The sequence below is a fragment of the Nerophis lumbriciformis genome, linkage group LG04, assembly GCF_033978685.3.
Source record: "Nerophis lumbriciformis linkage group LG04, RoL_Nlum_v2.1, whole genome shotgun sequence".
In the NCBI taxonomy this organism is placed as follows: Eukaryota; Metazoa; Chordata; class Actinopteri; order Syngnathiformes; family Syngnathidae; genus Nerophis; species Nerophis lumbriciformis.
In genome coordinates, this window is record NC_084551.2 from 36,729,486 (window position 1) to 36,800,000 (window position 70,515).

Consider the following 70,515-nt stretch of genomic DNA (forward strand, 5'->3'; position numbering starts at 1 on the left):
CAGCCATGTCCCAAATACTTTTGTCCAGCGTTGCCACATGCATTGATACTAGTTATCCAAGTCCATGGGTTCTATTCCTTCAACGACAGTTAGCTTCTTTTTACACTTTTGCCCCAGTTAAGAATGATAATAAAACTAATTACATGACGTGACAGAAATTCTGCTACGCCCTTGTCATTAAAAACTGTGTTTTATTGTGTTTACGTTTCATTATCAACTTCTCTTTTTAAGGTGAGCAATAAGGGCAAACATGCTGCAAAGTCCAAAACAAATACAAACTCCCAAAACACCTGCAATAAAAACACAACTGAAGTACGATGAAACCGAAAGATGGCCAGGTGGGACAGAATGAATCAAATAAATAAATAAATATTTCAATAATTACTGAAATGTGTCAGTTATTAAAGGGTCTGTTTGCAAAATGTACACAGATGCTTAGAGCAGTGTTTTTCAACCACTGTGCCGTGGCACACTAGTGTGCCGTGAGATACAGTCTGGTGTGCCGTGGGAGATTATCTAATTTCACCTATTTGGGTTAAAAATATTTTTGCAAACCAGTAATTATAGTCTGCAAATTATGTGTTGTTGTTGAGTGTCGGTGCTGTCTAGAGCTCAGCAGAGTAACCGTGTAATACTCTTCCATATCAGTAGGTGACAGCCGGTAGCTAATTGCTTTGTAAATGTCGGAAACAGCGGGAGGCAGTGTGCAGGTAAAAAGGTGTCTTATGCTTAAACCAAAAATAAACAAAAGGTGAGTGCCCCTAAGAAATGTCATTGAAGCTTACGGAAGGCTATGCAGAACGAAACTAAAACTGAACTGGCTACAAAGTAAACACAAACAGAATGCTGGACGACAGCAAAGACTTACTGTGGAGCAAAGATGGCGTCCACAATGTACATCCGAACATGACATGACACACAACAATGTCCCCACAAAGAAGGATGAAAACAACTGAAATATTCTTGATTGCTAAAACAAAGTAGATGCAGGAAATATCGCTCAAAGGAAGACATGAAAATGCTACAGGAAAATACCAAAAAAAGACAAAAAGCCACCACAATAGGAGCGCAAGACAAGAACTAAAACACTACACACAGGAAAACAGCAAAAAACTCAAAATAAGTCAGGGCGTGATGTGACAGGTGGTGACAGTACACCTACTTTGAGACAAGAGCTATAGTGATGCATGCTTGGTTATTGTTTAAAGTCATATCCAAGAATTGCGACAACGACTCTTTACTGTTAACCGAGTTTATGATTTCTGCTGGTGGCGTGCCTCCGGATTTATTCAATGCAAAAAATGTGCCTTTCCTCAAAAAAGGTTGAAAAACACCGGCTTAGAGGGCGCTAACATTCCTATCCATTTTAAGCATACCTCACATCTTTACGACTTCTAGAACGTAATGACGTACATACGTAACAGGTGCACGCGAATGTTGCTTTCGGTGTTGTTAGCTAATGCTAGCGATTTCAATAGCTAGCATTGAATGTATAATATATCATAACAACAACGTGACTGCAAAATTATCTTTTTATACTGCTTTTGTATGTGTGCACACGCTCCCTTCTCAGGCCGTAAACACCAATAATTATTTTCGGGCCGGTAAAAAAATGTGTAACATAAACATGAAACATATAAAACCTAAAACAATTTAAATTTCTGTTAAACCACAAATGATAACATAAGGTAGCCAATGATCTTCTCGTTTTTGGTTTGAAAAATGTGACTGTGAGGAAGGTTGCAACCGTCCCTTAAATTATGATTGGGATTAAATACATAAATGTGTCAATAATTTATTTAATGTAAAATTACATTTTAATTAATTATTGATTTAATTATTTAATTAATTATTTCATGGTTATATTCATTATAGATTTTTTTTTCATGATTTAATATATGAATAAATGATTTCACTATTAAAGACACATTTAAGGATTCATTTTATTTTGTCCCTTCCAGCCCTCTATAATTAGCATACTACTAGGAAGTAAGTCCTAGCAGTGGTGCCATGTCTGAGAGGAACATGCCCAGAAGAAAGTTGGCTGAGTAAAAAAGGTAAATTATCTGTATTTATTCAACTTTTTTAAAACAATATTATAGAGCTATGTATCAAATGACTTGAGTTTTCCCAGTATTACATGAGTTTTAGGGTTGCAGCATGTTTTGCCTCTGTCAGCCATTGTACTTTATACACTTGTATGACAGCAAAGAATTAAAATTGTATTAAAAAAAAGTGGCTGTGCAGTTAATAAATGTTTGATGATAGGGGAGGTTTGACCCTGGAACATATTATTAGGCTTCTATTTATATTATTCGCTATGTAATGATTACAAATTAGAAAAAAAAAGTAGTCTCAGAAAGAAAACCTAAAACAATTAAAAAACAACAACAACTAACAACTGCCGCATTAATGATGGGAGCAATGAAAAGTGAACACAAACAAGGATGCAATTTGACAAAATCTTCCACATTGTCATTACCTTGCTGTTGTGTTGTAATTGCCACTTACTTGTAGTAGGTAGGTAAACCGGTTTTAATGACATAGCAATCATATTTATTAGGAACCCTCTTGCTCTCTACTAGACAAGGTTGCTAAGACAAAAGGAACACTTGAAAAAAACAAACATTCATGTTTGGTTTCAAATGAGACTGAAGACATCTAATCATTCTACTTGCAAACCTGACATTGTCTGATCTGAGGACGGACATTTCACTGAAAATATGCAGCCTCAAAATAAATAAATAGGGGACAGTAAAAATTCCCTCAGGAAAAAACTAAAGATCCGATCCCATGATCGGGATCGCGGGCCGATATTTGCGGTTTTTAACCGACCAACTAATGACTTGCTGAGTCCTACCCATCTTTACTACAGCTCTGTCCCAATCAGTACGTGTCCATGCACTAAATTAGTCCGATTTTTCCAATAGTTCAGCTCTAAATACAGCCTACAGCCTATGGAAACATTTTAATCCAATCGTGTTTGGTTTTTGAAAAGTCAGACTAACACACCTGGATTATGCAATTGCAAACCAGATCTATCGAGTGGGTATGAGAGAACCCTTCATATCCTGCATGCACCAGTCTCAACGCGCGAGATACAACTTGGAAGCTGATACCATTCAATATAAACATAGGCAACATTTGTGTTGAAGAGTAAACTGTTTATTTGCTTCACAAATTAAAAGAACAGAACATTTTGAAGTGCATCGATGGTAGAAAAAAAGAAAGAGATTTATTTAAGAAGGTAGCTAAGACAATGTAGAATGCTTTCATTCGGACTCCCGAACGAAATACAAATGAGATGAAAGAGAATGAAGCAGGTATATTAAAGGTGAACAATAATGCGTACACAAACCTTTTCACGCTGCATTTGTGCACTCCAAATTGATTAACAATAACTCTCTATATTTTTAAACAACTGGCAAGATAGTCCAGAACAATAGCAACCTTCATCTGGAACAGTAACAGTCGGGGCACAAACGGTCTTTTCCTTTTGGATTTAAAACTTCTTCCATCAATTCACAGAACCTAATGAATGAACTCCGAGACATTCAAAAGTTTTTTTTCCATGATTCTTCTTCCGAAATTGATTTAGAAAAAATTAAGCCACTGGTTTTTCTTTGCTTCGGACCTGCATCCGCCCCGATACATTCTTGGTAGTAGCGTCATGTCCGTAGTGCAATTCAAGATCATTTCTTGATGCTGTTTGCTATTTAACATCAGCATTGTCAGGCTTGTCCCTGACAGTTTAGTTATGTTTTGGTTTTTCCTCTGTCATTTCCTGTCAACGCTCTTATTTTGGTTATTTCCTGATTGTCTCCCTGACAGCTGCTTCCCCTCAGCTGCGGCTGATTGGCACCTGGCCACACCTGGTGTCAATCAGCCAGCTGCTATTTAAACCTGCCTTCCCCTCCAGTCAGTGCTGGATTATTGTAGTGTCTACCTGTCAATGTCGCTAATACTTGTTGTCATTCCTACCTGTCGATATCGTTACAGCTACTACCTGTCGTGCTACTACTTGTCCTTGTACCTGTCGTCGTAGCGGTAAGCTGTTCCTGTTAGCTATTTGTAGTTTGCTTTCTCCTAGCTCTTTTGTTTCGTGTTTTCTTGTTAGCCATTTGCTGGTTCCTGTTTTCAGTTTTGGCTATTCATAGTTCCTGGTTTGTGTTTTTTCTTTTATTTTATGAACATTAAATCATGTTTTCGTGGACAAAGCCTGCCATCTCTGCATCTTGGGGTTCGTCACCAACAACTCATTGTGACAGAATAATCCAGCATAAAACGAAACCCGCAGCGATTTCAATGGCAGAGACTTAACAAGGCTTTATCACTGATGGCCGAATCCAAACATCGCTTTACCTCTTTTTGTGATCCCTCCCACCCATCCCTGTCCTGTGTTGGCTTCTCGTGGGACGTCTTGGATCAGTCCCTTGAGGGGGGGGCTATGAGTAACTGTGCAGCTGGGGAGGCACAGCTACTCCTCACCCCAGTGGGTCTGCAACAGACGCCACCATGCATTCCGGTGGACCAGCAGACGCCACAATGCACTCCGGTGGACCAGCAGACGCCACCATGCACTCCGGTGGACCAGCAGACGCCACCATGCACTCCGGTGGACCAGCAGACGCCACCATGGACTCCGGTGGACCAGCAGACGCCACCATGCACTCCGGTGGACCAGCAGACGCCACCATGCACTCCGGTGGGCCGGCAGACGCCGCCACCATCCTCGTCTCCGGTGGGCCGGCAGAGGGCGCCACCATCCTCGTCTCCGGTGGGCCGGCAGAGGGCGCCACCATCCTCGTCTCCGGTGGGCCGGCAGAGGGCGCCACCATCCTCGTCTCCGGTGGGCCGGCAGAGGGCGCCACCATCCTCGTCTCCGGTGGGCCGGCAGAGGGCGCCACCATCCTCGTCTCCGGTGGGCCGGCAGAGGGCGCCACCATCCTCGTCTCCGGTGGGCCGGCAGAGGGCGCCACCATCCTCGTCTCCGGTGGGCCGGCAGAGGGCGCCACCATCCTCGTCTCCAGTGGGCCGGCAGAGGGCGCCACCATCCTCGTCTCCGGTGGGCCGGCAGAGGGCGCCACCATCGTCTCTGGTGGGCCAGCAGATGTGATCGTTTCATGGGCGACCGCCTCGCCAATTGCAGCGGCGTTCAACTCGCCGTCACCACCTGACTCTTCCCCGCTGGTTGCAGGGACACTTGGCCTGGCGGCCCACCTCCTTGTCCTCCCTCCACCCTCCCGTGACTTTGGACTGTTTTTTTTTGTGTGGGGGGGGGGGGGGGGTTCTAGAACGCCTGGAATCCGTTATGGGAGGTGGGGCTACTGTCAGGCTTGTTCCTGACAGTTTAGTTATGTTTTGGTTTTTCCTCTGTCATTTTCTGTCAACGCTCTTATTTTGGTTATTTCCTGATTGTCTCCCTGACTGCTGCTTCCCCTCAGCTGCGGCTGATTGGCACCTGGCCACACCTGGTGTCAATCAGCCAGCTGCTATTTAAACCTGCCATCCGCTCCAGTCAGTGCTGGATTATTGTAGTGTCTACCTGTCAATGTCGCTAATACTTGTTGTCATTCCTACCTGTCGATATCGTTACAGCTACTACCTGTCGTGCTACTACTTGTCCTTGTACCTGTCGTCGTAGCGGTAAGCTGTTCCTGTTAGCTATTTGTAGTTTGCTTTCTCCTAGCTCTTTTGTTTTGTGTTTTTTTTGTTAGCCATTAGCTGTTTTCAGTTTTGGCTATTCATAGTTCCTAGTTTGTGTTTTTTCTTTTAATTTATGAACATTAAATCATGTTTTCCTGGACAAAGCCTGCCATCTCTGCATCTTGGGGTTCGGCACCTACGCACTCTGACAAGCATAGCCATTAGAGACAGAATATTTCTAATCTGACATCAGTTAAAACAAGTTGTAAAGATCCGCAGAGGGCTACTGTGACCTCATAGGTCAACCGGAAAATAAAGGTATTTATCCGTGCTAAAATACAATAAGCGCCCTTCAGTGTACAAGAGGCACAGGGCGTATGACCAAAAGTCGCATGAGAGAGTGTGCATGGACACCTGGACTTCAGACATAGGTGTGAACATACAAAAAAACAAACTATTTGAGGAATCAGACTTACTTAGTGCATGGAAAAACAGCGGCTCCAATTTGAGAGCAAGCTGCCACAAACTTGTCATCTATCGACAGTGCAAAGCCGCTTATAAGATACTAATCGTCACCACCGGGGCGATACGTTTTTTCCAAATATCATTATCACTGGAGGACGAGAGGAAAAGGAATAGCCAAGTATGTTTCACACACGGACAGAACGACACAAGAAACTTAAGATCCTCACGTATGTATTTAAAGCGCTCAATGATCTCGCCCCAGCTTACATCAAAGATCTCCTGGACCAACGTACCAGCTCCAGGCTTGGTCGTTGCCTTAGATCTGACAACCAGATGACCCTGAAGGTCCCACGGTCAAACCTAGTGACAAAGGGAGACCATGCTTTCTCAGTGATGGCATCTAGGCTATGGAATAAGCTCCCTCTGAATGTCAAATCCGCCACCACTCTGGACTCTTTTAGAGCACAGCTTAAAACTCACCTCTTTACCGCAGATGACTTTTGATTTATGTGTTCTTAAATGTTTATTTTAGATTCCTTTGTGTGTCTCGGTTTCTATTTTTTTGTTTCTCTACCCGGGCTGATGTAACAGTTGGTTGGGGGGTGCATAATAAATGAAAATAACTTAACATAACAAACTAACCATAACTAAAGCTTCAATGTAAAGTAGGGATGATCGATCTGGATGTCATTACTATCAATACCTAGTATAGCATCAGTATATAAACAACTTTTTCCAGGAACCCAGCTCGGTAAAAAAAATAGAGGAATTGAAAAATATCAGCTGCCCCCTGAAACTGAAGAGATTTCACCATTTTAAGATGCTTTGGAAGGCATTTCCAACAAAGACATTCTGTAAAAATGCAAGAAAACTTACCAGTAGTTTCTATCGATTAGATGTTACAGCCCCATGGCCGACCCAATGTGCTGTTAAGATAATCACTGATAAAAGACGTGACGTCATTGCTCCAATTATCTTGTCTTGAAGCTGACATAGTCCCTGCCTTGTAGTTTTGTGGAGATAAGTATGCTTACAGTCTTATACAGGTCGGGACGGACTTATGTATTTACAACAAGGCAAGTGGCGAAGTCCCGCATTCTTCACCGCAGAGAGCGGTCTAAAATAAATTAAATAAAATCCATTAGTTTACCGCAAATGCCGACTCCACGTTGGGATTCTCGTGAAAACTTTTCTTTCCACTGGAATGAATGTCGAGGTTTGTTGTTTTGGTAACTTCATTGTGTGCATCTGCATGGCAAGCTTTCAAGAGATTCATGAAGTTGCTTGTATTGAAACGTCCTACATGTGTCCCACCCCTCGAAACAGAGACTTTGCAAAGTTTGCAACTTTGCATTTTGGCTGCTTGAATTTGTTATATCGCCACATCGCCGTCATGATGTTTGCTTTGGTAGAGTCACTTGTAGCAACATTAGCATGATCACAAACTTATTGGCTTGTGTGCGCTCTATTGAAGTCATACACCCAAGGTTTCTTACAAAATACATATTATCGTAGTATGGTATCGGAGATTTAGTTACAAATACTCTCTGATACCTATACCAACAAAAAGTGCTGCATCGGCATCGAAACATCTCAGTATTTAATTAGGGGATTATTTGGCGTACCACTAGATGGAGCCTGCGTGCCACCACAGTTTGAGAGTCACTGGGCTAAATGAATAGCGGAATTCAGCTAAACAGAGGACATCTGGAATCCCTGTTTTTCTTCTTTTCCTCATTACAAAATATTTTTTGGGTGGTGTTTGGTTATTGTTTACAAAATCGGGGAGTAAGTCTCTGGATACAGGAAGGATTTGAGGGCAAAACCCAAATGATTTAAATCAGTGGTTCTCAACCTTTTTTCAGTGATGTACCCCCTGTGAATTTTTTTTTAATTCAAGTACCCCCTAATCAGAGCAAAGCATTTTTGGTTGAAAAAAAGAGATAAAGAAGTAAAATACAGCACTATGTCATCAGTTTCTGATTTATTAAATTGTATAACAGTGCAAAATATTGCTCATTTGTAGTGGTCTTTCTTGAACTATTTGAAAAAAAGATAGGTTTTTATTTATATTTATAAAGGATTTTTGAATTGTTGCTATTTTTAGAATATTTTGAAAAAAATCTCACGTACCCCTTGGCATACCTTCAAGTACCCCCAGGGGTACGCGTACCCCCATTTGAGAACCACTGATTTAAATGGCAGCCAATAGTAGTTTCTGCTTTTGTTTAGTTATTTTGCACTATTCAATTTATTTTATTAAAAAATAATTGTATGTAGCATTGAATACCACAAATGGGGATGGCTTGGCTTGGTTGGTAGAGTGGTTAGTAGTGCGGCCGTGCCAACAACTTGAGGGTTCCTGGTTCGATCCCCAGCTCCCGCCATACAGTCACGCCCATTGTGTCCTTGAGGAAGACACTCCTGATGGGTCGTGGTTAAGGCCTCGCATGGCAGTTACCGCCACCAGTGTGAGAATGGGTAATGAGGAATTAGTGTGAAAGCACTTTAAGTACCTTGAAGGTAGAAAAGCGCTATACAAGTATAACCCTAATGCATTACATCATCTGATTTACAACAAAATTGCCAAATTCTAAATGTAATAAGACAAAATGTATAAAAATGGGTCATAGGGTTGACTTTATTTACTTTCTACAAAATATTTTCAGTTCTATGATCTATTGTCATAGTATCGTATCAGCTCTGAGGCCAAATAAATGGAGATCAAAGGCCAATAATGTTTATCAGGACATCCTTTGACAAAACTTTAGGAACAGTCCATACATGAAAGATGCTTACTTAATTTGTCTCAGCAACACGCAATATGAATCTACTCAAAACATTTCAGATTGGGGCGACGACTCGCATGCATCAAGAGTGAAAAGGGGCTGAATATGCAGATCTTCTTGCAAGGGGGAAGGGGAATGCATGGAAAAATGATTATTCCTACTTAACCACCAGCTACAGTATAGCCCATGTGGTCACATATACAGTATGCACACTATAATGGCATATTCAGCTTGCTGTCATTCCTATTTAGGGTTTTGTGAAATATGACTCGCAGGCCAACCTTTAATGGTGTAAGAAAGTAATGATAGCAAATAAATCAAGGCCTGATAGACATGAGGGTGGGAGGTATCTGCTAATAAGAGCCTCATGCCTGGTGGTTTCTTTTCAGGGGGAGTGTGAACTCTAACGCCCAGCGAAGCAGACCTTTAATTTATATTATGGTCTACAGCAGTTGTACATCCACATACTTCACCTACTGTAGGTGTCTGTACGCCTGTGTGAACTCATAGTGGACCCCTAATTGAAGTGATGTCATGTTATGCTGCTGTATAGAATGGGAGGCATTGAAGGGGAAAGAAAGACACAGGCTGGAGTCATTGGTGCCAGCAGCCACAAGCCCTCACATGGGGGAAACCACTACCTTTCCATCCACTACGTGTGCGCGCAAAGCTGTCGTATCCGACCCAGGGATGCCGGATGGGAATAATCAGTGCACTGTTGTGCCGGGGAGCCAGACGACGTGTCGGGACGAACAACAAGACGATTTGCACAGACACCAGCACGTCGTCTACACACATGCTTGTCGATACACTTTGCCCTCCCCTTTAAAAGTCAAGAAAGACTCAGCTCATCTTACAGAGTGTGTGTGTGTGTGTGTGTGTGTGTGTGTGTGTGTGTGTGTGTGTGTGTGTGTGTGTGTGTGTGTGTGTGTGTGTGTGTGTGTATACGTGTGAGAGTGTGAGTTCTGGCAATGCTTACTTAATGGGGACATCGCTCTGTTTACACAGTCACCTTTAGGGGACCTCTGACGGTATGGGGGGAAAAAAATAGGTCCCCTCAAGGGAAACCTTTTTAAATGATAGTCAGATCCATTCTGAAGATGCCTAAGTGAAAAGTGAAACATTTGTTATCCTGGCATTAATAGTACTGTGATTCTGTATGGTATCCATCCTTAGTTAAAACTAATATATTCTTCCAAAAACAAAATCTGGTTTAGTGTTCCTTAGGATGACATTTTCATACAGCATGATTATAAAACATTATTACCTTAAAGTATGATTCACTTTCAGAATTTTCCATCCTTCTATATATGGAAGTTGGAGTTGCGGACAACTTCATTACTGCTAAATAGCAGTTTTCAGTAATGTCACATAAGATGCAGGATTTGCTTTAACATTTAAGTGGTGAAACTTCCTATAAGAATACAGCTGTAGTGCTGTATTCTGAAGATCATGTCATATTTAATTTGAACTTGTTTTTGTTTTTTTAAATGGTCCTCAGTAGTCACGTTTAAATTTGTGTGAATTATGCAAAATTACAAACCCCGTTTCCATATGAGTTGGGAAATTGTGTTAGATGTAAATATAAACAGAATACACTGATTTGCAAATCATTTTCAACCCATATTCAATTGAATGCACTACAAAGACAAGATATATGATGTTCAAACTCAAACTTTTTTTTTTTTTTGCAAATAATAATTAACTTAGAATTTCATGGCTGCAACACGTGCCACAGTAGTTGGGAAAGGGCATGTTCACCACTGTGTTACATGGCCTTTCCTTTTAACAACACTCAGTAAACGTTTGGGAACTGAGGAGACCAATTTTTGAAGCTTCTCAGGTGGAATTCTTTCCCATTCTTGCTTGATGTACAGCTTAAGTTGTTCAACAGTCCGGGGGTCTCCGTTGTGGTATTTTAGGCTTCATAATGTGCCACACATTTTCAATGGGAGACAGGTCTGGACTACAGGCAGGCCAGTCTAGTACCTGCACTCTTTTACTATGAAGCCACGTTGATGTAACACGTGGCTTGGCATTGTCTTGCTGAAATAAGCAGGGGCGTCCATGGTAACATTGCTTGGATGGCAACATGTGTTGCTCCAAAACCTGTATGTACCTTTCAGCATTAATGGCGCCTTCACAGATGTGTAAGTTACCCATGCCTTGGGCACTAATACACCCCCATACCATCACAGATGCTGGCTTTTCAACTTTGCGCCTATAACAATCCGGATGGTTCTTTTCCTCTTTGGTCCGGAGGACACAACATCCACAGTTTCCAAAAACAATTTGAAATGTGGACTCGTCAGACCACAGAACACTTTTCCACTTTGCATCATTTCATCTTAGATGAGCTCAGGCCCAGCGAAGCCGACGGCGTTTCTGGGTGTTGTTGATAAACGGTTTTCGCCTTGCATAGGAGAGTTTTAACTTGCACTTACAGATGTAGCGACCAACTGTAGTTACTGACAGTGGGTTTCTGAAGTGTTCCTGAGCCCATGTGGTGATATCCTTTACACACTGATGTCGCTTGTTGATGCAGTACAGCCTGAGGGATTGAAGGTCACGGGCTTAGCTGCTTACGTGCAGTGATTTCTCCAGATTCTCTGAACCCTTTGATGATATTACGGACCGTAGATGGTGAAATCCCTAAATTCCTTGCAATAGCTGGTTGAGAAAGATTTTTCTTAAACTGTTCAACAATTTGCTCACGCATTTGTTGACAAAGTGGTGACCCTCGCACCATCCTTGTTTGTGAATGACTGATCATTTCATGGAATCTACTTTTATACCCAATCATGGCACCCACCTGTTCCCAATTTGCCTGTTCACCTGTGGGATGTTCCAAATAAGTGTTTGATGAGCATTCCTCAACTTTATCAGTATTTATTGCCACCTTTCCCAACTTCTTTGTCACATGTTGCTGGCATCAAATTCTAAAGTTAATGATTATTTACAAAAAAAAAAAAGTTTATCAGTTTGAACATCAAATATGTTGTCTTTGTAGCATATTCAACTGAATATGGGTTGAAAATGATTTGCAAATCAGTGTATTCCGTTTATATTTACATCTAACACAATTTCCCAACTCATATGGAAATGGGGTTTGTATTTCAATTTGGTCCTCATGAACCATATTAACTATTTTTCCCCAGGGTCCCCAGTAAGAATGATCAGCACATTACTTCATCAATCCAGAGAATTAAAGACGTGTATGAGCTAACTGGGCAGTGGCCATTTTACCTCATTTTGTTTTATGCCTCCACAATCTGTAGAAAGGGTGGTCCCCACAAGTGATGATCAAAAACTTGGTCCCCATTCCAAATGATAACCAGTAAGTGTGTGTGTGTGTGTGTGTGTGTGTGTGTGTGTGTGTGTGTGTGTGTGTGTGTGTGTGTGTGTGTGCGTGTGTGTGTGTGTGTGGTGTCACAACCCCATCCAAACTACTTTTAAGTGCCTGACACACTCATCCCATCAGCAAACCTACTCAGTGGCCTAGTGGTTAGAGTGTCCGCCCTGAGATCGGTAGGTTGTGAGTTCAAACCCCGGCCGAGTCATACCAAAGACTATAAAAATGGGACCCATTACGTCCCTGCTTGGCACTCAGCATCAAGGGTTGGAATTGGGGGTTAAATCACCAAAAATGATTCCCGGGCGCAGCACCGCTGCTGCCCACTGCTCCCCTCACCTCCCAGGGGGTGATCAAGGGGATGGGTCAAATGCAGAGGACAAATTTCACCACACCTAGTGTGTGTGTGACAATCATTGGGACTTAAACACACACACACACACACACACACAGCTGGCGGGCTTTAATCCACTGGAAAACTGTTAAACAAGCATGTGTTGTACAGCAGGATGTTCCAATAAATGTGCAATATTATTCATTTTTGTTGTGTTACTACTTTTACAGTTGTTTTTTTTATTAATTAACCATAATAGGAAATTACATGCGACTCTGAAAGGGACAAATGGTAGAAAATGGATGGATATTAGGAAATTAATTTATAATTTTTCTACAGTTTTACATATTCATTGCCCATTAAAGTCAAAAACTGCCCTCACAGCAGGATAGTTTTTACAACTTTGTATAATTCTATGAAACTATTTTTTTCGCGGTCAGTTTCACTAACTAGTTGGTTAAAGTTGGATACACGGATAAATATATATTTATTATATAAATACATATATGTACGCATATATACACATACACGTACACACATACTGTATATACATACATACATATACATAGACATACACATACATATACATATACATATACCGTATTTTTCGGACTATAAGTGGCAGTTTTTTTCATAGTTTGGCCGGGGGTGCGACTTATACTCAGGAGCGACTTATGTGTGAAATTATTAACACATTACCGTAAAATATCAAATAATATTATTTAGCTCATTCACGTAAGAGACTAGACGTATAAGATTTAATCGGATTTAGCGATTAGGAGTGACAGATTGTTTGGTAAACGTATAGCATGTTCTATATGTTATAGTTATTTGAATGACTCTTACCATAATATGTTACGTTAACATACCAGGCACGTTCTCAGTTGGTTATTTATGCCTCATATAACATACACTTATTCAGCCTGTTGTTCACTATTCTTTATTTATTTTAAATTGCCTTTCAAATGTCTATTCTTGGTGTTGGGTTTTATCAAATAAATTTCCCCCAAAAATGCGACTTATACTCCAGTGCGACTTATATGTTTTTTTCCTTCTTTATTATGCATTTTCGGCCGGTGCGACTTATACTCCGGAGCGACTTATACTCCGAAAAATACGGTACACATATACACACTCAGCACTTACATATATGTATGAACTGTGTTTTTTATATATTTTATCATTAATAAATGTTGTTCGTTATTAACTAATCCAATGGGGGACATTGAGGTTTTTGGGTCAGTTTCACTAAGTAGTTGGCTAAAGTTGCAGTCAAAGACAGATCTAGTGTATATATCTATTGTATATTTTCATATAATTATTCTGTATTTGTGTGTGTATATATATATATATATATATATATATATATATACATATATATATATATATATATATATATATATATATATATATATATATATATATATATATATAAGTATGTACATATATTTCTATATTTTATTATGGATATTTGTTTTACTAATGAACTTATTTACTTATCAACTACTACTAACCATATGGGAAATAAAGGTTTTTGGTTCAGTTTCACTAACTAGTTGGCTAAAGTTGCATTCACAGATAGATATATATTTATTACATATTTTTTTAATGTATTTTATATACGGTATTTTTTCATTAATACTTATTGTTATCATGAGGGAAGTTAAGGTTTTTGGTCAGTATAACTAAAACAACAATCCAGTATTATTAGCAAAAAATAAAAGAGGTTTTAGGAAGTGTAATATTTCAATATGTTCAAATGTATAAGTATTGTAAATAAAACAAATGTTAAACTAAGAAGCCAATTCAACAATATTGAATCAAAACAATTGTGAATATACTAAATGTACATCACACATGAATGACAGCTCCGATAAAGCAATGCATGTGTACCCCCCATTGGCCAATATAGGAGATATACATTTCTGTGTATGTCAATATATATTCAAAAGTGGGCAGTAAAAGCGTATTCTTACCTGCATGTTCTTCATCTTGTAATCCATCCCTCCGTAGCGCTCGCATTCGTCTAACCCTCTCCGCAGGAAGGCGTTCACAACAAAACTGTCCCCTAACGCATGAAAATAAACTTCATGTATCATCACTGCTAAAAGTTATCATGCACTTCTTGCACTACTTCCTCACCTTCTGGGTTCTCTCTGCGCTTACACGCTTTGGAGGCGCATGCAAACACAAAACACAATCGTTAGTTGATGAATGAAGTTATGAATAGATTAAAAGCATTACTTACCGTGTTTGGATTGAAGTTTGCCCATTGTTGAGTCTCCACGTCTCTGGCTCAATAAAAGATACTAGTAAATCCAACAAGGGAGGAGAACAGTCAATGCCTCATCTCAGCATGGTCACATTGTTGGGCTTAGCTTAAAAACTCCAACTTCATCCAAAGTCCGACACCTCAAACTCTCGTTCATTGAGGAAAAGGACGTCCAGAAATAACAAGAACTCAAAAAAAGTGATGGCGGAGAAGACCTCAAATTGCGGCGCTTCTCTCTTCTGAGTGCAGCTCAGTCCGACTGGCAGTGGAGGAGCATGAACACACCACACGCTCGATGTGAGAGAGCACACCAAAAGACCTTTTCCGGTTAGTCCTTTGAAATAAAAGCATGTAATTGACAGAATGTGATACATCCGGGTGATTACTACAAACAATGCAACTGCTAATTAATATAAGCTCATAATAGTAATAATAATATAACACAATAATAGGCTTATTCTTATTTCCATTAACCCTCGGGGGCAGAAATAATTTAAAACTAGTGCCGCCAAGATTAAAAAAGTCCCTTAGAACAGTGGTTCTCAACCTTTTTTTAGTGATGTACCCCCTGTGAACATTTTTTTAATTCAAGTACCCCCTAATCAGAGCAAAGCATTTTTGGTTGAAAAAAAGAGATAAAGAAGTAATATACAGCACTATGTCATCAGTTTCTGATTTATTAAGTTGTATAACAGTGCATAATATTGCTCATTTGTAGTGGTCTTTCTTGAACTATTTGGAGAAAAAAAAAGATATAAAAATAACTAAAAACTTGTTGAAAAATAAACAAGTGATTAAATTATAAATAAAGATTTCTACACATAGAAGTAATCATCAACTTAAAGTGCCCTCTTTGGGGATTGTAATAGAGATCCATCTGGATTCATGAACTTAATTCTAAACATTTATTCACAAAAAACAAAATCTTTAACATCAATATTTATGGTACATGTTCACAAAAAATCTAGCTGTCAACACTGAATATTGCATTGTTGCATTTCTTTTCACAGTTCTTTTTGACAGACATTTTAAAAAAAATCTCACGTACCCCTTGGCATACCTTCAAGTACCCCCAGGGGTACGCGTACCCCCATTTGAGAACCACTGCCTTAGAGAGTTCAAATGTTTGGTTTCATATTTTTTCCCCTCAAACCTCTCAACCAACTCAAATCCTAAATAAAAAAAGTCTAACTTGTCATGTATTTTTTGTTTTATTTTAAATAATTGAAATCCCAATTGAACTAATTATGATCGTTTTATTTTTTTTAATTTTGCATGAAAATATAGTAAATGTTAAACGGTAAGGGAACAGGGATAAATATCAGGCCAAAAATATACAAAAGATTAGTAATACAAATTGTTTTTATGCATGTTTTTCTTTTTTTCTGCGTCAAATTGCAAACCTATAATAGCAGTTGAATATCATGGCACAAAAAAGTCCCCATTGACTCTATTATAATTAAAATTGTTGTTTTTTAAAAACATTTTACTACAGTAATGTACACAATATAATTATGCATTTTCCAATTTAAGGGTTTATTTATAGATAAAAATAGTAGAATTTGTCATGTTTGCTGTTTGGAATTAAATGGGACAATTTTTGTTAAAATGTTTCTCACTACATTTTTACCCATTTGTTATTTTTATTTATGGGACAAAATTGATAGAGATTTAAGCAAAAGTTGTAGCAAATTATGAATTTAATTTGATTTTATACATAATATTTTTTTGGTGTTAGCGGCAATTAACTGGGCTAAAATCCTTTCCCAGTGTATTGTTGATATATGAAATTATCTGCAACAAAAATATTAAAATTAAACATGAAAAAACATCTTATCAAAAAAATCATGAACACAACCAAATTGATTGCCAGAAACTACCCGAAAATATTCAATATACTCTAAGGTAAACAAACAGTGAAAAAAATGACGTGTGCTGCTAAATTTATACTTTCAAAAAAATATTTAATATTTTTTCTTACATGAGTTAGTCAATTTAGGCTAGGCTAGGTTAAGCTAAGGCTGATTTATTGATTGATTGAGACTTTTATTAGTAGGTTGCACAGTGAAGTACATATTCCGTACAATTGACCACTAAATGGTAACACCCGAATAAGTTTTTCAACTTGTTTGAGTCGGGGTCCACTTAAATTGATTCATGATACAGATATATACTATCATATATACTATCATCATAATACAGTCATCACACAAGATAATCATCAGGGCATATACATTGAATTATTTACATTATTTACAATTCGGGGTGTGGGGGGGGGGGGGGGGGGGTTTGGTTGTTATCATCAGTCATCAACAATTGAGAACAGAGAAATGGATATTGAAACAGTGTAGGTCTGACTTGGTAGGATATGTACAGCAAGTTGTGGACATGGAGAGAGAGAGAAATCAGAAGGCATAAGAAAAGTATCTACAATTGATTGTTTACATTTGATTATTAACAACAATCCGGGGAGGGTGTTAGTTTAGGGTTGAAGTTGCCTGGATGTGTACTTTTATTGCGGTTTTGAAGGAGGATAGAGATGCCCTTTCTTTTATACCTGTTGGGAGCGCATTCCACATTGATGTGGCATAGAAAGAGAATGAGTTAAGACCTTTGTTAGATCGGAATCTGGGTTTAACGTGGTTAGTGGAGCTCCCCCTGGTGTTGTGGTTATGGCGGTCATTGACGTTAAGGAAGTAGTTTGACATGTACTTCGGTATCAGGGAGGTGTAGCGGATTTTATAGACTAGGCTCAGTGCAAGTTGTTTTACTCTGTCCTCCACCCTGAGCCAGCCCACTTTAGAGAAGTGGGTAGGAGTGAGGTGGGATCTGGGGTGGAGGTCTAGAAGTAATCTGACTAGCTTGTTCTGGGATGTTTGGAGTCTAGATTTGAGGTTTTTGGAGGTGCTAGGGTACCAGGAGGTGCATGCGTAATCGGAAAAGGGTTGAACGAGAGTTCCCGCTAGAATCCTCATGGTGCTTTTGTTGACCAGAGAGGAGATTCTATAGAGAAATCATGTTCGTTGGTTGACCTTTTTGATTACCTTGGTTGCCATTTTATCACAGGAAAGATTAGCCTCTAGAATGGAACCTAGGTAGGTGACCTCATCTTTCCTGGTGATAACAATGTCACCCACTTTTATAGTGAAGTCATTGACTTTCTTAAGGTTGATGTGGGACCCAAACAGGATGGATTCCGTTTTGCCCAAGTGTATGGATAGCTTGTTGTCAGCGAGCCAGGTGCAAGTTCTACAGAGTTCAGCACTGAGGATTTTCTCCACCTGTGACTTGTCCTTGTCTGATACCAGCAGGGCCGAGTCATCCGCAAACAAGAACAATTCACAGTCGCATGCTGATGACATGTCGTTTATGTATATTAGGAACAGTAAAGGCCCCAATATACTGCCTTGGGGGACTCCACAGCTCACTGAGAGGGGGGGGGGGGGACACGGTGTCGTTCACCTCTACCACCTGTTCGCTTCCCTCCAAGTAAGATTGCATCCAGCTCGATGAGGTTTTAAGCTACTTAAGGTGAGACAGAAACAGGATAATGGTAATAAAAAAAAACACACACCATAATACTGTTTCAGAGACATAAAGTGTACATTATGTTGTAAAAATGTGTCTAAATATTGTATTTTGACCGACACTTCTTGTAACCGACAATGTCGCAAGCATGTTTCACTTTAGCTTTACTCAATTGACGCCATCACATATGCAAAAGTACATCTTCTGTTGGGAGTATTTATTCTTCTTAATTTGTAAAAAAGTGTTGTTTTTTTTCACATTTTGATACACAAGAACAAACAGGAGGTCAGCCAAAGACCGTGATGATTTCCCCAATAAGTTTGCGTGCATTAGTCAAAATGTGCACCACATGTGGTGAAGATAGACCGCTGTTTGTAGAAGCAAACCTGGAAGAACACGCTGTACTTTGAACGTTCTTCACTTCAAAAAGCTCCTTCAAACTTTAATGGTTTGTTTCTCTTGGCGCGTGTTAAAATAGAGTCTGGCTACAGAACACACGCCTCCTAATGTTATGACTATGTAAGGGCCAACGCTTTTTTTCCCCCTCTGCGTGAACTCATTAATGTGTGTTTTGTAAACAGCACACTCCTGCAGATTATATTTCAAATGAGTGGAGATGCTTGCACGCCATTTGAGTATGGCTTTAAGAAGCATGGACTGATGTTATCCTGTGTTCTATTCCACTTCCTGTTTGTGAGAATGTAGCTGATTAATGCTGAACGAGGAGTGCAGTTTTACTCTGCTGTTCCACAAGTCAGACCTTCAGATGTGTCTGAGGCTGACAGGATGGGCGTTCATTTGCATATCTCATTGATGTCAGCCTCTCTCTCATTCTGCCTTGCCTAATTATTGCCTTCTCTTCATGCAGCCCAGCTTTGCCGCTTCCTCCTCACAAGGTGTAGCCTCTCTCTGCTACATCAGACACTGTTCCTTGAAGAGATGACACACATGCGGGATATCAGAATGCCGGCGAGAAGGAAGCAAGTTGTTGTGCATGAAGAACATTTGGGAGAACCCTAGTTATGGCCACACAAAAACAATATTTTCTATTACTCAACTCAACGCTAAGGAAACGGAAATGCTGATTATCGGTCCTGCTAGACACCGACACCTATTTAATAATACCACCTTCACATTTGACAACCAAACAATTACACAAGGCGACTCGGTAAAGACTCTGTGCATCATCTTCGACCTAACTCTCTCATTTGAGTCACACATTAAGAGTGTTACTATAACAGCCTTCTTTCATCTCCATAATATCGCTAAAATTCATTCCATTTTGTCCACTAGCGACGCTGAGATCATTATTCATGCGTTCATTACGTCTCGTCTCGATTACTGTAACGTGTTATTTTCGGGCCTCCCTATGTCAAACATTAAAAGATTACAGTTGGTACAAAATGCGGCTGCTAGACTTTTGACAAGAACAAGAAAGTTTGATCATGTTACACCTTTACTGGCTTCCTGTGCACTTAAGATGTGAGTTGAAGGTTTTAGAACTTACGTATAAAATACTACACGGTCTAGCTCCATCCTATCTTGCTGATTGTATTGTACCATATGTCCCGACACGAAATCTGCGTTCTAAGAACTCCGGCTTATTAGTGATTCCCAGAGCCCAAAAAAAGTATGCGGGCTACAGAGCGTTTTCTATTCGGGCTCCAGTACTCTGGAATGCCCTCCTGGTAACAGTTAGAGATGCTACCTCAGTAGAAGCATTTAAGTCCCATCTTAAAACTAATTTGTATACTCTCGCCTTTAAATAGACCCCCCCTTTTAGACCAGTTGATCTGCCATCTCTTTTCTGCTCTGGCCCCCTCTCCTGCGTGGAGAGGTTATTAGGTGACCACAGATGATGCGCTAGCGGTTCAAAGTCGGGACCCAGGGTGGACCACTCATCTCTGCATTAGTTGGGGACGTCTCTGCGCTGCTGAATTGTCTCCACTCAAGATAATCCCCTGCTGGCCCCACTATGGACTGGACTCTCACATTATTAACCAGATCCACTCAACGTCCATTGCACCGGTCCTGACATCTGCAGTTCCCTCCAAGGTTTCTCATTTTATCCCATTGGGTTGAGGTTTTTTTTGCCCTGATGTGGGATCTGAGCAGAGGATTTCATTGAGGCTTGTGCAACCCTTTGAGACACTTGTGATTAAGGGCTATATAAATAAACTTTGATTGATTAATTGATATTACAAAGGTTTCATGTGCAGATGAGAGCAAGGTCAAAATTAACTTTGCTCACAAGGATATGCAGAAATGACTGTAAAAACAGTAATCACATGCAGGGTCGTATTTAGTCATTTGAGGTCCAAGGCAAACCTTATCACTGGGCCCCCTACATAACAAAAACATGGTAATTTACATATTGTTAGAAACTACCATGCATATAAAGCTTGACGCACAATGCGTATCACCCATCCCAACGCTTTTACTATAACTGATAGGAAATTAGGGACATTAATTTTAAGCCATTTTCGGAGATCATTATTTCATTAGCTTAGTTGTGAGGCATTAGCGCTATTACTTTGAAGGCCTGAAGTGTGTGACTGGTGGGAAAAAGAGAGTTCTTGACTGTGGATGTGTTTGAACAAGATGAAACTGTTGGCTTTGAAAAACTACTCTTCAATGCAAAATTTGAGAATAAACTTTTTAAAAAGGTTTTTATGAGACATTTTAAGGCCCAAACAAACTGCCTGTTTGCCTAATGCAGTGCTTCTCAAATAGTGAGGCGGGTGGCATGGTGCGATGAACATGATTTATCAGTTTGATGCTTCAAAAAGCAAAAAGCTGTGTACTACAAAATGTTAATTAATCCTGACTCCCTTATTTTCTTAAGAAAAAAAAATTGCACTAATATGACACGTGTTTGTAGGTTGAAGTGTTTTATATATTGTGCTCCTGAGTTAATGTTGCTGATCAATTTGAATATTACTTTTTATTGAGTTAATTTAATAACATTTTTCAGTATCAAATGGTTCAAGTCAATCAAAAATACTTATAGTCTAAACAAGGTTAAAAATGTTGGGGTTTTTTAGATTTCAGCCACATTTTTTATTTTAAATATTTTCTGTTACGAACGAAAAACAATGTCCATAAAATAATTATTTATTGTAATTTAAGTCTACATTTATTTATTTTTTTGTTTTCTTTTTGTTAATAATGCTATGCAGAGGTGTACTTACAACAATTTTATATACAAATGATACTGTGTGTATTTTAGAAGCACTGGCGTAATAGTACGTACCCACATGCCAAGCCAGTGGATGGCGGTCATTTTTTTAATGCAGTGCAATACATGCAAAGAGAGGCCATAACGCTACACCAACTCTACTCTCCAATCAACACCATTTAAAATTACAAAAGTCCATCCAAAAAACGTTTTTACTCTTATCTAAAATATTTTGATTGAACCGAAAACTATATGTTGCTTTACCTTTATTTGTATACAAAATCACTGCGTCTATCCTTCTCTGGGAAAGGCCCTGTTACTTTGTCGTAAGTCGTCCTTGTTTTCTTTTAGTTGTGCTTTGCCTCTGTAGGACAGCAGCAACAAGAACCTGCTGGCTCACATACATGTATGACCCCCCTCCCCCCATCGGTGAGCCAGAGTACTGCGCGCCTCGCTGTATGACCTTTCGCTCAAGAATGTCACACTCACATTGACAATACACATGTTGTATCATGTCATGGTTTCTGCAAATATTATATTGTCAAAATGCTGACAAATGGTAACAGGCACACACCATTACACACTTTCCCACAATGGCTGCGCCGCCAAGCACAATACAGTGACGGTGACCTGGATCACCCTCAAAATTGAATCACTTGCTTTTTCATCCTATTTCAAGAAAGTTTATTCAAAATCCACCCATAACTGAGCTGTGTTGCTAACACAGCGATGGCTTTCTGACGGAGGTAAATATCGAAATCGTACAGGCTCTGCCTCCCCTAGTTCAGTGGTCCCCAACCTTTTTGTAACCGCGGACCGGTCAACGCTTGAAAATTTGTCCCACGGACCGGGGGTGGGAGTGGGGGAGGAGGGGTTTGGTCAGAAAAAAATACAATCACGGACTGTATCCCTGGAGACTGTATTGATCTATATTGATACATAATGTAGGAACCAGAAATATTAATAACAGAAAGAAACAACCCTTTTGTGCGAATGAGTGTAAATGGGGGAGGGAGTTTTTTTGGGTTGGTGCACTAATTGTAAGTGTATCTTGTGTTTTTTATGTTGATTTAATAAAAAAAAATATTTTCTTGTGCGGCCTGGTACCAATCGATCCACGGACCCGTACCGGGCCGTGGCCCGGTGGTTGAGGACCACTGCCCTAGTTCCATCCTCGGATCTGTTTTCAGTTCTACAAAAACACCGTTGTCATGTCAACAATTAAAATGTTGTTGTGCAAAGCGTTTGGGATCCAAAGCAAAATGAGTGGTATTTTCCATTGTTCTGTAGCACACATGTTCCTCCCAGCATGCGTTGATGTGTGTAAATGAATCACCATCATTGGCACATGGCAAACAGCCATACATATTCCACTGAAAGCTACTTACCTGCAACATCAGAATGTTTGTTTGGAGTTTTCTGTCATTGGAACAGTAAAAATCACAATAATAATAAAGAGACTAACAAAAACAAAATGGACGTTTGACTTTTCTTCCTCCTCTCACTCGATTGCCTTTTGACAGCTGCCTGCTTTGGAGCGACAACAGTCAGAAGAGCACGGCCTCCAGACAGAGCAATTATGGTTTTATTTACTGTAGTCTTTCTCAAATTTTCTCACCCAACACAAGCATGCATCTTTGTGACACAGGGGACTTTTTAGCATGGAGGGAATCCAATCCACCATTTATTTTTTAAAACATCTATGACTACTCCGCTCGATCCCAATGACAGGCTTTAGATAGTAATGCAATGTGTTTTAGCAAAGAATCCCCTTGCAAAGTTGTTTTTAATGGTGACACTGGTGCGATTGTCTAGGATTAAAGATGAACTTTCCTTATGCATTCTGCTGAAAGCTTTGAAGTTGTGTGAAGAAGGAGAAAAAAAAAGCTGTTGGCCAACAAACAAAGAGCCCATTGTCTGCACTCAGCAGCTGACATGCAAAAGAAGCCGAGTATTCACAGAATGTGAGACATGCTGCTATAAACAATGGCACCACTGATCTCTTCATATAAACTCCGCTTATGACAGATAATAATCAGGAGCACCCTGACAGTTGTGCTTTCGGGTCATGCGGCATTGGCTCAGTTGCACTTTAGGAGCTAAAGCAAGCAAGTGCATTCAATTTATTTTAGTTCTTGCTCTCTCTCTGAACACGTAATAGACAACAACCTGCATTCAATTTGGTACATTGTCAATTCATAACAATGCTAATTCAGCAGCCTTTGATTTCGTGAACTGCATAAGGGCGCCATCTGGTGACAAAAACATTTTACTACTGCTGTGTATAAACATTTTTTTTTATTTCTGTTAATATACAACATCTTAAGAAGTCAATCATTTGTTTAAATATGAATATTATAATACATTAATGTTATCTGATAGCACATTGAGAATTGTCTGTGTAACTAAGAGGATGTCATTCTACGGATTTGTTTACGGAATTATTTTCTAAGCTATAAAAATTGAAATTTACTTTCTTAGCTGAGTGTTCCTAATTTGCTTTTTACAAAATGTAATCAGATGTGTGTTGTGGGAAAATATCTTCAAAAAGAGACATTAAGCAGTTGTGTTCAAAGTTGCAGTTAAAGTGCTGCATAAAATCAAGAGTTTATAGCCTAACTCCGAACAGCAAGCTTTGTAAACAATTACTAATAGGAACCAAAACCATTTCAGGGCAGTATAAAGCCAACGAAACAAAGGCATAAAAATGTAAACTTTCAGCACCATGTTACCTGATGTTGGCTGATAACCCCCCCAAAAAACTAATCATGAACCCAAGAACAAAATGTGTCAAAAACTGTTCATCAGGTTAGCTTTTTCCTCCTTCTGTTTATCGGCCGCCTGGTCCATGGCCTCCAGAAACCTTTCCAGAGTCACTGAAGGGGTCTGCAAGTAACCCAATCATTAAAACACCAATCAACTATAATTTGTGTGCCAATTCATACCTTTACAAAAAGGGCATGAGCAAGAAACGGTAACTTCCTCAGAGCTCGTCCGCTCAAACCTTTGCTTTTTCTGAACAGGACAAAACAAAATGTTATGTGTGGAAAAAATGAGGAGCACAGGATTGGCAGCGGGTACTCACACAGCGATGTCCCTCACGGTTAGACTGTGTTCTGACACTTCACTTCTTGCAAAGCCCATGGTCTCCAGCTCAAACATGGTGAACAGCTGCTGGCGCGGGTAAATGATCTGACACTGAACACATCATTCATTTCACTCAATTTTCCCTTTATAGTCCTACTGCTCATCTTTATTCCCCAGTGAAGTTACCTTCATGAGCTCCTCCAGGCACGAAAGATAGATGTGATAAATGCCCTTCACAGACGGTGGCCCAATGTACTGCTTAATGTCCGCCCTGTCCACAAAGGCTAAGTCGATTTTTTCCGTCACGTTGGAGGTAGTCAGGATCACAACGTTGGAATGTCTGGAACATAAAAAGCCAAAAGGGAACATCATATAGTACATGATTGGAAGGAAGAAAAAAAAAAGTAATGTGAAAAGGTAAGTAAAGCTGTGCAACCGTTTGATTTGGTCTAGCTGAGTGAGGACAGAGTTGACCACACGAATGGCGTCAGATGGTTCGGTTCCCGCTTGACAAGCGTTCCTTGCTGCTGTCAGACTCTCTACCTTTCAACAGGACAGCAACAAAAACATCTTCTTGGAATTATATCATTCATTCACAGGTGAGCTGGAGCCTATTCAAGAGACTTAAGGTGAGAGGCAGGGTTCACCTTGGACTGGTCACCAGTCAATCACAGGACACATATAGACAAACAACCATTCAAAGCAATGGAACATACATGTCTATATTTTGGGACTGTGAAAAAAGCCTGTGTGCGCAAAGAAAACCCTTAAACTTGTCACAGCCAGGATGAGCCCAGATTTGAACCCAAAACCACCTGGCTGTGAAGCAGACAACCCACCCACTCCAGCACATTTTAAGGAGAAAACACAGTCGTCCCTTGTAATATCGTGCTTCAAATATTGTGACTTCACCATATTGCAGATTTTTTATTAAAATCCTGATAATGTTATTCCCGAGCATCAGTTATATAGAACTTTTTTAACCCTTTTTTTCACAAAATTATCCGGATATATGTGGTGAAAACAGCGGGGGTTTGCAGATTTACCAAGGCAAAGTGGTTTACGTTTGTGAGTTCCTGTCTTGTTGACAGTGAACAGTAGCGTGATTCTGTCTTTAAATTGCTTAATTCCTTCTCTGCCTTGTGCTTCGTTCTTGCTTGAGTGTTACGACTACATAATCCTGTCTCGACGCAGTTCGACAAATGCATTTTTTAAGGGAACACGCGTCAATAATCTCCTCCAAAAACGACAACAAAAAGATCTGTTTTCTTTCTGATGACCGTTTTCTACCGCTTGTCCCTTATGGTGTCACGGGGGTGCTGGAGCCAATCCCAGCTGCACATGGGCGGAAGGTGGGGTACACCCTGGACAAGTCGCCACCTCATCACAGGAACAATCTTGAAAGTAAACAATCATTTGTCGCAACTGCTTTACGTCCCTGCCAGCAAACGACGAGGATTGATGACGATAAAGAAAATGTTTGGTAGAAATTGGCTGACTGCAGCGAGCCACCTCACCGAGAGATTCGACTAGCTCCTTTACTATCGGGCATTTACAGTCCAGTTTTGCCCACATTTTCATAAATTTTTTAATAAATGTGGGAATTAATTCAACTGTTTATTATTCCAAAATAAAATGTAAAACTGCATCAATATACATAATTTAAAGATGCATCAATAATCGATTTGTAATCGAATCGTAGCACTAGAATCGTAATCGTAATCGAATTGTGAGGTTCTCCAAAGATTCCCAACTCTTGTGTTGATAATTTAATGAAAAACAATATTAACTGGTGGAAATAAGGGTGCGAAAAATTGGGGTCCATTGCATGACCGCATTTTATAGAATATCGCCTTTATATCAAACTTTAACTGTAGTTGAAACATCACTACATTGATGAACATATGCGTTAATGCTCGACCAAGTCAGCTGTAGTATGTACATACATAGACATCTTATAAGTGGACGCAGTATTGGCTGCTGTGACGTGAGAAATTCGTCCGCCATCTTTAAGTGGTGATGAGGAGCCGGCGAGCAGCCTAAATTGACAGTTGACAAGTAGAAAACAAAGACGCCAAGCTGGTGATCAGCGTTTTCCTGCTCAAATGAGCGGACTGTTGAAAATAGGAATCGGGAGATTACTTTTCACAAGTAAGATTTAACATTAACGGTTGTATTTTGTGAAAATAATATTACCACAGAGTTGAGAAGGAGCAAAGATCTTCAATGTTACTGAAATCGTAGCCGCTAGCAAACAAGAGTCAATTAAATTAATTAAATTAAAAAATGTCATACTTGAATAACATAAAGTTTAAATAAATGAAGATAAAGATTGTAAAAGCAAACAGGGGTAAAAGTTAGGACCACATTCCAGATTGTGTAGGGGCGGGGGGTAATATACTGTATATTAGCTAACTAGACAATCAGATGGACAGTGGCTATACAGTATTATACAAGTCTAAATTTAGTCTAGCTTCAAGTAACAATATTCACATACTAACATTGTTGGGTAAAACAGAATTTGGTTTTATTCTGAATCCAGTGAAACAGTGATTTTAGCTGATATAAAGACTTTCAGGTGTTTATATATGTTTATGTTTAAGTATTTGGCAGACGCTTTTATCCAAAGCGACATACATAAAAAAATACATATAAAACAATCACTGTAAACATTATCATTTAAGGGAAGAATGTAATACAAAATGTCAAGACAGAATAAACTATCTGCTGCTGCAGCAACAGAGATACAGTCTATAAGATATATAGATATCCAATGTATTCATACATTGTTTATGTACAAAGCCCGTTTCCATATGAGTTGGGAAATTGTGTTAGATGTAAATATAAACGGAATACAATGATTTGCAAATCCTTTTCAACCCATATTCAATTGAATGCACTACAAAGAGAACAAGGAAACGGGGTTTGTAGGATATACACATGTATATATAACCTAATCCTATTGTTTCTTGAATTTAAAAATAGCTGACCGTTTTTTTCCCCCTTCTCTGGGATTATATTCCCAGTTTTGATCTCGGACGTCTGGTCACTTATAGCATAAAAGAATATTCTATTACTGTTAAGCAAACTATGAATAATAAAACATGTGTCCTTTATCATAGCTACACGTATGACAAAAAAAACACGTGAAAATCAGTGGTATTCAGTGAGGTAAGATAAATTAAATGCGCTGACAGTTCATTGCTCCTGCCAAATGAATTGCACTGAGTGGAGCGGATCACCACTCCGAGATGGCGCCAGTAGGCAGTAGCGGTTGATGCTGCGTCTACTTATAAGATGTCTATGTGTACATGTACATATGAGGCGTGTTAGGAAGAAGAGTTACAATGCCACCTACTGTACAGAGTTGGAAAGACAAGCTACACACAGTCCTACCATAAAGTGTTTGTGAGCGATGCATAATGTAAGTGTGGGCGAACACACCTAATCGTTTTGTGGGGGTCCAAATCTGTCTGTGGTGAGATGCCACAATTTAATCAATGTAGGGGAAACACTGGCTAGATTTGGGCACAGAGTTAAATATTTACTGAAAAACTAAAAGATTTCAACAGGGTGTTATTTTCTTGGGTACGCAGCAAAAAAAATCAGTTAAGGAACAAAAACAATGTTAAACGGTTGCCAAGTCAATGGTCCGTCAATAGGGCAGCACGATTTTAAGAAAAAACCTAATTGCGATTTTTATATTTTATACATACAAATGCATAAAACTGCAAAAATGACAAGTGAAGGAAGACATGTTACTTTTAGACTGTCAACATACTCTTGTCTCAAGGTGCCACACATTAGAACAATATGCAATAATTTACTTCAAAAAATATTTGGCTTTATGCACAGACTCTGACCTTTTGTCTACAATACATCACGCTCTTTAACTGAATAAAAATGTGATTATAACTATTCAGTGTTTGTAATATAATGTAATCATCCATCCATCCATTTTCTACCGCTTGTCCCTTTTGGGGCCGCAGGGGGTGCTGGAGCCTATCTCAGCTGCATTCGGTCGGAAGGCAGGGTACACCCTGTAATCATAATATATAATAATAATAATAATAATAATGCCAGTAACTAGAGATGTCCGATAATATCGGTCTGCCGATATTATCGGCCGATAAATGCTTTAAAATGTAATATCGGAAATTATCGGTATCGTTTTTTTTTTTTTATTATCGGTATCGTTTTTTAAATTTTTTTTTATTAAATCAACATAAAAAACACAAGATACTCTTACAATTAGTGCACCAACCCAAAAAAAACTCCCTACCCCATTTACACTCATTCAAACAAAAGGGTTCTTTCTTTCTGTTATTAATATTCTGGTTCCTACATTATCCATCCATCCATTTTCTACCGCTTATTCCCTTCGGGGTCGCGGGGGGCGCTGGAGCCTATCTCAGCTACAATCGGGCGGAAGGCGGGGTACACCCTGGACAAGTCGCCACCTCATCGCAGGGCCAACACAGATAGACAGACAACATTCACACTCACATTCACACACTAGGGCCAATTTAGTGTTGCCAATCAACCTATCCCCAGGTGCATATCTTTGGAGGTGGGAGGAAGCCGGAGTACCCGGAGGGAACCCACGCAGTCACGGGGAGGACATGCAAACTCCACACAGAAAGATCCCGAAGCCGGGATTGAACTCACGACTACTCAGGACCTTCGTATTGTGAGGCAGACGCACTAACCCCTCTTCCACCGTGCTGCCCGTTCCTACATTATATATCAATACAGTCTGCAAGGGATACAGTCCGTAAGCACACATGATTGTACGTGCTGCTGGTCCACTAATAGTACTAACCTTTAACAGTTAATTGTACTCATTTTCATTAATTACTAGTTTCTATGTAACTGTTTTTATATTGTTTTACTTTCTTGTTTTTAATTTATTCATCTAATTGTATTTTATTTATTTATTTTAAAAAGGACCTTATCTTCACCATACTTGGTTGTCCAAATTAGCCATAATAATGTGTTAATTCCACGACTGTATATATTGGTATCGGTTGATATCGGTATCGGTAATTAAGAGTTGGACAATTTCGGAATATCGGATATCAGCAAAAAAGTCATTATCGGACATCCCTACGAGTAACCATTTAAAAAGGATATAAAATGTTATCATTACTGTAGAATTGTTCACTATTGTACTGTTAAATAAACACGTTTAGGTGTTGAGAGCGATGCACAAAGTAAGACGTCTTTGTTTGAAGCGAGAGACCAACGCGAGGCTAAACAGTTCTGATTGGCAAACATGGTTGTCACTCAAAAGCCGGTGATTGGAAAGAAAAAGAAAACTCAGCTTCATGTTATTTGCCGCACTAAATAAAACCTTTATGTTGATTTGATTAATGGTGTCGCCCTACCAGTCAGCGAGCTGTTTCCACGACAGCAAGGTGAAGGACCGCTTTAAAGGGGACCTCTACTTGTTTGTGTGTATTTGGATTCTCCATAAGTACCGAAAATGTGAAATCTAACCATGGTGGCAGGGTGGAGATATTTTGCCTTTGCCCAATTTATGACATTTTTTTCTCATGGGTTTTGTCAGCGGATATCTCCGTATATGGTAAAGTTTTACCCAAAGACTAAGGATGTCCGATAATGGCTTTTTGCCGATATTCCGATATTGTCCAACTCTTTAATTACCGATACCAACCGATACCGATATCAACCGATATATACAGTCGTGGAATTAACACATTATTATGCCTAATTTGGACAACCAGGTATGGTGAAGATAAGGTACTTTTTTTTTTTTAATTATAAAATAAGATAAATAAATTAAAAACATTTTCTTGAATAAAAAGAAAGTAAAACAATATAAAAACAGTTACATAGAAACTAGTAATTCATAAAAATTTGTAAAATTAACTGTTAAAGGTTAGTACTATTATTGGACCAGCAGCAGGCACAATCATGTGTGCTTACGGACTGTATCCCTTGCAGACTGTATTGATATATATTGATATATAATGTAGGAACCAGAATATTAATAACAGAAAGAAACAACCCTTGTGTGAATGGTTGTAAATGAGTGTAAATGGGGGAGGGAGGTTTGTTGGGTTGGTGCACTAATTGTAAGTGTATCTTGTGTTTTTTATGTTGATTTAAAAAAACAAAAACAAAAAAAACGATACCGATAAAAAAAAACCAATACCGATAATTTCCGATATTACATTTTAACGCATTTATCGGCAGGCCGATATTATCGGACATCCCTACCAAAGACCTTTGCGCCGGTCTGCCATAGTAGTCAGATGTAGTCAAGAAGTTCCTTCTTTTTCTCTATACTCTTGTTGTGGGTCAGATTGGCTCATATATGCACATGCATCCTCCGCTGTTGCCATTTCTAATACAAAGTAACGTATACTTCTAACTTATATCTGTTAGTAGACTCCATATGGAAACACTAAAAACTACAACATTGCTGATGTGGGGACGACGCAGTCAAAAAGGAGGCACGTAAATAAGACTGCCCACAAAATGGCGCATACTGAAGAGATGGTCAGAAAGTGGCTTGAAGATGGTTTGTAAAACAATTTGTGGAACTTTTTTTGGTTTCAAAAAAGTCACCATTACATGTTTTGTAGACCAAAAGGAATGTTTTAAATGTAGAAAGGAAAAAACATATTCTGACCCCTTTAAGTACACATTCGGTAGGCATTTTTTTAGCCGTAGCCTAAAATAGCATGAGTTTATTTGTTTATGATGTCATGTGATGACCAAAAATGTTTTCCTTTTATTGTGCTTGAAAATGCTCTGAAACTCATTATTTAATATTCACGATTATGTTTGTTCTTTGGCATCATAACTTTGGACAGCTAGGTAAGCATCACATTCTAAATGTTGGGATCACAGCATGGTCACTTAAATCACTGAGAACATGAACTTTGCTGTAATGTTCTTTAGATTGTCTCCAAAAATCAAGTAGATCAATGGCTTTATCTTTTAGTGCTCGTTGTTAAAGTTAAAGTCCTTACGTCAATAGCGACACAGTTAACTCACAGAAAGGCTGGGCGATAAAACACTATTATCTATCGCGATAGACATGTAATCGATGTCAATAAAAAATGTGTTCAATAAATAGTTAATATTTTAATTTTCATCAGAAGAAAGAGGAACTTGCGCAGCAAGGTTGGTTGTATGAACAAAGGCACTCGCTCTCTGCTTAAGTTAAAGTTAAAGTACCAATGATTGTCTCACACACACACTAGGTGTGGTGAAATTTGTCCTCTGCATTTGATCCATCCTCTTGTTCACCCCCCTGGGAGCTGAGGGGAGCAGTGGGCAGCAGCGGTGGCCGCGCCGTAGGCAGTAAGATTAGTGGGACAGACCCGCTAACAGCCAATCAGGTAACAGTATGAGCTAATAGGTTTGGTTGCGCCATCTTGGTGTCTCACGGTTGATTCTTTGCATAAAGTGAGAAGAGAAACTGAAAATAAGTGCAGCAGAGAGCGAATAAATTGTCGATTAAACAGGAGAAGTCACCTCGACAGTATGGCAGCTGATTTTTTCAAAACGGACCGTAGTCAGACCAAAGTAGTCTGTAAATTATGCAAGGTGCTCGTCTTCACCTAAACCGGTAATACAACACTAGCTTACCCGCGCTCACCCCTTAAAGCACAGCCGTAACTTTCTGGCACTACACATGCATAAAACAGTTCTACTCAGGTTTCTCTAGGTTTACGTTTTCACACGTTGCACTATTTTGTAACACTTTGTAAAGCATTTCTTACATGTTCCTTAGTTTTGCACTTTAATTTTAAAAGGTTATTCTCAAGTGTTCAATGTGATTTTCAGATTATGTTTACATTGAGTGTTTTCCATGGTTGTGTTGACTTTTCTTTCCTTTCTGCCTTGATAGCGGATGAGATTATAATCAGAGGAAGGTTACATTTTAAATAAAATTATTTTCATTTAATATATTTTTCTCCTGGTCCTTATTTTCTATAGGTCATAAAAATCATCAATAATGATCGATATTGACCGACATAAAACACTTATATCGTGATACAGTTTCAGCCATATTACCCAACCCTAACATACATCATGCCATTGGCTCATCTAGCATAATACACATCTTGACACACAATTAATAATGTGGAGCGTGAAGAAAACTTGTAAATTTAGTTATTAGCTTTGCTTGCTGTCTGTGTACATACAGTATATCAGAGAATAGATGGCTGGTGATTTACCTCATCAATGAGAACAAACACAATAGCTTCCTTATCATCAATAAGCTGCTGGATCTTCTGAAACATCTTTGTGACCAGTTTGCCGCTCTGCAACAAAGAAGCTTGGTTAGCTACCAAAGGTGATCTGTTTCATTTTTAATAGACTCCAGTGAAACATGGAGCTCAGTACCTCAGAGAACCATTTTGAGAACAAGCTGTGGCTGTTTATCTCTACAAATTGCCCATATGTGTACCTGGAGTTAGAGAGAGAGTAGAGAAGAAGAACATGAATGTGAAGGTGCTGAGCTTGATTAAATTAAATGAACACGTTCGTACCGACTTGACAGTCTGATTGACAGTTTCTGGGCGAGAGCTTTACACAAGGATGTTTTTCCTGTGCCTGGGGGCCCTGGATGTGTAAACACAGAGAGGTCTAGACACGCTGCACATGAGATAAGATACACGTATAACCAACTATAATATTGGGATGGTTCTTCTTTAGTTACCATGAAGTAGTACTACACGATTCCAAGAAATCAGGTTGCTGTCTACGTTTTTGTCTGAGAAGTACATCGTTGTTGTGACATAATCAAGCAGCTGGAGGGAAACGAGGAGTGTGTTATCTGCATGCTTATGGAATCACATCATAATGCCAGTTGAGATTTAGTTGTCAAATTGGCTTACCTGAGTTTTGACTCCACTCTCATACACTAGACTCTCCCAAATCCCATGGAACTCAGCTGTTAGAAAACATGGACAATTGTATCTTAAAGCATGGAATATGAAACATGGTCAGGATGAAACAACATCTACGCATGTTGGGCTAACAAAGTGGTTCTCAGTTATTACCCCCGTGAATAGAAAATCCAATGGAGAACCTGATAATGTGTATTTATCTGTACAAACCACTGTTTTAGTTGCTGGCACCAGCATTCTGCATACAATCCCCTCATTATCAAAATAGATAATAAAATAAATAATATATAAAATGAGCAAAAGTCAACATCTGCAACAACTCAAAACAATTTTAAGTATCCGATTCACTTCAGTAAGTGACTCATAAGAACTTGAGTGAGTAAAATATTTAAATTATTCTCTACTATTGCTTGGATTTACATGATGTCACGTCCGGCTCATGTGAGCCGTGGTCAAGCCAGTGTCTGTTCTCAATGGATACTAGGCGCCATTTGGCCTTTGTCAAAGAAAAATGCCCTATGCTTGCGTTGTTTTTGGCTGTAGGATCCGTTCAAATCGCGAAAAGAATAAACGCTTCTTCAGAGTTCCTTGAGAGGTACGGTAATCAAGAAGGGCGAAAAAGTGCAAGATTTTACGTAAGACGACGAGAAAAGTGCCACGCACCCCAGTCCAAGGGAGTGGAGTCAAACAATGCACAAGTTTGCAGTGAACAATTTGTTAAATGTTTGATTGATATACTTCTAACGTTTAGTATTTGTCATTTAAATATTTGTTTCTCTTAAAACACATTTTTGCTACGATTGTTTTGTAAAGCACCAACTCGGTCAGTCTAAATAAAAAATAAAAAATGTAAGAAAAAACAAGAAGAGTTAAGCTTTTACCAGAGGCAGCAGTCCTAAATGAAGCTTTAGCACACACAAGTTTGCAGTGAACAATTTGTTAAATGTTTGATTGATATACTTCTAACGTTTAATATTAGTCATTTAAATATTTGTTTCTCTTAAAACACATTTTGCTACGATTGTTTTGTAAAGCACCAACTCGGTAAGTCTAAATAAAAAATAAAAAATGTAAGAAAAAACAAGAAGAGTTAAGCTTTTACCAGAGGCAGCAGTCCTAAATGAAGCTTTAGCGCACACACACAATGTTGACTTCTACAGTTATATTTTGATAAAGACGGGGAAAAACACGTATACTTGTAAACAGCGTATGCAACAACAAACAAGGCAACAAACATGGCTGCAGACGCGATGTTAAATCATGAAATGCAACCTTACCCGAGCAAAATTTATGCATATTTATCCGGGAGAATCTTGATTCTAATTTCCTTGACCCAGCGACACACCAAGAGGTGTAGACCTCAATGCTTTTCCAAGTATTCATCAGTTTTTTTGTGTAGAATGATACCTGGAGCACAAGATAGTTTAACATGTCTGGGAACTCCACCGATTGATTAAATCCTTGATATCACTCGACAAATCTTTTTTTTTTTTATAATGTATAGGGATCTACAGTATTCCATTGCATAGTTCGATTTTTTGCTCGCATCTGCTTTTTGCAGGAAGATCTAAGCCCCTTGCTACGCGCTGATTGCTGCACAACAGCCATCTTGGCTTGGTTGACCTCCGCTATTTTTCACGTGACAGAATACAGGCAATTGGCTTTGAATTTAATCCTTTGGCTTTTGACCATAGATTATTCCTGTGTCCAGGTACTTCCTGAGTTTGTAAACATTAACAAAAATTACGATCTAACCACCGTAGTATCTACCTATTCCTCGTCATCCAGTGGTAATGTTACATTTAAGAAAGATAGTTTGACACTATGGAGGCAAGGATTGTTGACTTCAAAGCAGTTTTGCACTGCGGAGGGACGTTAGCCACTAGCGAGGACGCTACATTGTGTTGAAGACACATTTGTTCGCTTGTCAAATTTGCAGACACAGCTAGAATCAGGGCTGTACGGTGCAACACATTTACTCGAAAATGCGACTTGAAAAAAAAACATGTCACACACATGCAAATAGGAATTTTAACCCTGTAATTGCATTTTGCTCCTAAAATAAATCCATCCAAATTTGATCAAACTAGAGCACATTTTTCCCATCTATATAGCATGTTTGACATGAACTTAAACCACAACTGTAATTGAATGCACAAGTGATTGACGCGGAAGTGTCATTGATCACTACGTGCGTGGCTGGGCGCTGAAAGCTGTGTGTCCCTCCTTCTGCGCCATGCACAAAAGAGAAGCAGGGGGCTGCTCCTCCTAGTTCACACACTCAGTCTTCCAACACAGAAAAAACAAGGTTTTAGTTCTAGGCACCGCCTTTTAAAAATGCACACAGACGCACACACTGCTTTCATATGAAACTTATATCAACTGCATTATGCCAGATATTTTAAGGTTTTTTGAGGTAACGCATTAATTTCCCATCTATCCATCCATCTTCTTCCGCTTATCCGAGGTCGGGTAACGAGGGCAGCAGCCTAAGCAGGGAAGCCCAGACTTGCCTCTCCCCAGCCACTTCGTCCAGCTCCTCCCGGGGGATCCCGAGGCGTTCCCAGGCCAGCTGGGAGACAGTCTTCCCAAGCATTAATTTCTCTAATAATGTAATGTAATGTAATGTACATTTATTAAAGAGTAATTCCTTTGGTAATTAAATTACTTCTTCGGTAAAGAAACGAGTAACTATAAGTAATTACTTTTTTAAAGTAATTTTCAGAACACAGCCTATCACACAGCATAATGAAGAAGTTGCCAGGTTGAGGTTCCTGGGTTCTGAAGACTTGTGCTGCTCAGCTGACTGAGATCCTGCACTTCATCTTCAACCGGAGTCTGAAGTTAGAAAGGATACCAGCGCTATGGAAAACATCCTGCATAGTGCCGGTGCCCAAGAAGCCCATCCCATTGAACGACTTCAGACCGGTTGCCCTGACGTCTCATGTCATGAAGGTCCTCGAGAGACTTGTGCTGGCTCAGTGGAGACCAGTGTTGGCTCCTTCCCTGGGCCCTCTACAGCTTGCGTATCAGCCCCATGTTGGGGTGGATGAGGCTGTTATCTACCTGCTGCATCGTGCTCACTCTCACCTGGATGGTGGGAGGGGCACTGTGAGGATCATGTTCTGTGATTTCTCCATTGCCTTTAACACCATCCAACCAATTCTGATGAGTGACAAGTTGTCCAGGATGGGTGTTAATTCATCCAGTACCTCTTGGATAACTGATTACTTGTCTGACAGGCCCCAGTTTGTGCGACTGGGGATACTGTGGTCAGTGGTGTAGGTGCTCCACAGAGGACTGTCCTGTTCCTGTTCACCTCAGACTTCCAGTATAGCTCCCGGTCCTGCCACCTGCAGAAATACTCTGAATACTCTGTTGTGGTCGGTGTATCGGGGAGGGACAGGAATTGGAGTACAGGACACTGATCGCTGACTTTGTGGAGTGGTCTCAGGCTAACCATCTGCTCCTTAATGTGGGTAAGACCAAGGAGCTGGTTATCGACTTCAAGAAGAAAATGACCCCTGTGGAGCTTATCAACATCCAGGGCCGGGAGGAGGCAGTAGTTGAGCAGTATAAGTACCTAGGAGTCCACTTGGACAGCAGACTGGACTGGAAGGACAACAGCAAAGCTGTATAGAAGAAGGACATGAGCAGACTCTTTTTCCTGAAGAAGCTTAGGTTCTTTAATGTGTTTAGCAAGCTGTTGGAGATTTGTTTTTAGTCTGTTGTGGCCAGTGCCCTGTACTTTGCAGTGGTTTGTTGGGGAATCAGCATGGGCAAAATGGACTTAAACCGGATTGACAAACTGATCCGGAAAGCCGCCCAAACTACTGGCACGCAGTTGGAGGCGTTTGTGTCGGTGAGGAACAGGAGGTCACTGGACAAATTGCTCTCCAACATGGACAATCCTGCCCACCCACTCCACCAGACAATTGCGGGACAACAGAGCTCATACTCCAACAGGCTCCCTCAGCTTCGCTCCCACAGTGTGCAATTCAAGAACTCCTTTATTCCGCACTCCATCCAGCTGTATAACCACTCGCCATACAGCAATAGATGATATTTGTCTATTACCAGGCCGCTTTTAAGTTAGCAAGTCTAAAACCTTTGTGTGTATGTCCTATAATAATGTTTACCTATACAAACACTAATGTTAAAGGTCAATTATTTTCATGTTGCTGCTGACATTTAAATATGCCCCTTTAAACCACAGCACTTTATTTCATATTTTGTTCTTTTGTGTTTTTGTTAGCTGAAGAATTGAGTTGTTGATGTTTTTTAAAGAAGATTGGAGATTATTTTTGACTTTTCTTAAATAATGCAAAAACTTGTATTTCTTGTTGGTACATGTTTTTGTGTATTTGGGATCCCTATCAAGTCCCGAATATTCAAAGTCAAGGCATGGTGGAGATATATAGTTACATTAACGGACATTTCCATTTATGGGTTAGTTTATGGGTCAAAGTACTTTAGATCCCTGGATATGAGTTTTGGTCCATATTGCCCAACCCTACACTAGTGTTAATGACAGTGCTAGCGCCATTTAGGGATGTTCTCTGTTTTTAATTGAACTTTACAGTAAGCCTTATGATGGTATTGTGTGCCATCATATGTATGTATGTATGTATGTATGTATGTTTATATTATGTATGTGTGCACATGTGTACATTATTTGAGTGTTAATAATCAAATTATGATTTTAAGACATTTCATATTGCTCCGAAATGTATTTTTGCTAGAAAAAATGTTCTGTGCTACTAAGTGTTTTCATTTAGTAGCACCGGTCTTACAAGTGACAAAGTTAAAGTGTACAGCTTTGTAGAATGTGTCATCAACATGCAATATCACAACATGACGATAGTAATAAAAGCTGCTTCTTTGGCCAAATTTATATTTTACAAATGCAAATGACCATGTTGGTTGACTCAGTATGGAATGTTCTGGATCACCTGCTGGAAGCAACCAATGATTAGCAGCTGAAAGTTCCTCATCCTCCTCCAAACTAAGCGTGCTGGGTCCATCCTCATTGAGGGTGAACATGTGAATGGTGATTGCACAGCTCGACAAATCGAGAGGCTGAACATAAAAGCAAGAAAGTCTAGGTGAACCAAAACTGTATCGCTCATAAGTACAAATCTGAGTGTGTTTAAACAAATGAAAAAGCACCTGAGACGCCATCTCTTCCAGATCAACGACTGCCACAGATTTCACATGATTGCGTAGAAAGTCTTCATCAAACTCTGTCCACTTGTAGTTTCCAAACACCACGCAGTGGCGACTTAGCAGAGCCTGGACATGCATCTTCACCTCAGACAGTTTTACTCCACTGCAATGTAAGTGTAAACATGAGTTATAGAAAAGCAATCCTATCAACATATAACTGACACAGGACAGTATTTCACAAATGTACAACCCTTTTTATTGCACTGCATTCCTTAAGTATTCACAGCACTTCATTTTTTCCACATTTTGTTATGTTACAGCCTTATTCTAAAATGGAATAAATACATTTTTGTCTTTAAAATTCTGCACACAACACCCTATAATGACAATGTGAAAAAGTTGTTTATATGTTTTTGCAAATTATTTAAAAATAAAAAAATCATATACATAAGTATTCACAGCCTTTGCTCAGTACTGTGTTGATGCACCATTGGCAGAAATTACAGCCTCAAGTCTTTTTGAATACAATGCCACAAGCTGGGCACACCTATCTTTGGGCACATTTGCCCATTCCTCTTTGCAGCACTTCTCAAGCTCAATCAGGTTGGATGGGAAGCATTGATTTTCATACAGTATGTCTCTGTACATTGCTGCATTCATCTTAGTCTAGTCAGGGAGGTGACCAAGAACATGATGATCACTCTGTCAGAACTACAGCATTCCTCTGTGAAAGGACAACCATCTCTGCAGCAATCCACCAATCAGGCCTGTAATGTATAGTAGCCAGAAGGAAGCCATTTCTTAGTAAAAAAGTTTGCCAAAATGCATCTGAAAGACCATGAGAAACAAAATTTCCTGGTCTGAAAGATTAAACTCTTTGGTGTGAATGCCAGGCGTCATGTTTGGAGAAAACCAGGCACCGCTCATCACCAGGCCAATACCATCCATACAGTGAAGCATGGGAGTGGCAGCATCATGCTGTGGGGATGTTTTCCAGTGGCAGGAACTGGGAGACTTGTTAGGAGAGGGAAAGATAAATGCTGCAATGTACAGCGACAGCCTGGATGAAGGCCAACGCTTCTCATTCAACCTAATGGAGCCTGAGAGGTGTTGCAAAGAGGAATGGGCAAAGAGGAATGGATGAAATTGCCCAAAGACAGGTGTGCCAAGCTTGTGGCATCATATTCAAAAAGACTTGAGGCTGTAATTGCTGCCAAAGATGAGTGTGATTTTTCATTTTAATAAATTTGCGAATTAAAAAAAACAACTTCACATTGTCATTAGGTAATGTCTTCAGAATTTTGAGGACAAAAATAAATCTATTCCTATTTGGAAAGGCTGGCCTGTAACATAAAAAATGTGGAGAAAGTGAAGCGCTGTGAATACTAACCCGGATGCACTGTATGTCTTCGAAAAAGACAATTTACCATGCACTGAACATGAGTTATCACACATTAAAAAGCTGCCAACACAAATTAGTAAAATAACTGCGGCATTTAAAGGGCAAGTGCACTTTTTGGAATTTTCCCTATCCTTTGCAATCCTTATGTAAGACAAGAACACACGTTTTTCTTTTTGTTATGCATTCTAAATTGTAAATAAATGCGATCAAAAGTCTGCTTACAATGGAGCCTATGAGAGTCGCTCAATTCTGCCAACGAAGCCCTTAAAAAACATTCAAACACCTCCATTAAGGTGTTGTATTGATGCAACTATATGTAATGTAGAAAGAGGCATATTTATAATACCATTTAATATTTACGTGTTTTTCTCATTTTAAGCCTCGGTATCGCAATAATTAAAAAAACGCATCACAACGTTCGCTTTCCCCCCCCAACATCACTGATTATTACTCAGTGCAGACTTAGAGAGCCAACAGACATAATAAAACATCATTTACTGTACAATGTCTGCTGTTATTAGGATGCGGACTGATAGAATCTTGTTATAGTCCAGTTTAGATGAAGAATAACTCATAATCCTCGCAAAGAAAAGGGGGATGGAACCAAGCGTCTTTTCATGTCGTTCTCGCCATTTTCGGATCTAAATTGGCTATCAAAGGATACCAACATGTCGAATTACATCCTTGTCCTTTTAGTATCCAGGTGAGAAGCATTATTTATGATCTACAATAAACTTCCACAAGCAGGGAAGCGAGGAAACAGGTTACCACTCACTCGATGTTGTAAACATAGGCGCGCACACGCAACATCACTAATTACTACTCACTGCAGAGTTTATGAAAGCCAACAGACATAATAAAACATCACTTACTGTACAATGTCTGCTGTCATTAGGATGCTGACTAATAGAATCTTGTTGTAGTCCAGTTTAGATGAAGAATGACTCCTAATCCTCGCAAAGAAAAGGGGGGTGGCACCTATGTTTACAGCATCGAGGCACACACTGGTGATACTGGAGCTGCTCTTTTGTCTGCGTTAGCGCTTATAATAACAATATCACTAATACTTGGTTGATGTTCAAGTCCCTAAATGTAAATAGAGTATTGTTAGCGCTTTTTGGATGTTTTTTTAATGGGGTTTTATAGGCGGAATCGACCTCCAACTGGCTCCGCTGTAAGCAGATTTTTATTTACCTTTATTTACGAGTTAGAATGCATAAAAAAATACATCCGTCGCCATGTCTTTCATAATGATTGTAGATTAAAGGTGGATGCAAACAGGCGGCTGTCCTCAAAGTTTAAAACATTGATAAAGTTACACAGTTAATTGGCTTATTTCTATATTTTAAAATATTTGTTGTAATGTTGCCATGGACACCATACACCTCGGCCCCCTCAGACACATTTTTCTCTCAATTTGGGCCCTGAGTCAAAATATTTGCCCAGCTCTGCACTAGTTACAGGTAGTTTCAAACCCAAGGCAATTGATGCAGTGCTGGAAAGCAATGTCACTTGCATTAAATATTAACACTTCAGACACAATTTCTACACGATTACTGTGAGGTGTACATGTTTGTCTGCTATTGAGTCAGTAATTGCTGTGTGTTGACTTACTTTCATTGACCAGTAAATCTATACTGCTGTGCAAGCTGTACACCGGCTACTCTAAGTTATAGCCAATCATCACCTTATCAGTATTATAACTAGAGATGTCCGATAATGGCTTTTTTGCCGATATCCGATATTCCGATATTGTCCAACTCTTAATTATCGATTCCGATGTACACAGTCGTGGAAGTAACACATTATTATTAGGGATGTCCATTAATGGCTTTTTGCCGATATCCGATATTGTCCAACTCTTTAATTACCGATACTGATATCAACCGAAACCGATATCAACCGATACTGATATATACAGTCGTGGAATTAACACATTATTATGCCTAATTTGGACAACCAGGTATGGTGAAGATAAGGTCTTTTTTTTTTTTAAATCAATAAAATAAAATAAGATAAATACATTAAAAACATTTTCTTAAAATAAAAAAAAGTAAAATAATATAAAAACAGTTACATAGAAACTAGTAATTAATGAAAATGGGTCAAATTAACTGTTAAAGGTTAATACTATTAGTGGACCAGCAGCACGCACAATCATGTGTGCTTACGGACTGTATCCCTTGCAGACTGTATTGATATATATTGATATATAATGTAGGAACCAGAATTTTAATAACAGAAAGAAAAAACCCTTTTGTGTGAATGAGTGTAAATGGGGAAGGGAGGTTTTTTGGGTTGGTGCACTAATTGAAAGTGTATCTTGTGTTTTTTATGTTGATTTAATAAAAAAATAAAAAAAATTTAATAAAAATAACAATACCGATAATTTCCGATATTACATTTTAAAGCATTTATCGGCCTCAAACATGCCTCAAAACAGCAGCTTGGAATTTAGGACATGCTCTACCTGAGAGAGCATGAGGATGTTGAGGTGGGCGGGGTTGAGGTGGGGGCCGGTAGGGGGTAGCGGGGGGTGTATATTGTAGCGTCCCGGAAGAGTTAGTGCTGCAAGGGGTTCTGGGTATTTGTTCTGTTGTGTTTATGTTGTGTTACGGTGCGGATGTTCTCCCGATATGTGTTTGTCATTCTTGTTTGGTGTGGGTTCACAGTGTGGCGCATATTTGTAACAGTGTTAGAGTTGTTTATATGGCCACCCTCAGTGTGACCTGTATGGCTGTTGACCAAGTATGCTTGCATTCACTTGTGTGTGTGAAAAGTCATAGATATTATGTGACTGGGTCGGCACGCAAAGGAAGAGCCTTTAAGGTTTATTGGCGCTCTGTACTTCTCCCTATGTCCATGGACACAGCGGCGTTTTAAAAAGTCATCAAATTTACTTTTTTAAAACCGATACTGATCATTTTGAAACAGATACCGATAATTTCCGATATTACATATTAAAGCATTTATCGGCCGATAAGATCGGCAGTCCGATATTATCGGACATCCCCAAGTATTAGGGCTGTGAATCTTTGGGTGTCCCACGATTCGAGTCAATATCGATTCTTGGGATCACGATTCGATTCAAAGTCTTTTTTTTTTCCGATTCAACGCGATTCTCTATTTATTCAATACATAGGATTTCAGCAGGATCTACCCCAGTCTGCTGACATGCAAGCAGAGTAGTAGATTTTTGTAAAAAGCTTTTATAATTGTAAAAGGACAATGTTTTATCAACTGATTGCAATAATGTAAATTTGTTTTAACTATTAAATGAACCAAAAATACGACTTTATTTTATCTTTGTGAAAATATTGGACACAGTGTGTTGTCAAGCTTATGAGATGCGATGCAAGTGTAAGCCACTGTGACACTATTGTTCTTTTATTTATTTATTTATAAATGTCTAATGATAATGTCAATGAGGGATTTTTAATCACTGCTATGTTGAAATTGTAACTAATATTGATACTGTTGTTGATAATATTCATTTTTGTTTCACTACTTTTGGTTTGTTCTGTGTCGTGTTTGTGTCTCCTCTCAATTGCTCTGTTTATTGCAGTTCTGAGTGTTGCTGGGTCGGGTTTGGTTTTGGTATTGGATTGCATTGTTATGGTATTGCTGTGTATTGTTTTGTGGGATTGAATAATTTAAAGAATATATTCTAGTGTGTGAATGTGAGTGTGAATGTTGTCTGTCCATCTGTGTTGGCCCTGTGATGAGGTGGCGACTTGTCCAGGGTGTACACCGCCTTCCGTCTGATTGTAGCTGAGATAGGCTCCAGCGCCCCCCGCGACCCCGAAGGGAATAAGCGGTAGAAAATGGATGGATGGATATAATAATAAAAAATAAAAAAAATAGAATTTTTAAAAATGAGAATCGATTCTGAATCGCACGTGAGAATCGCGATTCGAATTTGATTTTTTTACCACACCCATACTAATTGTAACTTAAGAACATATAATATAATGATTGCTAAAATGTCAGCAGTGTACTCACTTCTGTTACGATACTTGCAATTTTACTTTTTAACCAAACCCTTTCACCGTATTTCTTTTGCACTATCTTGTTTAGCTTATGCATTGTTTATGTTCTTTGTTGTTGTTTTTTTTTTTGCTCTATGCTTTTTAACCTGTAAAGCCCTTTGGTCCCATTTTAAAATTGTTGTAAACGTGTTATATAAATAAAGTTGCCTTGCCTTGCCTAAAAGGTTTTCAATACTGTGACTTCAAAAAAAGAAGAAGAAGAAAACCCACCTTTGTGATTTGAGATGGACTTCTACATTGATTTTCTTTTGATGGTGGTCCACGTCCATTCTGTTACTTTGCATTCCTTTTGAGAAATATTGCAATTCTGTCAAACTTCTGTTTATTAAACTAACAACACAATGAAATACAATACAAATGTTGAGACAATGTGTTACTATTGCGTTTAAAAATGGACAAAAATGGTAATTTCAGCTCGCCCTATGTCCTGTATAGCTAGCTCGGACAGCGCCGTGTCGTTGCAGCCATGAAACAACGCCTTAACATTCCTCGCAGACTAAAAGTAAATACAACACAAATGAAAACATACTTTACAGCACCGACGTCGACAAGTTGGCGACAGTTTATCCAGCAGAACACAGTCCAGCGCGATGGGAAGAAAATGTTACTCGAATTCAGCGCGCTTAATTGACCCGGAAATGATGAGACATTTCAACGTCACTTCCGGTTAGCGTTTGCTCTGATGCTAAACCAGATGCTAGCGATGCCGTCTGCTCCATAGACGGGATAAACCTACGTTTTTGCTGTAATCTATCACAAAATGGGGAAGAAACACAAGAAACATAAACCGGAGTGGCGAACAGTTGATGGTATTTCATGCAATTTTGACAAAAGATCAATTAACGATGTTTGCCTCAGTTAGTGTTATTGTCATATTTGTCCATTACTGGCTAGCAGTGCTAGCGAACATTGTTATATTTACACAGTAGATGTGTTAATAATTAAAAAAACACTGCATTACTAAATGTATGCGTAAAATGTATTATTGGTATTTGTATAATAATACTCTGATAATGTAATTTCTCTTCATTATCATGTGTGTGTGTGTTTTAACATGATTACTAAGTGATTGAAATGATTGACTGTCTACAACTGTCGTTTATTTTTAGATGTAGTTTTTGACCTTTTAAAATTAAATGGAAATTGGCCATGCGACGAGGTGGTGACTTGTCCAGGGTGTACACCGCTTTCTGCCCGAATGCAGCTGAGATAGGCTCCAGCAACCCCGAGAGGGACAAGCTGTAGGAAATGGACGAATAGGCAAATCCTTATATGGCTCCCCAATGAGAACGTAATGCCCATCTATTCTCTTCTTGTTAACGTCATTTGAAAATAAAATGCTTTCAGATTATGAGGACAAAGCTTTGAAAAAACCACTGAAGCTTGTGCTTAAAGTCGGAGGAAGTGAAGTAACAGAACTCTCGGGTTCGGGCCATGACTCCAGCTACTACGATGACAGGTCCGACCATGAACGCCACAAGGATAGAAAGAAGAAAAAGAAAAAGTCTGAAAAAGACAAGGACAAGTATGTGGACGACGAAGAGAGAAGACGGCGGAAGGTCGGTTTCAGACGTGATTGGGTTTAGACATGATTGTGTGTTGTTGTTGCTTATTGCCAAGCTTTTCAGTTCTTTTCAAACAAACCATTTGCAGGAGGAAAAAAGGAAGAAGAGAGAGCGAGAGCAGAATGAATCTGATGCTGCAACTGCCACTGTTGCCAACACCAGTGGGCCTGTGGAACCTTTCACAATATCAAAAACTTTAAGTGTAGTGATCGAGGTGAGTAAAGCTAATTTCATGTGATATAACAATAGATACTCATAAGTGTCGTATTCCCTCAGCCTGAAGAAAAGAAAAGGAAAAAGGAGAGGATTGAGATTGAACCGGAAGTGGAGGAATTTCACCCCAGTATGAAGGTGGACGTGGAGCACCAAGCCGACAGGCCTGTGCGAGCATGTCGGACACAACAAGGCAAGGGCCAAATGTAGCTAATATCGGTTAAGAAGCAGTTACAAATGTCAGTATTATTCATGTTCACTATTCCCTAATACAGAGAATGAGTCCACTCCTCGTCAACAATTACTTGAGCACTTTCTTCGCCAGCTGCAGAGGTGAGAAACTCAAATCCATATGCAAGGCAGCACATATGCATATTGACATACCGGTATGACAACAGTTAAAGCTGCTGTATGTCCTACAGTATGTCCTAGAGAACATTTTGAATGAGCTGCAAGAATTAAATTGAACGCGTAAACTACACCCGCACGCGCATTACAGTACTAACATTAGCTATCATTGAATGTGTAGCCTATCATAACAACAGCATGGTGTGCCACAAGTTCCATTCGTGGGCCCATTATTATTTAGTATCAATGACATACCACAAAATTGTAAATTTCAAATACTTTGCCGTTTAAAAATATGCTGAAAAAAAAAGGCTCACCCAATGTCAGAGGTCTCAAGTTGGTTGCAACGCTCCCATTTAGACCTTAATGTCCCCAAGTCAGTGTGCATGTTCTCTGAAAAAATAAGTATTGAAACTGATCCAGATGGATTTGTGCTTAGTTGGAACAAAACTTGCGGTAGTCCAAGACTTGTAAGTATTTAGACCTTGTGCTGGATTTACAGTTTAATATATCAAAGTTTATAGAGTACTGGTATAAAATAGAAGTGTCAGTGTGTATATCATGAAATTTGTATCTTATCAATTGTTTTATGTATTTGTATATTGTACAAGGTAAATGTGTGGCAAAGAGTGTCTACAACAGCACTTTTGGCACTTACATCTTGGAATTTTACATTTGTTTAATGTTCAACTGTGTGCTATGTTTTGAATGCCTATCCATCCATTTGTCTACCACTTGTCCTTCTTGGGGTCGCGGGAGGCTAGAGCCTATCACAGCTGCACTCAGGCGGAAGGCTTTTGATTGATTGATTGAAACTTTTATTAGTAGATTGTACAGTACAGTACATATTTCGTACAATTGACCACTAAATGGTAACACCCGAATAAGTTTTTCAACTTGTTTAAGTCGGGGTCCACGTAAATCTATTCATGGTAGTAAATCAATTCATGGTACACCCTGGAGAAATCATGTTTTAAAATGTGTTTGTATTAATTCTAACATAAATTTGCCACTGGCTATAATCTCCCATATTTACATGTTACATGTGTTGTCCCTTTAAGATAAATTAAATCTATCTACTGCAACTTGTTGGTCGCTTTTCTGGGTCTGCTTTTGTGTGTGTGCCCGGCAGGCGCGATTGACAACCACGAAAGCCAGTCATCCTCTCCAGGTGTCACAACAATTTGTATTTTAATTTAATTTGTAATTGTGAGAGCTGTTCTTTTAAACTAATCAGTAATGCTAAGGATCCGGTGGTGGTATTACATTTTTGGTTAAAAAAAACAAAATTATGTTGATCCTGTGGCATATAATGTCGCTTTCCTACAAGAGCATTCAATGTCATCCAGTTTCAGCCATTAAAAATATTGTCTCAGCAAGGCATTCAAAACCAGACTATCCTCAACACGCTTTCATCTTTTCTCCCCAAAGAAAAGACCCCCATGGTTTCTTTGCATTCCCAGTCACAGACGCCATCGCTCCCAATTACTCAATGATCATCAAGCACCCGATGGACTTCAGCACCATGAAAGACAAGATATTGAACAATGATTACAACACGGTGACGGAATTTAAGGTGAGATAAGATGTCATGGAGGGATGTAAACACACACAAGTGAATGTTGTTTAAACACATTGTGTGCTTTTAGGCGGACTTTAAACTGATGTGTGACAATGCCACGGTGTATAACCGACCAGAGACCGTGTACTACAAGTCTGCCAAGAAGCTTCTCCATACAGGGTTTAAGATGATGAGCAAGGTAATGCGTTGGCACGAATGTATTGATACACACCTCTTTATCGATTAGAAAATAATTAGCCAATGAACCCCTTTTTAACCCCTCTGTCAAATTCTATATAACCTCAAGCCTATCAAAAGTCTTAATTAGTCGTCAATAATTTTGTCTAAATAATTTATACATTCCGGTCTGTAGTGACTACTCAAGGGAAACCACAAAAGTGGCAACTATAGCCAGGTGGCTGCAACAAACTCACATTGAAGCTTGATGCCACGGTAGGTGTTGGATTACTAAACACCAGCAGTGAGATGTTGAGTAATGGCGATGATTTGTTGAGACAGCGAGAGTAGAGAGCTGCTGCTTGCTGATTTGTTGAAAGTCGGTGCTCGGTGCAGCATATTATCACGTATGTGTGTACTTAAAGTGTAACTTAAACATTATGGAAGAAAGCCCAAAACAATTCATATCGTGGCAAGCTTATGCTAAAAACAGTAAAATTAATAACAACTTATCAGAGGCAGTAGAGCGGGACAGGGAGTACAAGATATAAAGAAAATAAATCTAATTGATTTTCAGAATTAAACACTATTTAATAGTAGATAAATGTTTATAGCACAACAATCAGGGGAAAAAAAGACAAATTCAACCCTCTTCTGCTTCCCCAGTTTCTTGGTAAATTTAACCCACAAACCAATTGTCTCATGCGAATATGCACATTTTTAGAGAAAGATATTGTCACTGTCGTCTCTACTGCTGTCTGGCGAAGCATCCAGCAAACTTGGAGCACAGCCACAGCACAAATACACTTGGTGGAATTTAGGCGTGTGACTCGATTTATCAACACCATGCATTATCCTGGCACATTTTTATATTAGTGACTGCTATACAGAATATTCTGGGACGCAAACCCTGGCAGCGTCTAAACAGATGGCTGCTGTGGACAAGGTTTATAACAAAACTTTTTTCTGCTGGAGAAATGTATATGGCCGCTATAGACAGGAAGCCGCTAACACAGGTTTGACTGTATATGTATTGTTATATGCAAGTGTATTTGTTAATTAGGGCTGTCAAAGTTAACGCATTTACTAATGTGGTTAATCACAAACATATAGCATCTTTTTGAAAGTTAATTTAAATTACACATAATGCAATTAATTATGCTTACGGTAATCAAAATGCTAAAAGTTTGACTGATCTGATTAAAAAAAATATATACTTAACTATAATAATAATAATTTGACAGCACAAATGTATATGTTAATATATTTGTATGCTGTATGTAACAAGATAATTTATGTTACTGTGTAGTGCTAATGTTTCTCGGGTTTTTTTAAACAGGATCGTCTGTTGGCTCTAAAGCGCAGCATGTCTTTCATGCAGGACATGGACTACACACAGCAAGCAGCCATTTTAGGAGATGAAGAACTTACAGCCGATTTACCTCCGCCAGAGATCATTCCTATCCCGGTGGAATCGGCTAAAAAGTCTAAAAAACAACCTGTTAAAGACATGAAGTAAGTCATTAGTTTTTCCATTACATCTGACATTACAGTGCATAATGTGTTGGTCAGTGTATTTTAGAAAGCAGAGGAGAGACACTTAACCCTCCATGGGGCGGTATGGCGTAGTGGGTAGAGCGGCCGTGCCAGAAACCTGAGGGTTGCAGGTTCGCTCCCCGCCTCTTGACATCCAAATCGCTGCCGTTGTGTCCCTGGGCAGGAAACTTCACCCTTGCCCCCGGTGCCGCTCACACTGATGAATGAATGATGAATGAATGATAGGTGGTGGTCGGTGGGGCCGTAGGCGCAAACTGGCAGCCTCACTTCTGTCAGTCTACCCCAGGGCAGCTGTGGCTACAAATGTATCTTACCACCACCAGGTGTGAATGAATGATGGGTTCCCACTTCTCTGTGAGCGCTTTGAGTATCTATTAATAGAAAAGTGTGATATAAAATCTAATTCATTATTATTTATTATTATTATAAAGGAATGGAGTCATCATAGGGCTTCTCTGTTTGCAGCTACCTCTTTGAGCCAGAGGGGAACGCCTGCAGTTTGACTGACAGCACAGCAGAGGAGCACGTTCTGGCTCTAGTGGAGCATTCTGCAGATGAAGCCCGCGATCGGATTAACAGATACATGCCAAACTCTAAGGTTTTTGACTAAGATTGCTTTTTTTAGTTGTTATTTTCCAGTGCAACAACATTATTTAAACTGTTATGTCTGCTCCGTGCTTTCAGATAGGCTATCTGCGCAAGGAGTCAGACACTTCTCTTTTGTACACCGTTGTCAATCAACTTGATCCTGACGCAGAAGGTTTTGAACAAGTGCATGTTTGCGTCTTATGTTCTCTCAATATGAAAAACAGGAAAATAGCATTGTTGTCCTCACTATTGCAGACGAGGAGACCCACAAAGTGGACCTGAGTTCGCTATCTAACAAGCTTCTCCCTGGATTAACAACACTGGGTTTCAAGGATGACAGGAGACACAAAGGTACAATATATCATGATATAAGGGTTTTATATTGGTCGATATTAATAATTATTGCTGCTTTTTATGACCTATGGCTATGGAAAATTAAGACCAGAAGAAAAATATATTAAATGTAGATATTTTTGTAACCTTCCTTTAATTGTAATTCCCTCAGCTATCTAGGCAGAAAGGAAAGGACATGTGAACACAACCCTGGAAAACACTCAAACAATCAATGTAAACAATATCCTAAAATGACATTGACCACTTAACAATAACCTCTTAAAATGAAGGTGCAAAAATAAGGAATACATAAGAAATGCCTAATAGTAGAGATGCCGATAAATGCGTTAAAATGTAATATCGGAAATTATCGGTATCATTTTTTTTATTATCGGTATGTTTTTTTTTTTTGTTTGTTTGTTTTTTTAATTAAATAAACATAAAAAACACAAGATACACTTACAATTATTGCACCAACCCAAAAAACCTTCCTCCCCCATTTACACTCATTCACACTCATTCACACAAAAGGGTTGTTTCTTTCTGTTATTAATATTCTGGTTCCTACATTATATATCAATATATATCTATACAGTCTGCAAGGGATACAGTCCGTAAGCACACATGATTGTGCGTACTGCTGGTCCACTAATAGTACTAACCTTTAACAGTTAATTTTACTAATTTTCATTAATTACTAGTTTTAATGTAACTGTTTTTATATTGTTTTACTTTCTTTTTTATTCAAGAAAATGTTTTTAATTTATTTATCTTATGTTATCTTCACCATACCTGGTTGTCCAAATTAGGCATAATAATGTGTTAATTCCATGACTGTATATGTTCTGCCCTCACTATATGTGTTGAGGTTGTACAGCTTGGCAGACAGCTAACAACCAATCTAGGACGTTCTAATAAAGTTCCAAAGCAGATGAATCCATTTAGGCTCTTTATTGTTGTTGATCTTGCTTTGTCTTGCACTGGACTTTTATTTTATTTATTTTTTTGTAAAAAGACTTATCTTTTCCAAGGCTTGTAAGAGTTAACACAACTCGTCTACTTCTCATTGTTTTATGAACTGGGCTAACATCGTGAACCGGAAGTGACCAAACTAATGACGCGCAACATTTCCCATCGCCACAAGGTGTCAGTAATAGTCCACAATCAAACGGGCATAACACTCCCCGCTTGGTATAATGTTTTATACCACTATACAGTCTCTTTACGAAGGAGCAACACGACCTCTGAAACAGGTCTAGTGTAGATTCTTGGAGTACCTTGTCGGATGATCTTGACGTCTACTTTTCTTACTTTGTTGTCATGGCTGTTGATAGACTTGACGATGAGTCCAGTGGGTCTTTCATTTCTTCTCACCTGGCCGTCTTTCAGTAGTACTAGGTCTCCAACTTGCAGGTTAGGCCTTTCTGCATACCATTTTCTCTTAGGTTGTATGGTTGACAGGTATTCTTGTTTCCATCGCTTCCAGAATCTATCAGAGAGAAGTTGGACTTGCCGCCATTGTTTTGAGTGGATGTCTTTCACGTTGAAGTCTCCTGGCGGTGCAGATATGACGTCTCTCTTCTGCGTATGATAAAGGGATGAACGTCGCTTTGATGCTTGTTCCCGATTGTTTGAGAGGTTGTGACGAGGTGATCGAAAGGATAACGGGGCAACCCAAGTGTTTGACTCATCTTTGTATAGTTCTTTGTTCATAATGTGAAGAAATGCTTGATCATCAGGAGACAAACCTGGTTTATCGTCATTCTTAGCTTTTTGAAAGACTTGGCTGCCGAGGTTGTCCATCTCCTCCAGATGTTTGGGGGGTTGCAGACCATGGCACGGATTAGGGCTGCTGAACTTTTCACTGACACGGATGGTGTTAGAACATGGACTTAGAAATGTTTCTCGTTCATTGTGTGGCAGATTATTCCTGAAGACATTGATGTTTTCTGGCTTATCAGCTCCTTCAAGACATACTTCCCCGACTATGACCCACCCTAGGTCAAGACGTTGTGCATAAGGTGCCTCGTCAGGTCCATTGTACTGCTCCCTTACTTTATGCACTCGGATAATATCTCTTCCGAGTAAAATCAAAATTGCTGCATTGGGGTCAACTGCTGGTATCTTTCCTTCCAGTGGAGCTAGATGAGGATGATGCTGAATAATCTCTGGTGATGGGATCGCCGATCTGTCATCGGGCATCATGTCGCATTCTAAAAGTGTGGGGAGAGGTACTGTGGTTTGCATGTCCAATGACTCTATAATGAAGTTGCATGCACGTCTTCCTGCTGTCTCCATTACCCCAGAACATGTTCTCAGTGTGTATGGTGCTGAATCTGATTTGATGCCGAAGAGATTAAAGAAATCTGTTTTAGCAAGGGATCGGTTACTTTGCTCATCCAGGACTGCATACATTTTGACCGCTTTCTCTCTTTGGCCAGCAGGGTATGCTCTGACTAAACACATTTTGGAACAGGATCTTGAAGTCACTGAATTGCCACAGATCTCAGTACACTTTGACGTCACTGATGGGATGAGATCTTTATTATTCTCCCCGCTTTGATCTTCCTTCACTGGGAAGTTCTCTGTTGTTGGTGGTGGACCAGGGTGAAGCGCTGTTATGTGCCTAGTGCTGTCACACTCTTTACATTGCACGGCTTTTTCACAATCCTTCGCCATGTGTCTCGTAGATGCGCAACATCGATAACAGATGTGTTGCTCTTTCAGATAAGCCTTTCTTTCTTCGAGTGGTTTGTTTCGGAAGCCATGGCATTTACGTAGAGGGTGAGGCTTATTGTGGATGGGACATATTTTATCTGGGTCTTCAAATTGCTTTTCTTGGAAGTTGTATTTAGCTTCAGGTACTGTCGCCACTTCAGTTTTCTTTACGGACACTGGTGTCCTGTAATTCGGTTGAAGTCGTTCTTGTCTAGCATTAGTTACGTTACCACTGGTGACACATGCAAAGCTGGGATCATTGCGGATCCTAGCTTCTTCCATAATGAAGTTCACAAAGAAGTGAAATGGTGGATAAGCCACCTTTTTGTCCCTTTTGTATGCTGAGCCTGAACTAACCCATTTTTCTTGGAGACGATATGGTAGCTTGATCAGGATGGGACTAATGCCATGAGCTGTGTCAAGATGAAGAAGACCGGGTAAGAGTTCATTTGACTTTGCTGCGTCCAACTCAAGAAGGAGGTCCCCGAACTCTCTCAGTCTTTGGTTGTCTGTGTTTGAGATATGTGGGAAGTTCTCAAGTTTTTTAAGTAAAGCATGCTCAATTATTTCAGGTGCACCGTATGACTCCTCTAGCCTCTGCCACACCATTTCGACCCCAGCTTCTGCATTATGTATGTACACGGCTCTTAATCTCTTAGCTTGTTCTGCTGATTGAGGTCCAAGCCATTTAGCCAGCATATCCAATTCCTCGCGTGCACTGAGGTATAGGTCCCTTGTGGAGCCGATGAATGATGCCTTCCAGGCCCAGTAATTTTGTGGTTGGTCATCAAACTTGAGAAGACCAGAGCTGACCATCTCTTTACGCATTAGGTATTTAGCCAGGTCTGATGCACCACGATTGTCGAAGGAAGTTGCTCCTCGTGCGGAAAAGTGATGAGGCTGGGTATGGTGGAATGATTTTTGATATGAAGAATCTATCCTTTGAGTTGCATCATTCCTTGTGAAGGTGTCTTTTGATGGACTTGCAGTAATATGAAGCGGTGGAGTCCCCACGTCTCCCCGATGTGGTTGTTTGTGGTGCTGGACAGGTAGGTAATTGGGCACATGGTTCTTAACGTCATCCATCTCTTGTTTATTAGCCGTTGTGTTGACCTTAACATCTTCATCATTGTCCATTGTCTGCTGGCGCGCTGAGGAAGAGGTCAGTATTGGCTGATTTAAAGAATGGAGTGAGTGTTGGCCATGAGATGCCTCTGACAGTTGCTCCACAAACTCTTTAGTGCGTTCTACTGGGCTTAGTACTGGCATATTAAAATCAAGTTGGCTTCTTTGGATATCACTTTCTTCTTGAGCTGATATGTCTAAAACATGTGCTTCAGCTGCTGCTGCTTCAGCGGCTTTTTCTGATTTTAACAGGAGCAGATTAGCTTGTATTTCCGCTTGCTGTTTTAACATTTCTGCTTCTTTTTGTGCAAAGAAAAGTTTAACACGTGCACTTTCTGCTTTAGCACGCGCTTTTGCAGCAGCAACGCTCACTGACGTCATCCGACTTGAGTGAGATGAATGTGACGATCTTGAACTTCTTTCATGTTCGCTTACGTCTTCTTTTGAATGCTCCATGGTGTGCTGTTTACCACTGGATGTTGAAGAGAATGCTGCGTTATGTCTCTGTGAAGCCCGCTGTGCTTTCAGTCTTTTTACTATTCTGCCCTCACTATATGTGTTGAGGTTGTACAGCTTGGCAGACAGCTAACAACCAATCCAGGACGTTCTAATAAAGTTCCAAAGCAGATGAATCCATTTAGGCTCTTTATTGTTGTTGATCTTGCTTTGTCTTGCACTGGACTTTTATTTTATTTATTTTTTTGTAAAAAGACTTATCTTTTCCAAGGCTTGTAAGAGTTAACACAACTCGTCTACTTCTCATTGTTTTATGAACTGGGCTAACATCGTGAACCGGAAGTGACCAAACTAATGACGCGCAACATTTCCCATCGCCACAAGGTGTCAGTAATAGTCCACAATCAAACGGGCATAACAGTATATATCGGTTGATATCGGTGTCGGTTGATATCGGTATTGGTAATTAAAGAGTTGGACAATATCGGAATATCGGATATCGGCAAAAAGCCATTATCGGACATCCCTACCTAATAGTATAACAAAATAGTGCAAAGTGTGAAAATGTAAACATAGAGAAACCTGAGAAGAACCATTTTGTGCAGGTTTAGTGCCTTGACGTTACGACTGTGCTGTAGTAGTGTGGTATTACCGGTCTTGGTGGGGCCTTTGGTCTGACTAAGGTCCGTTTTAAAAAATCTAAAAAACTGCCATAGTGTCGAGGTGACTTTTCCTGTTTTATCCACAATTTCATTGCTCTCTGCAGCAATATTTTTTTGTTTCTCTTCTCACTCCATGCAAAGAATCAAACGTGAGACAACAAGATGGCGCAACCCACAACCAAATTTGATAGTTGATTCTGTTACCTGATTAGCTTTTGGTGTGTCACTCCCACTAATCAGTGATCACTTCCTGCATTGCTCGGTTACCAGAGAGCGAGTGCCTTTGTTTACGCAACCAACCTTGCTTTGCAACTTTCGCTTTCTTCCGACGAAGAAGTAAAAAAAATATCAACCGCATTTTTTACCAATATCGATTATGTGTCGTTTTATCACCCAGCCCTAAAATAAACTACTCTTTCTCTGCTAAGAGCAACTTCCACATTCATGCATTGTACTTCTTTTATAGTGACGTTCCTGAGCAGTGCCTACAACATTCAAACCGTTCAGAAGAACTCAGTCTTTCCTGCCTTAACACCTGATGAGTCAGACTTGCTGTGCTCGGCGTATGGAGACGACACAGGAGTACAATGCGCTCTAAGGTAGAACGGGGGAAATGCCGCATGATGCAAAGTTGACATTCCGTAGCAATAAAAACCGCCACCAATTTCACCTTACACTGTTTTTCCTCCCACGCTAAGCATACTGGACTTTGTCAAGGACTGTGGAAGTGTCACCAAGCATTGGGTCGACGGGCTTCTGGATAAGATGACGGCAGGCGATCACGCTAAAGCCGTCAATCAGATCAGACAGGTATAAGACACACTAAATGTTAGAGGTGGGAAAATTATTGATTCTCCGATGCATCGGGATTAGAATATGGGCGAATCATGAATCGATGGACAAATGTCCAAACATTTATTATGTTTAACATATGTTAAATAAAGTAATAGAGATGGTTCTAAAATGCGGCATTAATGCTAATGTTCTTTAAATGTTAGTTCTAGGTTTGGTTCGAACTATTCATGGGAGAACCATAAGCTAACATTCTATTAATGTTATGTGTTAGCAGGGTTAGCGCGGACACACAGAGAGGAGCGCATGCTAAACGCGGCGCTAAGATAGCTTGAAAGTGAAGTAGTGAAACAAGAAAATAATAAATACTTAGTACACTTCCACAGAAAGCTAATATAAATTGTGTTACAGCAAAGAATAACCAGTCAGGAGAGACAATACTATCCATACAGTGCGGCTGGCAAAACTCTCAGCCATAGATATGATGAAGCAGATAGACAACACTGTCTTTGAGCCGCAAGTTTATGGCGACTGGGGCGAAAGTGTCTGAACATTCTTTAGTTTTAGAAGGCACAACAATTAAATAAGGGATACCTGCTTGCTAAGTAGGGACGTTTATTTATTTTTTCACTTAGCAGGCCACTACAGTTCTCATATGTATCCATCGTTCCATCTTCTTCCGCTTCCCTGAGGTCGGGTCGTGAGGGCAGCAGCCTAGGCAGGGAAGCCCAGACTTCCCTCTCCACAGCCACTTTGTCCAGCTCCTACCGGGGTACCCCAAGACATTCCCAAGCCAGCTGGGAGACAGTAGTCTCCCCAACAGGTCCTGTGTCTTCCCCCGTGGCCTCCTACCGGGTGGACGTGCCCTGAGCACCTCCCCAGGAAGGCATCTGGGGCGCATCCTGACCAGATTCACTCACCACCTCATCTGGCTCCTCTCGATGTGGAGGAGCAGCAACTTTACTCTGAGCTCCTCCCAAATGACAGAGCTTCTCACCCTATCTCTGTGGGAGAGCCCCGCCACCTTATGGAGGAAACTAATTTCGGCCGCTTGTGCCCGTGATCTTGTCCTTTCGGTCATAACCCAAATCTCATGACCATAGGTGAGGGTAGAAACGTAGATTGACCGGTAAATTGAGAGCTTTGCCTTTCGGCTCAGCTCCTTCTTCACCACAACGGACGGATGCAGTGTCCGCATCAATGCAGACTGCCTGTTTATCTCACGATCCACTCTTCCCTCACTTGTAAACAAGACTCCAAGGTACTTGAACTTCTCCACTTTGGACAAGATCTCCTCCCCAACCCGGAGGTGGCATGTCACCCTTTTCTGGGCTAAAACTATAGACTCGGACTTAGAGGTGCTGATTCTCATCCCAGTCGCTTCACAATCAGCTGAGAACCAATCTAGTGAGAGCTGAAGATCATGGCCTGATGAAGCCAGCAGGACTACATCATCTGCAAAAAGCAGAGACCTAATCCTGAAGCCACCAAAGCCCTGAGTACGCCTAGATCTTCTGTCCATAAAAGTTTTGAACAGAATTGGTGACATAAAACCGCCCTGGCGCTCCCAAGCCTTGCTGGAAACGGTTTAGACTTATTGCAATGCGAACCAAACTCTGACGCCGTGATCAGACGGTCTGATACCCCATATACCTGGAGCGCTCCCCACAGGACTTCCAGAGGTACACGATCAAATTAATTTTCCAAGTCCACAAAACACATGTAGACTGGTTGGGCAAACTCCCATGCATCCTCAAGGACCCTGCCTAGAGTATAGAGCTGGTCCACAGTTCCACAACCAGGATAAGATGTCACATATCTAGTCTTCCATATATACCGTATTTTTCGGAGTATAAGTCGCTCCGGAGTATAAGTCGCACCGGCCGAAAATGCATAATAAAGAAGGAAAAACCATACACAAGTCGCACTGGAGTATAAGTCGCACTTTTTGGGGAAATTTATTTGATAAAACCCAACACCAAGAATAGACATTTGAAAGGCAATTTAAAATAAATAAAGAATAGTGAACAACAGGCTGAATAAGTGTACGTTATATGACGCATAAATAACCAACTGAGAACGTGCCTGGTATGTTAACGTAACATATTATGGTAAGAGTCATTCAAATAACTATAACATATAGAACATGCTATACGTTTACCAAACAATCTGTCACTCCTAATCGCTAAATCCCATGAAATCTTATACGTCTAGTCTCTTACGTGAATGAGCTAAATATTATTATTTGATATTTTACGGTAATGTGTTAATAATTTCACACATAAGTCGCTCCTGAGTATAAGTCGCACCCCCGGCCAAACTATGAAAAAAACTGTGACTTATAGTTCGAAAAATACGGTATCTGTATATTTATGCTTTGTGCACTAACATCCAAAAACCGGAAATGACCCAATACAGCATACGCCAGTAGCCAAAGGAGAAGCCTTGTAGACATATTATTAATATTAATAATTAAATGTAATACCTTTAAAAAAATATAATAATAATATACAATATGATAATAATATTCAATATAATAAAGATGTATAAATCGATATATAATTGAATCGTAGCCCCTGAATTGTAATCAAATTGTGAGATGCCCAAAGTTTCTCCCCTCTACTATGTTTTTAAGCAAGAACATCCCTAACATCACTCCTTAATTTAATTTTAACTGCCACATCGCTACAATGATTAGGAATAAAAAAATAAAATCTACTTTACCTTGTTGGTTAATAATCTTTGTGTGCAGCAGAAGGGAAGGGGGATGGAGGCTTGTGTTGACAACACTGTGAATGCTTCCTTAATGTTTCAAACCACACATCGCTTGCCCATTGCTTTCTTTTGACTCATATTGATCTAGCAAAAGTAGAAATAATGTTGTAAAAGGGCTAAAAAAACACTTCAAAGGCACACAAAGTAGCACATCAGCGCTGTCCTGACTGAATGAGCACCGCAGAGCGACCAGCCCACCCAAAATCACGGTGCTGCCGGGCACAAAATGGCTGCGCTGCGAGATTCACAATGGGTGGATGAAACATTCTTATACGGAGACAGGGCTCTTACACCAAAGCATATTTTTATTCTGTCTGTGGTCCGTAGCAATGAGGGCTTTGTAAATAGAGGTTGCCCTGTAAAATGCCTTTTAAAAGGTGAGGGATGTAAAAAAAAAGTGTATGATACTGTACTTACTGTATCAATCCACAACTCTACCCTGGCCACAATTTGACCTATGATTGCTTGTTCAGAAAAGAAACATGATGCTGAAGCCTGACGAAACCAAGACCGGCATCTGTGATTTACAGGTGGGGCTGCACTCCGGTAAACTCCATCCATGTTTTACCCGCACCGGATTTGACTCAAGTTGTGTTTTTTCCCTTCTTAGATGGTCGACGGCCCTGGTCTGGGGGAGAGCAGTTCAGTGCTGGATTTCATGTCACTGAAGAACTATCCTGACATGTCTCTGGATATATCAATGCTCAACACAATAGGTCATTGTGTATCTATTTTCATGCTTCGTAAATATGATGTGATGTTATTATGTTACCAATGTTGCAAGTCAGTATTGTCACTTGTCCAGTCAAAAAACAACGGCGTATTTGTATTTGTTCTCCAATATGACAAGAATAAGGAAGTAAATGACAATTAATAGCCTCTATTGTGTTTGGCGGTAGAAAATGGATGGATGGATGGATTTTCCTACGATGCTTTGTTTATTTTTTATTATTACACAGGTAAGAGCGTGAAGAAGGAGCCAGGAAATGAGGAAGGCCAGCAACACTTTGAGGACGCTGACAAGCTCCTGCAGGAGTTTCAGGAAGCTCAGGTGGATAGAGTCGGCTCCAGGCCTTCATCCAACCTGTCATCCCTCTCTAACGCCTCAGAGAGGGATCAGCATCACCTCGGTAGCGGACATTTTTCTAATACGGGGTCACTATTTGGTCATAAGAATGACGCATGTGTTGTCATCGACTAAAAGGGTTTTGTTTGATTGACAGGGAGCCCGTCACAGTCCGAGATGGTTCATGACCCCTACGAGTTCCTGCAGTCACCAGAGTCAGAGAGCCCAGCCAACAACTGATCACGCTTGGCTTGCGCTGCATCAAGAATACAGCACTGCGCACTGTGAAGTTGGACTCGGAAGTCCAATACTGTGGATATTACACAAGCATCCAGCCTCAAAGTTTTGTACAGACTGTTTTATTTTATGTTTTTTAATGAGTGCAACAGGAATATTAAATGATTGCATCTGTATTTATAAATATGTCTGGTTTACTACAACCCCTGGAAAAAATGATTGAATCCTCAGACTTAGAGGATGTCCATTCAATTGTTTAATTTTGTAAAAATAAAGCAGATAACGGGCAACACGGTGACACAGGGGTTAGTGCGTGTGCCTCACAAAAAGAAGATTCTGGATTTGATCCCCAGGCTTGGGGTCTTTCTGTGTGGGGTTTGCATGTTTTCCCTGACTGCGTGGGTTCCCCCTGGGTACTTCGGCTTCCTCCCACCTCCAAAGACATGCACCTGGGGATAGGCTGATTGGCAACACTAAATTGGCCCTAGTGTGTGAATGTTGTCTGTCTGTGTTGACTCTGCAATGAGGTGGCAACTTGTCCAGGGTGCCTTATGCCCGAATGCAGCTGAGATAAGCTCCAGCACGCCCCGCGACCCCGAAAGGGACAAGCGGTAGAAAATGGATGGACGGATAAAGCAGATAACAGACATGACACAAATGTATAGTCCAGTGGTTCTTAACCTGGGTTCGATCGAACCCTAGGGGTTCGGTGAGTCGGCCTCAGGGATTCGGCGGAGGTCGAGACACACCCGACTCATCGTGTAAATACAAACTTCTCCCTATCGGCGTATTACGGATACGCCAACAGCAGAAGTCACACTGATTTGCAGGTGTGTAATTTGTTGTGAGTTTATGCACTGTGTTGGTTTTGTTTTTTGAACAAGGTGATGTTTATGCACGGTTCATTTTGTGCACCAGTAAAAAAAACATGGTAACACTTTAGTGTGGGGAACATATTCACCATTAATTAGTTGCTTATTAACATGCAAATTAGTAACATATTGGCTCTTAACTAGTCATTATTAAGTACTTATTAATGCCTTATTCGGCATGGCCTTATTATAACCCTGACCCTAATCCTAACCAAATAACTCTAAATTAAGTCTTTATTACTGAGAATATGTTCCCCTAGTGTCCAAATAACACTAAATTAAGTCTTTGTTACTTAGAATATGTTCCCCATACTAAAGTGTTACCAAAAACATATAACAGTCTTGAATTTGACAAAAAACAACCTTTTATTTTTCACTAAAGAAGGGTTCGGTGAATGCGCATATGAAACTTGTGGGGTTCGGTACCTCCAACAAGGTTAAGAACCACTGGTATAGTCATTTGAAATGGCAACTTTTTGGCTTTAGGAAACGCTAAAATAAATTGTGCCAGTAGTCACTCAAGCTGAGTGAAAAACTTAAGGAATCACTCAATTCTGAGAAAAAACATGGAATCACCCTATAAATATTCATTTACAAAGATAACACCTGCATCAGATGAAATCTGTTCAATAATCTTCAGTTAAAAAAAAGGTATGTTTACTTGGAGAGATGTTGCACCAGGTAGGTTAGTATCTAACTCTAACACAACAGATGTCAATTGAAACAAAGGAGAGGATCACATTTCTGCAAGAAGTTAAATCATCATGCAATGTTGCAAAATATGTTGATTGTTGACAGTCGGCTGTGTCAAAAATGTGGACCAAGTACAAACAACATGGAAAGGTTGTAAAAGACAAGCATACCGGTCGATCAAGTAACACGTCAAAGGGTCAAGACAGAAAACTTCAAGCAATATGTCTTGAAAATGTACAGCAAAAAAAAAGAACAAATAGGTTCTGGACCGAACTGTAGAACGCTCCTAAAGGAAATGGCATTTAAATACAGAAAAGCTAAATGAAAGTCGTCGTTAACACCTAAACATAAAAAACAAGGTTCCAATGAGCTAAGAAAAAGCAATGGTGGTTTATGGGTGACTGGATGAAAGTCTAATTTAGTGATTAATTGTTTAGTGATGCTGGAACTTTTTGACTTAGACTTACTTTTTATTGTCATTCAAATTTGTACTTTACAGTATAGATAACCAAATTTTGTTGCAATAGCTCGTTGTAATGCAGTATAAAAGAGCAATAAGTTAAGTTAAAGTTAAAGTACCAATTATTGTAACACACACACGAGGTGTGGTGAAATTATTCTCTGCATTTGACCCATCACCCATCACCCTGGGAGGTGAGGGGAGCAATGAGCAGCAGCGGTGGCCGCGCCCGGGAATCATTTTTGATGATTTACCTCCAATTCCAACCCTTGATGCTGAGTGTCAAGCGGGGAGGTAATAGGTCCCATTTGTATAGTCTTTGGTATGACTCGACCGGGGTTTGAACTCACAACCTACCGATCTCAGGGTGGACACTCTAAGGTGCAGATATAAATAAATAGATTACTGTACAGATAAATATATTGCACTTTTGCATATGCATCTACGTTTATGGATGTATGTTATATTGTCTTTCTATTCCAGCGAGTTAATCCATTTTTGGGGGAATTGAGGAAGCTGTTACAGAACCTGGAGGTTCTGCTACAGAGGCTGCAGAACCTCTTTCTAGAGTCCAGCAGTGAAAACAGTCCTTGGTGGGGGTGGGAGGAGTCTCTGCAAATTTTCTGAGCCCTGGTCAGGCAGCAGCTTTTTGCGATCTCCTGGATAGGAGGAAGAGGAGTCCTGATGATCTTATCCACCGTCCTCACCATGCACTCTCTGCAGACTTCCAGTCCGAGGTACTACAGGCTCCAGTCCAGACGGAGATGCAGTTGGTCAGTAGGCTCTCTATAGTGCCTCTGTAGAATGTGGTGAGAATGGGGGGAGGGAGATGTGCTCTTTTCATCCGACACAAAAAGTGCATGCGCTGCTGAGCTCTTTTTACAAGAGCTCCGGTGTGTAGGGACCAGGTCATATTGTCAGTTATCTGCACCCCCAGGAACTTGGTGCTGCTTACTATCTCCACCACTGTGCCGTTGATGAAGAGTGGAGTGTGGCTGGACTGGTGCCTCCTGAAGTTGACGATGATCTCCTTGGTCTTGTCGACGTTCAGGACCAGGTTGTTGGTTCTGCACCAATCAACCAGATGTTTCACCTCCTCCCTGTAGTGTTGTCCGCATACTTCACAATGTGGTTAGTAGTGGACCTGGCGCAGCCGGCATGGGTCATCAGTGTGAACAGCAGCGGACTCAGGACGCAGCCCTGGGGGGAGCCGATGCTCAGGGAGATGGCACTGGAGGTGTTGTCGCCCACTTTCACAGACTGGGGTCTGTCTGTGAGGAAGTCAAGCAGCCAGTTGCATAGGGGGGTACTGAATCCAAGGGGCGCCAGTTTGCTCACCAGGTGCTGCGGGATGATGGTGTTGAACCCCGAGCTGAAGTCCAGAAACATGTGTCCAGAAATATGTGTCCTTCCTTTCCAGATGTTCTAAGCTCAGGTGGAATTCAGAGGAGATGTTGTTTGATGTTGTTCCAGTGAGACTTATAAAGAAGACTGCCTGAAGAAAACATGCACATGTCCAAAGTCATTGCTGATATGGGCTGCATGTCAAGTAATGGCACTTGGGAGATGGCTGCCATTACATCTTCAATAAAGATTGACATTTTGGACACGTCTCTTATTTCATCAATGGAAAGGGGACTTGGGGATGACATCATTTTTCAAGATGATAATGCATCTTACCATTGAGCAAAAACTGTAAAAACTTTCCTTGAAGAAAGATATATGAGGTCAAATTCATGGTCTGCAAATAGTCTGTCTCTCAATCCAATTGAAAATGTGTTGTGGAAATTGAACTGGTCCATGACAACCTGCAAAGCTGATCTGACAACAGCAATCAGAGAAAGTTATAATTAAATGTCGGTCCTGCTAGACACCGACATTTATTTAATAATACCACCTTAACATTTGACAACCAAACAATTACACAAGGCGACCCAGTAAAGAATCTGGGTTTTATCTTCGACCTAACTCGTTCGTTTGAGTCACACATTAAGAGTGTTACTAAACGGCCTTCTTTCATCTCCGTAATATCGCTAAAATTTGTTTTATTTTATCCACTAGCGACGCTGAGATCATTATTCATGCGTTCGTTATGTCTCATCTCGATTACTGTAACGTATTATTTTCGGGTCTCCCTATGTCTAGCATTAAAAGATTACAGTTGGTACAAAATGCGGCTGCTAGACTTTTGACAAGAACAAGAAAGTTTGATCATATTACGCCTATACTGGCTCACCTGCACTGGCTTCCTGTGCACTTAAGATGTGACTTTAAGGTTTTACTACTTACGTATAAAATACTACACGGTCTAGCTCCATCTTATCTTGCTGATTGTATTGTACCATATGTCCCGGCAAGAAATCTGCATTCAAAGAACTCTGGCTTATTAGTGATTCCCAGAGCCCAAAAAAAGTCTGTGGGCTATAGAGCGTTTTCTATTCGGGCTCCAGTACTATGGAATGCCCTCCCGGTAACAGTTAGAGAGGCTACTGTTACGCTTGCGTGGCATTGTGGTGCCGGAGGTCGTCTTTTCACGATGCAGAGGGATGTCAGGAAGCGGCTTGCAGGTGAGAATAAATTATTTATTCTAGTTGCAGAACAAAATATGCTGCGCGGTGCCCACGGCACGGAAAACAAAAGGGTAGCCAAAAGATGCTAATATCAAAATGCAGACTATGAGCGAAACCAAGAGCGTAGCTTGTTGCATGGGAGCAAACAAGACCAACAGACCGAGTGAGGCCAGCGCGTAAACTAAATAGCCCTCTGATTAGTGTCCGGGCAACAGGTGCGCGTCCCGAACACTAACCAGAGGCAGGTGACTGTAATCTGACACACAAATTCAACAGGTGCTGGGAACACAAGTGAACTGAAAACATAAACAGAATATGATCCGGGCAGTGGATCATAACAGTTACCTCAGTAGAAGCATTTAAGTCCCATCTTAAAGGGGAACATTATCACAATTTCAGAATTGTTAAAACCATTAAAAATCAGTTCCCAGTGGCTTATTATATTTTTCGAAGTTTTTTTCAAAATTTTACCCATCACGCAATATCCCTAAAAAAAGCTTCAAAGTGCCTGATTTTAACCATCGTTATATACACCCGTCCATTTTCCTGTGACGTCACATAGTGAAGCCAACACAAACAAACATGGCGGAAAGAACAGCAAGCTATAGCGACATTAGCTCGGATTCAGACTCGGATTTCAGCGGCTTAAGCGATTCAACAGATTACGAATGTATTGAAACGGATGGTTGTAGTGTGGAGGCAGGTAGCGAAAACGAAATTAAAGAAGAAACTGAAGCTATTGAGCCATATCGGTTTGAACCGTATGCAAGCGAAACCGACTAAAACGACACGACAGCCAGCGATACGGGAGAAAGCGAGGACGAATTCGGCGATCGCCTTCTAACCAACGATTGGTATGTGTTTGTTTGGCATTAAAGGAAACTAACAACTATGAACTAGGTTTACAGCATATGAAATATATTTGGCAACAACATGCACTTTGAGAGTGCAGACAGCCCAATTTTCATCAATTAATATATTCTGTAGACATACCCTCATCCGCTCTCTTTTCCTGAAAGCTGATCTGTCCAGTTTTGGAGTTGATGTCAGCAGGCCAGGGAAGCTAGGGTCGATAGGGGGTTTAGCTCGCTCGTCTGCGGGAACAAACTGCCGCCATTGCTTGCCGTGCTCCCGAGGTCCTTTGTCCCTGAATTGCTCACACACTCCGGCAGATTCAATGGGGGTCTGGCGGCAGATTTCTTTGACTTTATCGTTGGAAATGCATCTGCTTTGAGTGTCGCAGGATATCCACACATTCTTGCCATCTCTGTCGTAGCACAGCTTTCGTCGGTAAAGTGTGCGGAACAAACGTCCAATTTCTTGCCACTTTCGCATCTTTGGGCCACTGGTGCAACTTGAATCCGTCTCTGTTCGTGTTGTTACACCCTCCGACAACACACCGACGAGGCATGATGTCTCCAAGGTACGGAAAACAGTCGAAAAAACGGAAAATAACAGAGCTGCTTTGACTCAGTGTTTGAGAAAATGGCGGATTGCTTACCGATGTGACGCCACGTTGTGACGTCATCGCTCCGAGAGCGAATATTAGAAAGGCGTTTAATTCGCCAAAATTCACCCATTTAGAGTTCGGAAATCGGTTAAAAAAATATATGGTCTTTTTTCTGAAACATCAAGGTATATATTGACGCTTACATAGGTCTGGTGATAATGTTCCCCTTTAAAACACATTTGTATACTCAAGCCTTTAAATAGCCCCCCTTTTTTAGACCAGTTGATCTGCCGTCTCTTTTCCTTTCTCCTCTGCTCCCCCCTCTTCCTTGTGGAGGGGGAGACACACAGGTCCGGTGGCCATGGATGAAGTGCTGGCTGTCCAGAGTCGGGACCTGGGGTGGACACCTCGCCTGTGCATCGGTTGGGAACATCTCTGCGCTGCTGAGCCGTCTCCGCTCGGGATGGTTTCCTGCTGGCCCCACTATGGACTGGACTCTTACTATTATGTTGGATCCACTATGGACTGGACTCTCACAATATTATGTCAGACCCACTCGACATCCATTGCATTCGGTCTCCCCTAGAGGGGGGGGGGGGGGGGGGGGGTGGGTTCCCACATATGCGGTCCTCTCCAAGGTTTCTCATAGTCATTCACATTGACGTCCCACTGGGGTGAGTTTTTCCTTGCCCTTATGTGGGCTCTGTATTGAGGATGTCGTTGTGGCTTGTGCAGCCCTTTGAGACACTTGTGATTTAGGGCTATATAAATAAACATTGATTGATTGATTGATTGATTGAAGTTGGCGCAAGATTGATGAAGAATACCTTTTGTCACTCGTTAAGTCCATACCTCAGAGACTGCAACCTGTTTAAAAAGTCAGAGGTGGTGCAACAACGTTTTTCATGATTCCATAATTTCTTCAGAATTGAGGCATGATTCCATAGCCAGACATTTCCAGAACTTATTTCATCCTGCCAGAAGCCGCCATTTTACTAATTATTTACAATGTTGTAAAAATGTGTAGAATACAAATAAAAATACAGCATTTCTGTCAACGAAGATTTGCGTCAGCCTTTGATAGTAGGCTAATATAGCTAAAATAGACACTTACATCATGCGTTGCCTTCATTATAACACTTCTATAATAAGGCTTTTAATTTTTTGCCCAGACATGTTTTTTTTGTATTTTTGGTCCAATATGGCTTTCAACATGTCTATCCTAATCAAATAAGGTGATTCAATTCAATTGGGGTGTTAAAACAAGCATTAAGTGATTAACGTGGACCCCGACTTAAACATGTTGAAAAACTTATTCGGGTGTTACCATTTAGTGGTCAATTGTACGGAATATGTACTGTACTGTGCAATACTAATAAAAGTCTCAATCAATCAATCAATCAGCGTCAATCTTTGTTAGCCAGGTAAAATAACTAATTTACTGCGAACATATGTCTCAAACGTTATAGAAACTGTAATTATATAAGTAAAAGTGAGAAGAAGAGAATATATATTAGAAGTTCTAAGCACTAAGTGCATATCTTGTATGTGAGCCACCTGAACGCAACACAAGGTCGGGGGGGAAAGGGGTGGACTGTGCGCATGCGCAACAGTTGCCATGGCGCAGCCGAGTCCTGCGGAGGGAAGTGTTTTCTCAACTTAAAAGTCAACGTCTTTTCTCCTACTGCAGTCCAAGGACGTCACAAGTAAATCACCGTTGTTCTCAGCTTCTTTCCAAGCAGTTTCAAGTTAGCAGCATGTAGCTTGACGTCACGTTGGCTCCGAAAATGAAAACGTCGCTGGAACTCGGCGTCTGCGTTGTTTTGACCGATGTTCGGGGGCAAGAGTTGTGCAGCTAAAGTAAGTCGTTAATACCATGCAACATGTTTTATGCTTAATATTGATTTGATTCGTGGTTCAAATCTGCACGAGTGGTGCTCAAACATTGCATATTTTACTTCCCTGCTTGATCATTTTCGATTATTGGTGAATACATGAAAAAAGAAAAAGCCTTGTGTCAGCATGATGGACCAGAGCCAAAACATAGTTAGATGATCTTTGAGTTTGTTTGTTTTTGCAAAGAAAGCATCTCTGTCAACATTAAATATGAATCAGCTATTGGCCGTGGTATTTTTTTTCAGATGAGTAACAAATAATTCAATGACAAACGCTAAAAATGTTTTTATTCACATCCGAATCGGGATCTTTATTTACTCCTAATTTAAATCGATTCATAATTTTAAAAAATCGATAAAAATGTAAATACATAGTATATATATATATAGTATATACATATGTATGTATAGTATTGCAATTAATATATATATTTGAGATGTTATCGGCCGATAAATGCGTTGAAATGTAATATCGGAAATTATCGGTATCGGTTTTTTATTATCGGTATGGTTTTTTTTGTTTTTTGTTTTTTTTTATTAAATCAACATAAAAAACACAAGATACACTTACAATTAGTGCACCAACCCAAAAAACCTCCCTCCCCCATTTACACTCATTCACACTCATTCACACAAAAGTGTTGTTTCTTTCTGTTATTAATATTGTGGTTCCTACATTATATATCAATATATATCAATACAGTCTGCAAGGGATACAGTCCGTAAGCACACATTATTGTGCGTGCTGCTGGTCCACTAATAGTACTAACCTTTAACAGTTAATTTGACTAATTTTCATTAATTACTAGTTTCTATGTAACTGTTTTTTATATTGTTTTACTTTCTTTTTTATTCAAGAAAATGTTTTGAATTTATTCATCTTTTTTTATTTTATTAATTTTTAAAAAAGTACCTTATCTTCACCATACCTGGTTGTCCAAATTAGGCATAATAATGTGTTAATTCCACGACTGTATATATCGGTTGATATCGGTATCTGTAATTAAAGAGTTGGACAATATCGGATATCGGCAAAAAGCCATTATCGGACATCCCTAATATATATATATATATATATATATATATATATATATATATATATATATATATATACTGTATATAGCTGAGATAGGCTCCAGCGACCCTGAACGGGACAAGCGGTGGTAAATGGATGGATGGATGGATATGTATATATACAAACATATACAGTATGTATATGTGTGTTTATATGTATGAATTAAACTCTGTTCCGAATCAATTATTTAAAATTATTAATCGATTGAGAATCTGAATAAATAAGGACTGCAATTCGGATGTGAAATAACAAAAACAAACAAAAACTTTTTTTTTTTACATTTCTTTACTTTTTAATTCCAATTCTCAATCGATTCATAGTTTTCAAAAATTGATTTAAAAAAATAGATTTTTGAAAACCAGAATCGTAATTGAAATGTTGATCGATTTTTTTTCACACATTGCTTGTATTCCGTAACATGGCTTCTGAAAATGTGACCAAATCTGCTGGGTCAAAAGTATACACACAGCAATGTTAATATTTGGTTACATGTCCCTTGGCAAGTTTCACTGCAATAAGGCGCTTTTGGTAGCCATCCACAAGCTTCTGGCAAGCTTCTGGTTGAATTTTTGACCACTCCTCTTGACAAAATTGGTGCAGTTCAGCTAAATCTGTTGGTTTTCTAACATGGACTTGTTTCTTCAGCATTGTCCACATGTTCTCAATGGGGTTTAAGTCAGGACTTTGGGAAGGCCATTCTAAAACCTTAATTCTAGCCTGATTTAGCCATTCCTTTAGTGCTTTTGACGTGTGTTTGGAGTCATTGTCCTGTTGGAACACCCAACTGTCCTGAAGAATTTGGAGTTAATCCTCCTTTTTCATTGTCCCATTTACTGTCTGTAAAGCACCAGTTTATCTGACAAAGAACTTTCCTCCAGAAGGTCTTATCTTTGTCCATGTGATGTCAGATGAAACAAAAATTGAGCTGTTTGGCCACAATACCCAGCAATATGTTTGGAGGAGAAAAGGTGAAGTCTTTAATCCCAGGACCACTTAGCCTACCGTCAAGCATGGTGGTGGTAGTATTATGCTCTGGGCCTGTTTTGCTGCCAATGGAACTGGTGCTTTACAGAGTGTAAATGGGACAATGAAAAAAGAGGATTATCTCCAAATTCTTCAGGACAACCTAAAATCATCAGCCCGGAGGTTGGGTCTTGGGCGCAGTTGT

The 70,515-nt window shown here is 39.9% G+C and overlaps 4 protein-coding genes across 6 annotated transcripts in view; 2 read left to right on the forward strand and 2 right to left on the reverse strand.

The window, feature by feature from the left end:
* nkd2b (NKD inhibitor of WNT signaling pathway 2b) overlaps positions 1–15,127 on the reverse strand; it is a 133,885-nt gene extending 118,758 nt beyond the window's left edge. The window contains exons 1-3 of the mRNA XM_061954140.2: positions 14,835–15,127; positions 14,729–14,755; positions 14,563–14,654 (exon numbers count right to left, since the gene is read on the reverse strand). Coding sequence (XP_061810124.1) covers positions 14,563–14,654; positions 14,729–14,755; positions 14,835–14,859 — 144 coding nt within the window. The 5' untranslated portion in view covers positions 14,860–15,127. The remainder of the gene's footprint in view (positions 1–14,562; positions 14,655–14,728; positions 14,756–14,834) is intronic.
* Positions 15,128–23,831: 8,704 nt separating this feature from the next.
* On the reverse strand, positions 23,832–44,836 carry trip13 (thyroid hormone receptor interactor 13). The gene is made up of 14 exons (XM_061954194.1): positions 44,689–44,836; positions 44,370–44,445; positions 38,712–38,871; positions 38,495–38,621; positions 33,531–33,586; positions 33,353–33,443; positions 33,183–33,255; positions 33,037–33,100; positions 32,868–32,954; positions 25,088–25,194; positions 24,838–24,991; positions 24,650–24,762; positions 24,510–24,579; positions 23,832–24,450 (listed from the first exon to the last, which is right to left on the reverse strand). The coding sequence occupies exons 2-14, from the start codon at positions 44,441–44,443 to the stop codon at positions 24,355–24,357; spliced, it is 1,272 nt and encodes a 423-aa protein (XP_061810178.1). The 5' UTR covers positions 44,444–44,445; positions 44,689–44,836; the 3' UTR covers positions 23,832–24,354.
* Positions 31,440–60,516, forward strand: brd9 (bromodomain containing 9). Of its 3 annotated transcripts, none has more exons than XM_061954167.1 (17): positions 31,440–31,497; positions 45,507–45,718; positions 45,813–45,938; positions 46,001–46,130; positions 46,213–46,270; positions 47,717–47,861; positions 47,935–48,045; positions 49,363–49,538; positions 50,046–50,178; positions 50,265–50,340; positions 50,424–50,519; positions 55,929–56,061; positions 56,161–56,272; positions 59,503–59,559; positions 59,640–59,745; positions 59,989–60,159; positions 60,253–60,516. In XM_061954167.1, exons 1-17 carry the CDS (start codon positions 31,461–31,463, stop codon positions 60,333–60,335), a joined length of 1,962 nt encoding a protein of 653 aa, XP_061810151.1. In that variant the 5' UTR covers positions 31,440–31,460; the 3' UTR covers positions 60,336–60,516. The 3 variants fall into 3 exon arrangements, with proteins under 3 accessions (XP_061810151.1, XP_061810160.1, XP_061810143.1); XM_061954176.2 differs by lacking the exon at positions 31,440–31,497 and adding an exon at positions 44,775–44,968 and having other exon boundaries at positions 49,405–49,538; XM_061954159.1 differs by lacking the exon at positions 31,440–31,497 and adding an exon at positions 44,777–44,968.
* A 7,447-nt stretch (positions 60,517–67,963) lies between these two features.
* Positions 67,964–70,515, forward strand: part of zdhhc11 (zDHHC palmitoyltransferase 11) — a 22,803-nt gene continuing 20,251 nt past the window's right edge. The window contains exon 1 of the mRNA XM_061954205.2: positions 67,964–68,237. The gene's annotated coding sequence lies outside the window, so the exon portion shown is untranslated. The remainder of the gene's footprint in view (positions 68,238–70,515) is intronic.

Bases quoted from the DNA above. Each gene is read 5' to 3' on its own strand.
- brd9 (XM_061954159.1), top strand. From the start codon at position 44,920: ATGGGGAAGAAACACAAGAAACATAAACCGGAGTGGCGAACAGTTGAT. The intron at 45,939-46,000 runs GTGAGTAAAGCT...GTATTCCCTCAG, and splicing joins CTTTAAGTGTAGTGATCGAG to CCTGAAGAAAAGAAAAGGAA. The intron at 59,746-59,988 runs GTCATTGTGTAT...ATTATTACACAG, and splicing joins ATCAATGCTCAACACAATAG to GTAAGAGCGTGAAGAAGGAG.
- trip13 (XM_061954194.1), bottom strand. From the start codon at position 44,443: ATGCAAAGTAACAGAATGGACGTGGACCACCATCAAAAGAAAATCAAT. The intron at 38,872-44,369 runs GTGGGTTTTCTT...CTTACATTGCAG, and splicing joins GTCCATCTCAAATCACAAAG to TGGAGTAAAACTGTCTGAGG. The intron at 38,622-38,711 runs GTGCTTTTTCAT...TTTTATGTTCAG, and splicing joins TGGAAGAGATGGCGTCTCAG to CCTCTCGATTTGTCGAGCTG.